The sequence below is a fragment of the Salvelinus namaycush genome, chromosome 25 (assembly GCF_016432855.1).
Source record: "Salvelinus namaycush isolate Seneca chromosome 25, SaNama_1.0, whole genome shotgun sequence".
Classification (NCBI taxonomy): domain Eukaryota; kingdom Metazoa; phylum Chordata; class Actinopteri; order Salmoniformes; family Salmonidae; genus Salvelinus; species Salvelinus namaycush.
In genome coordinates, this window is record NC_052331.1 from 4,087,922 (window position 1) to 4,160,010 (window position 72,089).

General features: G+C 42.7%; 2 protein-coding genes across 3 annotated transcripts; both read left to right on the forward strand.

Annotated features, from left to right (window-relative positions):
- The first annotated feature begins 14,955 nt into the window (after window positions 1-14,955).
- Window positions 14,956-17,447, forward strand: LOC120020239 (glucose-induced degradation protein 8-B homolog). 2 transcript variants are annotated; one of them, XM_038963771.1, is made up of 5 exons: window positions 14,956-15,014; window positions 15,568-15,696; window positions 15,814-16,010; window positions 16,171-16,368; window positions 16,533-17,445. In XM_038963771.1, exons 2-5 carry the CDS (start codon window positions 15,576-15,578, stop codon window positions 16,704-16,706), a joined length of 690 nt encoding a protein of 229 aa, XP_038819699.1. In that variant the 5' UTR covers window positions 14,956-15,014; window positions 15,568-15,575; the 3' UTR covers window positions 16,707-17,445. The 2 variants fall into 2 exon arrangements, with proteins under 2 accessions (XP_038819699.1, XP_038819700.1); XM_038963772.1 differs by lacking the exon at window positions 14,956-15,014 and having other exon boundaries at window positions 15,571-15,696; window positions 16,533-17,447.
- A 3,781-nt stretch (window positions 17,448-21,228) lies between these two features.
- LOC120020084 (solute carrier family 17 member 9-like) lies at window positions 21,229-50,619 on the forward strand. The gene is made up of 13 exons (XM_038963521.1): window positions 21,229-21,727; window positions 22,509-22,706; window positions 31,293-31,432; window positions 34,637-34,736; window positions 44,935-45,065; window positions 45,253-45,349; window positions 45,945-46,041; window positions 46,438-46,525; window positions 46,684-46,718; window positions 46,807-46,922; window positions 48,995-49,050; window positions 49,164-49,193; window positions 49,622-50,619. Exons 1-13 carry the CDS (start codon window positions 21,594-21,596, stop codon window positions 49,798-49,800), a joined length of 1,401 nt encoding a protein of 466 aa, XP_038819449.1. The 5' UTR covers window positions 21,229-21,593; the 3' UTR covers window positions 49,801-50,619.
- The last annotated feature ends 21,470 nt before the right edge of the window (window positions 50,620-72,089 follow it).

The following is a 72,089-nucleotide window of genomic DNA, read 5'->3' on the forward strand; positions in this document are numbered from 1 at the left end:
GCAGAAGATGAATGTGCAAGTAGCGATACTGAGGTGCAAAGGAAAAAAAAAAGAAACTATGGAAATGGGGTAGTTGGAAGGGCTATTTACAGATGGGCTATGTACAGGTGCAATGATCTGTAAGCTGCTCTGACAACTGTTACTTAAAGTTAAAGAGGGAGATATGAGTCTCCAGCTTCAGTGATTTTTGCAGTTCGTTCCATTCATTGGCAGCAGAGAACTGTAAGGAAAAGCGGCCAAAAGAGGAATTGGCTTTGGGGGTGACCAGTGAAATATACCTGCTGGAGCGCGTGCTACGAGTGGGTGCTGCTATGGTGACCAGTGAGCTGAGATAAGGCGGGGCTTTACCTAGCAAAGACTTATAGATGACCTGGAGCCAGTGGGTTTGGCGACGAATATGAAGTAAGGGCCAGCCAACGAAAGCATACAGGTCACAGTGGTGGGTAGTATATGGGGCTTTGGTGACAAAACGGATGGCACTGTGATAGACTGCATCCAATTTGTTGAGTAGAGTGTTGGAGGCTATTTTGTAAATGACATCGCCGATGTCAAGGATCGGTAGGATAGTCAGTTTTACGATGGTATGTTTGGCAGCATGAGTGAAGGATGCTTTGTTGCGAAATAGGCAGCCGATTCTAGATTTAATTTTGGATTGGAGATGCTTAGTGTGAGTCTGGAAGGAGAGTTTGCAATCTAACCAGAAACCTAGGTATTTGTAGTTGTCCACATATTCTAAGTTAGAACCGTCCAGAGTAGTGATGCTGGACGGGCAGGCAGGTGCGGGCAGTGATCGGTTGAGGAGCATGCATTTAGTTTTACTTGCATTTAAGAGCAGTTGGGGGCCACGGAATGAGAGTTGTATGGCATTGAAGCTCGTCTGGAGGTTAGTTAACACAGTGTCCAAAGAAGGGCCAGAAGTATACCGAATGGTGTCATCTGCATAGAGGTGGATCAGAGAATCACCAGCAGCAAGAGCGACATCATTGATGTATACAGAGAAGAGAGACGGCCCGAGAATTGAACCCCGTGACACCCCCATTGAGACTGCCAGAGGTCCGGACAACAGGCCCTTTTGACACACTGAACTCTGTCAGAGAAGTAGTTGGTGAACCAGGCGAGGCAGTCATTTGAGAAACCAAGGCTGTCGAGTCTGCTGATAAGAATGTGGTGATTGACAGAGCCGAAAGCCTTGGCCAGGTCGATGAATACGGCTGCACATTATTGTCTCTTATCGATGGCGGTTATGATATCGTTTAGGACCTTGAGCGTGGCTGAGATGCACCCTTGACCAGCTCGGAAACCAGATTGCATAGGGGAGAAGGTACGGTGGGATTCGAAATGGTCGTTGATCTGTTTGTTAAATTGACTTTCGTAGACCTTAGAAAGGCAGTGTAGGATAGATATAGGTCTGTAACAGTTTGGGTCTAGAGTGTCTACCCCTTTGAAGAGGGGGATGACCGTGGTAGCTTTCCAATCTTTGGGGACCTCAGACGATACGAAAGAGAGGTTGAACAGGCTAGTAATAGGGGTTGCAACAATTTCGGCAGGTAATTTTAGAAAGAGAGGGTCCAGATTGTCTAGCCCGGCTGATTTTGCAGCTCTCTCAGAACATCGGCTATCTGGATTTGGGTGAAGGAGAAATGGGGAGGCTTGGGCAAGTTGCTGTGGGGGGTGCAGTGCCATTGACCGGGGTAGTGGTGGCCAGGTGGAAAGCATGGCCAGCCGTAGAAAAATGCTTATTGAAATTCTCAATTATAGTGGATTTTCCGGTGGTGACAGTGTTTCCTAGCCTCAGTGCAGTGGGCAGCTGGGAGGAGGTGCTCTTATTCTCCATGGACTTTACAGTGTCCCAGAACATTTTGGAGTTTGTACTACAGGATGCACATTTCTGTTTGAAAAAGCTTGTCTTTGCTTTCCTAACTGCCTGTGTATATTGGTTCCTAACTGCTAATGCAGAACGCCACAGGATGTTTTTGTGCTGGTCAAGGGCAGTGAGGTCTGGAGTGAACCAAGGGCTATATCTGTTCCTGGTTCTAAATTTTTTGAAAGGGGCATGCTTATTTAAGATGGTAAGGAAAGCACTTTTAAAGAAATAACCAGGCATCCTCTACTGACGGAATGAGGTCAATATCCTTCCAGGATATTGTGTGAGATTGAGGGCATCTAGCTTAGATTGTAGGACGGCTGGGATGTTAAGCATGTCCCAGTTTAGGTCCCCTAACAGTACGAGCTCTGACGATAGATGGGGGGCAATCAATTCACATATGGTGTCCAGGGCACAGTTGGGGGCAGAAGGTGGTCTATAGCAAGTGGCAACGGTGAGACTTGTTTTTGGAAAGGTGGATTTGAAAAAATAGAAGCTCAAATTGTTTGGGCAAAGACTTGGATAGTATGACAGAACTCTGCAGGCTGTCTCTGCAGTAGATTGCAACTGCGCCCCCTTTGGCAGTTCTATCTTGTCGGAAAATGTTATAGTTATAGGGATAGAAATTTCAGGGTTTTTGGTGGCCTTCCAAAGCCAGGATTCAGACACGGCTAGGACATCCGGGTTGGCGGAGTGTGCTTAAGCAGTGAGTAAAACAAACTTAGGGAGGAGGCTTCTAATGTTTACATGCATGAAACCAAGCCTTTTACAGTTACAGAAGTCAACAAATGAGAGCGCCTGGGGAATGGGAGTGGAGCTAGGCACTGCAGGCCCTGGATTAACCTCTACATCAGAGGAACAGAGGAGGAGTAGGATAAGGCTAAAGGCTATAAGAACCGGTCATCTAGTGCATTCGGAACGGAGAGTAAAAGGAGCAGGTTTCTGGGCACAGAAGAATAGATTCAAGGCATAATGTCCAGACATGGGAATGGTAGGATGTGAATACAGTGGAGGTAAACCTAGGAATTGAGTGACGATGAGAGAGGTATTGTCTCTAGAGTAGAGGTCGACCGATAATAATTTTTCAACGCCGATACCGATTATTGGAGGACCAAAAAAAGCCGATACCGATTAATCGGCCGATTTTTAACATGTATTTGTAATAATGACAATTACAACAATACTGAATGAACACTTTTTTTTAACTTAATAGAATACATCAATAAAATCAATTTAGCCTCAAATAAATAATGAAACACGTTCAATTTGGTTTAAATAATGCAAAAACAAAGTGTTGGAGAAGAAAGTAAAAGTGCAATATGTGCCATGTAAGAAAGCTAACGTTTAAGTTCCTTGCTCAGAACATGAAAACATATGAAAGCTGGTGGTTCCTTTTAACATGAGTCTTCAATATTCCCAGGTAAGAAGTTTTAGGTTGTAGTTATTATAGGAATTATAGGACTATTTCTCTCTATACGATTTGTATTTCATATACCTTTGACGATTGGATGTTCTTATAGGCACTTTAGTATTGCCAGTGTAACAGTATAGCTTCCATCCCTCTCCTCGCCACTACCTGGGCTCGAACCAGGAACACATCGACAACAGCCACCCCCATGCAGAGCAAGGGGAACAACTACTCCACGTCTCAGAGCGAGTGACATTTGAAACGCTATTAGCGCGCACCCCGCTAAACTAGCTAGCCATTTCACATCGGTTACACCAGCCTAATCTCGGGAGTTGATAGGCTTGAAGTCATAAACAGCTCAATGCTTGAAGCACAGCGAAGAGCTGCTGGTGAATGCCCGAAAGTGCTGTTTGAATGAATGCTTACGAGCTTGCTGCTGCCTACCATCGCTCAGTCAGACTGCTCTATCAAATATCAAATCATAGACTTAATTATAACATAATAACACACAGAAATACGAGCCTTAGGTCATTAATATGGTCGAATCCGGAAACTATCATCTCGAAAACAAAACGTTTATTCTTTCAGTGAAATACGGAACCGTTCCGTATTTTATCTAACGGGTGGCATCCATAAATCTAAATATTCCTGTTACATTGCACAACCTTCAATGTTATGTCATAATTACGTACATTTCTCGCAAATTATTTCGCAATGAGCCAGGTGGCCCAAACTGTTGCATATACCCTGACTCTGCGTGCAATGAACGCAAGAGAAGTGATACAATTTCACCTGGTTAATATTGCCTGCTAACCTGGATTTCTTTTAGCTAAATATGCAGGTTTAAAAATATATACTTCTGTGTATTGATTTTAAGAAAGGCATTGATGTTTATGTACACGTTGGAGCAACGACAGTCCTTTTTCGCGAATGCACACTGCATCGATTTTATGCAACGCAGGACACGCTAGATAAACTAGTAATATCATCAACCATGTGTAGTTATAACTAGTGATTATGATTGATTGATTGTTTTTTATAAGATAAGTTTAATGCTAGCTAGCAACTTACCTTGGCTTCTTACTGCATTCACGTAACAGGCAGGCTCCTCGTGAGGCAGGTGGTTAGAGCGTTGGACTAGTTAACCGTAAGGTTGCAAGATTGAATCCCTGAGCTGACAAGGTAAAAATCTGTCGTTCTGCCCCTGAACAAGGCAGTTAACCCACCGTTCCTAGTCCGTCATTGAAAAGAAGAATGTTTTCTTAACTGACTTGCCTAGTTAAATAAAGGTGTAAAAAAATAAAAAATAAATAAAATAAAAAAAAATCGGCGTCCAAAATTACCGATTTCCGATTGTTATGAAAACTTGAAATCGGCCCTAATTAATCGGCCATTCCGATTAATCGGTCGACCTCTACTCTAGAGGCACCATTTAAACCAGGTGAGGTCACTGCATGTGTGGGAGGTGGAACAAAAGGGTTAGCTAAGCCATATTGAGCAGTGCTGGAGGCTCTACAGTGAAATAGGACAATCACTAACCAAAACAGCAATAGACCAGGCATATTGACATTAGGGAGAGGCATGCGTAGCCCGAGTGATCATGGAGTCTAGTGAGTAGCTAGGCGGGCTGGAGACACGGCAATTCAGACAGCTAGCGGGCCAGGGCTAGCAGAAGGGCCTTAGGGGGAAGTCGTAAAGGGTCAGTTGTAGCACCCTCAGGTGGTTATGTCGGCAGACCAGTCGTGAAGGATCGGCAGGGCTCCGTGTAGTTAAAGGGTCCAGGCCACTTGGCAAAATAGGTATTGTAGCCCAAGAAAATTGGCTGATGGACCTCTTCAGCTAACAGTCCGATATGCTCTAGACAGCTAGCGGGCCGCGGCTAGCAGGCTAGCAGATGGGGACATCGCAACGGAGGAGCCAGTTGAAAACCCCTCGGGCGGATTATGTCGGTAGACCAGTCGTGAAGGATCGGCGGGGCTCCGTATCGGCAGTAAAAGGGGTCCAGGCCAATTGGTAAAATAGGTTTTATAGCCCAAGGACAGGCTGATGGACCTCTTCAGCTAGACGGGAGATGGGCCTAGCATAGGCTAGCTCCAGGCTAATTGGTGCTTGCTTCGGGACAGAGACGTTAGCCAGGAGTAGCCACTCGGATAGCTGCTAGATAGCTGCGATGATCCAGGTGAAAAGGTTAAGAGCTTGCGGTAGAAATCCGGAGATGTGGGGAAAAAGATTCCGGTATGCTCTGGGTTGAATCGCGCTGTGCAGACTGGCAGGAGTTGTCTGGGCTAAAGGTTAGCTGATGACCGCTAACAGTGGCTAGCAGACTACTAGCTAGTAGCTACTTAGCTGGCTAGCTTCTATTGGGGGTTCCGGTTCTAAAGTAAAGAAAATAGCAGATCCATACCACATTGGGTGAGGTGGGTTGCAGGAGAGTTGGAGTTGAGGATAAAACAAATATTTGTTAAAAATATATACGAAATATATACAAAGAAAATGCAAAGAAAAAAGATATATACACAGGACACGACAAGACGAAGACATAGACGCCCGACTGCTACGCCATCTTGGATTACAGAAAGCCTCTCTTGAAAAAGCCAAACCTTGACCCAGAAAATGTATATATATTTTTTAAACTATCGGCCTATATCGAATCTCCCATTCCACTCAAACATTTTTGAAAAAGCTATTGCGCAGCAACTCACTGCCTTCCTGAAGACAAACAATGTATACGAAACGCTTCAGTCTGGTTTTAAACGCCATCATAGCACTGAAACTGCACTTGTGACGGTGGTAAATTACCTTTTCATGGTGTCAAACCGGGGCTCTGCATCTGTCCTCGTGTTCCTAGTGCTGCTTTTGATACCATTGATCACCACATTCTTTTGGAGAGATTCGAAACCCAAATTGGTTTACATGTACAAGTTCTGGCATGGTTTAGATCTTATCTGTCGGAAAGATATCAGTTTGTCCTCTGACAAATCAACTGTAAATTTCGGTGTTCCTCAAGCCTCCGTTTTAGGACCACTATTGTTTTCACTATATATTTTACCTCTTGGTGATTGTGGTGGTCATTCGGAAACATAATGTTAACTTTCACTGCTATGCGGACGACACACAGCTGTACATTTCAATGAAACATGGTGAAGCCCCAAAATTGCCCTCCCTGGAAGCCTGTGTTTTAGACATTAAGAAGTGGATGGCGTCAAATGTTCTAGTTTTAAACTCGGACACAACAGAGATGCTAGTTCTAGGTTCCAAGAAACAAAGAGATCTTCTGTTGAATCTGACAATTAATCTTTATGGTTGTACAGTCGTCTCAAATAAAACTGTGAAGGACCTCGGCGTTACTCTTTAACCCGATCTCTCTTTTGACGAACATATCAAGACTGTTTCAAGGACAGCTTTTTTTCTACATAACGTCGCAAAGAAATCTGAAGCTTTGTCCAAAAATTATGCAGAAAAATTAATCCATGCTTTTGTCAATTCTAGGTTAGACCACTGAAATGCTCTAATTTCCGGCTACCCGGATAAAGCACTAAATAAACTTCAGTTAGTGCTAAACACGGCTGCTAGAATCTTGACTAGAACCAAAAAATGTGATCATATTACTCCAGTCCTAGCCTCTCTACACTGGCTTTCTGTTAAGGCAAGGGCTGATTTCAAGGTTTTACTGCTTAAATTACATGGGCTTGCTCCTACCTATCTTTCCGATTTGGTCCTGCTGTACATACCTACACGTACGCTACGGTCACAAGACGCAGGCCTCCTAATTGTCCCTAGAATTTCTAAGCAAACAGCTGGAGGCAGGGCTTTATGGAATAGTCTGCCTATCCATGTGAGAGACGCAGACCTGGTCTCAACCTTTAAGTCTTTATTGAAGACTCATCTCTTCAGTAGGTCCTATAATTGAGTGTAGTCTGGCCCAGGACTGTGAAGGTGAACGGAAAGGCACTGGAGCAACAAACAACCCTTGCTGTCTCTGCCTGGCCGGTTCCCCTCTCTCCACTGGGATTCTCTACCTCAAACCCTATTACAGGGGCTGAGTCACTGGCTTACTGGTGCGCTTCCATACCGTCCCTAGGAGGAGTGCGTCACTTGAGTGGGTTTAGTCACTTACGTGATCTACCTGTCCGGGTTGGCGCCCCCTTTGGGTTTGTGCCGTGGGGGAGATCTTTGTGGCCTATACTCGGCCTTGTCTCAGGATGGTAAGTTGGTGGTTGAAGATATCACTCTAGTGGTGTGGGGGCTGTGCTTTGGCAAAGTGGGTGGGGTTATATCCGGCCTATTTGGCCCTGTCCGGGGGTATCGTTTGAAGGGGCCACAGTGTCTCCCGACCCCTCCTGTCTCATCCTCCAGTATTTATGCTGCAATAGTTTGTGTGTCAAGGGGCTATGGTCAGTCTGTTATATCTGGAGTATTTCTCCTGTCTTATCCGGTGTCCTGTGTGTATTTGTGTATGCTCTCTCTAATTCTCTCTCTCTCTGAGGACCTGAGCCCTAGGACCATTCCTCAGGACTACCTGGCCTGATGACTCCTTGCTGTCTCCAGTCACCTGGTCGTGCTTCTGCTCCAGTTTCAACTGTTCTGCCTGCGGCTATGGAACCCTGACCTGTTCACCGCACGTGCTACCTGTCCCAGACCTGCTGTTTCCAACTCTCTAGAGACAGCAGGAGCGGTAGAGATACTCTGAATGATCGGCTATGAAAAAAAGCCAACTGACATTTACTCCTGAGGTGCTGACCTGTTGCACCCTCTACAACCACTGTGATTATTATTATTTGACCATGCTGGTCATCTATGAACATTTGAACATCTTGGCCATGTTCTGTTATAATCGCCACCTGGCACAGCCAGAAGAGGACTGGCCACCCCTCATATCCTGGTTCCTCTCTAGGTTTCTTCCTAGGTTCCGGCCTTTCTAGGGAGTTTTTCCTAGCCACCGTGCTTCTACACCTGCATTGCTTGCTGTTTGGGGTTTTAGGCTGGGTTTCTGTACAGCACTTTGTGACATCAGCTGATGTAAGAAGGGCTTTACAAATACATTTGATTGAACTATTAGGGATGCACAATATATCGGTAAGCATATCGGATGGGCCGATATTAGCTAAAAATGCCAACATCAGCATTGGCCCGATGTGCAAACCCGATGTCAAAGTTGACGTGCATACCTATATAACGTAGGTAGATGACGTAATGACGCCACGAAAAATACAGCACTACACGTGCAACACAGCATTCCTAACCTAGCCGACAATGTCTGCTGTGTGGAACTATTTTGAAGTCTCAAAGGAAGATAACAAAAAGCCCATATGCAACACTTGTGCTGCTATTATTTCCAGAGGGGAGAAAGTGATTTCTTTCAATACCACAAACCTAATTTGACAGTGCATCACCCCCAAACGTTCAGTGACTATTTAGAACAAAAGCAGTAAAAAACTAAGCACACACTTCCAACAACTTAACAAGTTGAAGTCCAGCAGTCATTTGAAAGAGTAAGAAGATTTCAGCGAGACAACTCAAAGGCCAAATCCATTAACGCCAAGATAATGGAATTCATTGCCCTTTTACAATCAACAGTTCTCTGTCGTGGATGATGTTGGCTTACGCCGACTGGTCGAGCACCTCGAGCCCCGGTACACACTACCAAGTAGTCGCAATTTGTCAGATGTTGCCCTACTGGAGTTACACAGTCTTGTTGAAATGCACATCCATGAGCTACTTGCTATGGGCGTCACTGCTATTAGCTTCATGACTGACATTTGGACCAGCGATGTCAGCCCCGTGAGCACGCCGAGTCTGACAGCACAGTGGGTCGACGAGGATTTCGTTCTGAGGGAAATCCGTATTGCATGCTCAAGAATGTGCTAGTTCTCATACTGCCATTTCTATGGCATTTAAGAACATGTTTGAAACTTGGAAACATGAACACACTCCTAGCGCCATTCGAACAACAGACTCGAGAAAAAAGCTCATCAACTGTGTCTGCAGCAGACGTGATACCCTGTGTCATGGCATTGAAACGCCTGCTCAACAAAACTGCTGACAGACCGTTGGGTTAAAACTTGCAAAAGTACTCTCCTGTGTCGCCACCATGCTCGATGCTATGTACAAGGACCGCTACTTCGATGCAGACAAGAAACAGGGTTTACGTGAAATGTTACAGACACAGCTGGACAAGATGGAAACGGACACAGTGACAGTGTACACCGACGAAGAGGACCCACGACAGAAGAGGCCACGGACAGACAAAGCTGAAACTTCACTGCTTGACATGTATGATGAGATCCTGGTTGAGAATGAAATGACTGAACAACGAAACAGCACAGCAAGTAAGTGAAAGAAATAGGTTTGGATTATGTTTTACTGGTAATGGGGACATATGTAAATGCCAACAAAATAACTTTTTGGTCACTATGTGTGTTTCAACTATTTAAACTGTACTAGAAAGCTTAAAAGGCCGTTAACATTTTTAATAAATCGGTATTGGGGTTTTTGGCAAGGAAAATATCGGATATCGGTATCGGCCAAAAATGTCATATCGGTGCATCGCTAATAAGTATTATTCCATTACTGGGCGTTCCATGTTAGCTTAAACAAAATGCCGCCATAGATGTTTCAACTAACCTGCTCTTGGCGATAGTCTTTGCGCTCGATTCTGGGGAAATGGTATCTTGTAAAAATGACTGTGTCCAGTTGCACGTGGTTCTACAAAAACCAAAGAACTCAGAATGATATTAAATCCATGTTTTTTTTTACGTTGGTTATTATGATTTAATATTATTTTTGTGATTTAATATTAGTGTATTTCTACTAGATTTTTTTATTTTATTTGAAAGTTAGTTTAGTTTCAGTTCGTTTCCAGACTTGATTTACTTTAGTTTCAGTTTGATAAAAACATTTATATTTTGTTTTTATATGAAAGTTTAAGTTTTAGTGTTTGCGACAGAAAGTAGCCTATGTGTGGGAGGCTAGGAGCCATTTATGTGTTGTAGGGATATAGTTCATTGTTTTGGGATGCCACTTCTTGCCACTGGTGGGGAAGTAATACATAATGTGATGGGCCAGGATCATAGACTTGCGCCATTGAGGCCATCTCCACCTTCAAATAGTTATTTTCTTCAGGAGTAAAATTAAGTTGCTGATCCCTCCTGATGACACAACTGTCATGACTCCAACCGGGGCATCAGGTCATGCCAACCAAGTCATCAGCCAATGATGTTTGAAGTCCCACCCAGTTGACTAAATCAAAATGGTGAAAGTCCACAAAGGCACCGCCCAGGCTTTTGGCCACTAGAGGACTCCATATCATTTAAACCTAACCAAACCTATGTGATTTGGATTTAAAGAATAAGCACCTAGACTGGTGCAAGAAATATGGTAGAAGGATACTCTCTTGCCCATGTTTACACCAATCCAATGTTTTTTTTTTTTACTTTCGTAGTATACAGTGGGGCAAAAAAGTATTTAGTCAGCCACCAATTGTGCAAGTTCTCCCACTTAAAAAGATGAGAGAGGCCTGTAATTTTCATCATAGGTACACTTCAACTATGACAGACAAAATGAGAAGAAAAATCCAGAAAATCACATTGTAGGATTTTTTATGAATTTATTTGCAAATTATGGTGGAAAATAAGTATTTGGTCACCTACAAACAAGCAAGATTTCTGGCTCTCACAGACCTGTAACTTCTTCTTTAAGAGGCTCCTCTGTCCTCCACTCGTTACCTGTATTAATGGCACCTGTTTGAACTTGTTATCAGTATAAAAGACACCTGTCCACAACCTCAAACAGTCAAACTCCAAACTCCACTATGGCCAAGACCAAAGAGCTGTCAAAGGACACCAGAAACAAAATTGTAGACCTGCACCAGGCTGGGAAGACTGAATATGCAATAGGTAAGCAGCTTGGTTTGAAGAAATCAACTGTGGGAGCAATTATTAGGAAATGGAAGACATACAAGACCACTGATAATCTCCCTCGATCTGGGGCTCCACGCAAGATCTCACCCCGTGGGGTCAAAATGATCACAAGAACGGTGAGCAAAAATCCCAGAACCACACGGGGGGACCTAGTGAATGACCTGCAGAGAGCTGGGACCAAAGTAACAAAGCCTACCATCAGTAACACACTACGCCGACAGGGACTCAAATCCTGCAGTGCCATACGTGTCCCCCTGCTTAAGCCAGTACATGTCCAGGCCCGTCTGAAGTTTGCTAGAGAGCATTTGGATGATCCAGAAGAAGATTGGGAGAATGTCATATGGTCAGATGAAACCAAAATATAACTTTTTGGTAAAAACTCAACTTGTCGTGTTTGGAGGACAAAGAATGCTGAGTTGCATCCAAAGAACACCATACCTACTGTGAAGCATGGGGGTGGAAACATCATGCTTTGGGGCTGTTTTTCTGCAAAGGGACCAGGACGACTGATCCGTGTAAAGGAAAGAATGAATGGGGACATGTATCGTGAGATTTTGAGTGAAAACCTCCTTCCATCAGCAAGGGCATTGAAGATGAAACGTGGCTGGGTCTTTCAGCATGACAATGATCCCAAACACACCGCCCGGGCAACGAAGGAGTGGTTTGTAAGAAGCATTTCAAGGTCCTGGAGTGGCCTAGCCAGTCTCCAGATCTCAACCCCATAGAAAATCTTTGGAGGGAGTTGAAAGTCCGTGTTGCCCAGCAACAGCCCCAAAACATCACTGCTCTAGAGGAGATCTGCATGGAGGAATGGGCCAAAATACCAGCAACAGTGTGTGAAAACCTTGTGAAGACTTACAGAAAACGTTTGACCTCTGTCATTGCCAACAAAGGGTATATAACAAAGTATTGAGAAACTTTTGTTATTGACCAAATACTTATTTTCCACCATAATTTGCAAATAAATTCATAAAAAATCCTACAATGTGATTTTCTGGATTTCTTTTTCTCATTTTGTCTGTCATAGTTGAAGTGTACCTATGATGAAAATTACAGGCCTCTCTCATCTTTTTAAGTGGGAGAACTTGCACAATTGGTGGCTGACTAAATACTTTTTTGCCCCACTGTATGTAAGAATAATCAACTACCTTCACCTTTGACAGATAGAGAGGAAAAAAACGAATGAAGTCATGGCACATTTGACATGTTATGTAAATATCAAACATGTATCACCGAATAACCCCTTCAAATAGGGTTAATAAAAACAACAGCAAAAACATAAGCAATAACACTTCTTCAGGCTGCGTTCCGGAGGGGCTCGTTTAAACGTGTTAACCCTCGCAAGGCTGTCGTCCCAGAAGGCAACCCTAGCCGTGTCCTCAGAGCATGCGCAGACCAGTTGGCTGGTGCGTTTACGGACATATTCAATCTCTCCCTATCCCAGTCTGCTGTCCCCACGTTTCAAGATGGCCACCATTGTTCCTGTACCCAAGAAGGCAAAGGTAACTGAACTAAATGACTATCGCCCTGTAGCACTCATGTCATCATGAAGTGCTTTGAGAGACTAGTCAAGGAGCATATAACCTCCACCCCACCTGATACCCTAGACCCATTCCAATTTGCTTACCGCTCCAATAGGTCCACACAGACAATGCAATCGCACTGCCCTATCCCATCTGGACAAGAGGAATACCTATGTAAGAATGCTATTCATTGACTATAGCTCAGCATTCAACATCATAGTACCCTCCAAGCTCATCATTAAGCTTGAGGCCCTGTGTCTCCAACTTAATCATCAAGTTTGCAGACGACACAACAGTAGTAGGCTTGATTACCAACAATGACGAGACAGCCTACAGGGAGGAGGTGAGGGCAGGAAAACAACCTCTGTGTGGTGCCATGAAAACAACCTCTCACTCAAAGTCAACAAAACAAAAGGAAAGGATCGTGGACTTCAGGAAACAGCAGAGGGGAGCACCCATCGAAGGGACTGCAGTGAAGAAGGTGGAAAGCTTCAAGTTCCTCGGCGTACACATCACTGACAAACTGAAATGGTCCACCCACACAGACAGTGTTGTGAAGAAGACACAACAGCGCCTATTCAAATTTCTTCAGCCTCCTGAGGTTGTTTTGGCACCTAAAACACTCACAAACTTTTACAGGTGCACAATTTAAAGCATCCTGTCGGGCTGTATCACTGCCTGGTACGGCAACTGCACCGCCCACAACTGCTGGGCCCTCCAGAGGGTGGTTCGGTTTGCCCAACGCATCATCGGGGGCAAACTACCTGCCCTCCAGGACACCTAAAGCATCCGATGTCACAGGAAGGCCAAAAAGATCATCAAGGACAACAACCACCGGCGCCACTGCCTGTTCACCCCGCTATCATCCAGAAGGCGAGGTCAGTACAGGTGCATCAAAGCTGGGACAGAGACACTGAAAAACAGCTTCTATCTCGAGGCCATCAGACTGCTAAACAGCCATCTAACACAGAGAGGCTGCTGCCAACACACAGACTTGAAATCCCTGGCCACTTTAATAAATGGAACACTAGTCACTTTAATAATGTTTACATATTTTGCATTACTCATCTCATATGTATATACTGTATTCTATTGTATCTTAGTCTATGACGCTCTGACATTGCTCGTCCATATATTTATATATTTTAAATTCCATTCCTTTACATAGATTTGTGTGTATTGTGTTTATTGTTGTGACATTGTTAGATATTACTTGTCAGATATTAATGCATTGTTGGAGCTAGAAACACAAGCATTTTGGTACATCCGCAATAACATCTGCTAAACATGGGTATGTGACCAATCACATTTTATTTGACACCCTGTCTTGCCACCAGCAACATTTCAGTCGCACCTTGCGCCCTACACTTGTCTGTACATCAAGCACGTAAACAATTAGCTTACCCGGGTTATAGCAAGCTGTGCCACACTGATTGGTGGAGTAATTTAATGAGCTAAATGTAAACATTTAAATGTAAACACAATGTTGATTTCACAGGTTAAAAAAGGCATAGAAAGGAATGATATAAACTGCGTTTTTGGGGGGGTTGAACCGGTTCAGAACTTTATTTTGCTTGTCGGGAACAGAAAAACAAGTGGTTTTGTTCAGATTGAAACGATTGGAAAATAAATTCGTGAGCATTTTGTATAAGCTAACCTGTAACGGAAACATCTGGCGTACAATCTGTAGTTACATAGAACAACTAGTGGTCTGGGAATGTGAGGGCTGCATGATTATTATATGGCGTGCTCACAGCATCACATAGGTGTGGAGGGAAATAAGCTGTCAAGAAGAGAGGACAGCAGCCAAACGAACACCGTACAACAAAATCATGTATCCTACATGGACACTGAAAGAGAGCTTTGGTAAGCTGACATATCGCTAACCCACTAGCATTCTCATATAATACATTTATGTCCAAGCATTGGCAGCTGGCTACATGTGGCAGGTGCTGCCGACTATGGCTTCGTAAATGAAAATACAAGTTCATTACCTCTGCATCGTGTGATGACATCATATTATATTGTGACTATTGTCAGACAGTTTTTGCATGTTAGATCAATGAAATAAATGTTTATTCTAATGTGATTTTGAACTCACCCATTGCGTCTGCTTCCGTATACAAAAAAATAGCCCACACGCAGGATTGTTATCACATGACCTACGCGTCATGGCAGCCCGTACCAATCATTTTGGGGGAATCAATGAAATCCCACGTTCATGGCTTTATGACGAAGTCTCGCGAGTTTTCTTGTGTGATCTTGATTGCTATCGCTGAAGAGTAGGAGGAAAATATCAGGTACAGTATTTAAAATAATATATTTTCTTTACCAAAACACAGTTGACTCCTACAAATAGATATTCGCGTTCCTAAACTGACCCTGTGCTTATTTATGTCTGATACAAATTCATTGAGGGCAAATAGATGGCGTTGTTCTGCTTGATAGCGGCCAGGCTTCAATGTTGTGGTTTTCATCGAAGGCCGCAGTATTACGTTTCCGGCTTATACCAAAAGGACAGTCACTCAGTTCCCCAACTTTATTTACGAATACGTTATTGACGTTAAAATGACGTCCATGGCAATCTCATACAACAATTTTACAACATGGCAGTTATTCTAGTTTAACCTGGCTTCTAAGTGCTATGATACATTTAACCGGCCGTCATTGTAAATAATAATTTGTTCTTAACTGACTTGCCTAGTTAAATAAAGTAACCTAAATAACTCACTGTAACGTCACAGTACAGCTGACACACCCACTAACTGCAACGTTAAGCATTGAGCCTAAGTTTTATTAGTGAAATTACAATGAACATGGCAATGATCATCAGGAAAAACACTTTTTTTGCAGGACAATTCATGATGAGTTATGCTGAAAAGCCGGAGGAGATAACGAGAGAGGAGTGGATGGAAAAGCTCAACAATGTCCACATTCAGAGAGCCGACATGAACAGGCTCATCATGAACTACTTGGTGACAGGTACAGTAGAGTAAACCATGCACACACACAAACATAGGCATACCAAGAAATACCAGGTACACAAAAAGGTTCTCTAAACAGATAATTGTATCTGATAGATGTCTTTGATATTAACAGAGGGGTTTAAGGAGGCAGCTGAGAAGTTCCGTATGGAGTCTGGAATTGAGCCCAGTGTGGACCTGGATTCTCTGGATGAGAGGATAAAGATCCGGGAGATGATCCTGAAGGGACAGATACAGGAGGCCATTGCACTCATCAACAGCCTGCACCCAGAACTGCTCGACACAAACCGCTACCTGTACTTTCACCTACAGGTAAAAAGCAGATGGCCTCTCCCTTTATTCTTCTGGCAGTCTTATTTTATGTGCAGTGTTCCCTTTATTCCATGCAATCTGTTCCTATCCTTTTTTTTGTCCATCTCCCTCTCATCTTCCTCCTCTGACCGTCCCCTCATACTGATCTGCCCCTCTGCAGCAGCAGCACCTGATTGAGCTGATCCGTCTGAGGGAGACTGAGGCAGCACTAGAGTTTGCTCAGTCCCAGCTGGCAGAGCAGGGGGAGGAGAGCAGAGAGTGTCTGACAGAGATGGAGAGAACCCTGGCCCTGCTGGCCTTCGATAACCCTGAGGAGTCGCCCTTCGGAGATCTCCTCAACACGATGCAGAGGCAGAAGGTGAGGCTTTAAGGTCACATCATAATCTAGAAATAGATAACCTATTGCTTTGTGATTTCACGTTTCTACTATTTCATTAAACATTTTATTTCTTGAGTAATTGAACTTTTGACTCCATTATTGCTGATTTCATGTTCTTCCTGTCCACTGTGTGCTTCCCGAAGGTGTGGAGTGAAGTGAACCAGTCTGTGCTGGACTACGAGAACAGAGAGTCAACGCCCAAACTGGCCAAGCTCCTCAAACTGCTCCTGTGGGCTCAGAACGAACTTGACCAAAAGAAAGTCAAGTACCCCAAAATGACAGACCTCAGCAAGGGCACGATCGAGGACCCAAAGTGACCGCACGCCAGGCTATGTGTGCCGTGGGAAACTAAATGGACTCACCTACTCCCCTCCTATCTATTTATGCTCCGACACAGACTGACTCATACTACTTTTTTTTTCTTTTTTTGTGTGGGTTGCTTTTTGGGAGACTTTGATCACATGGACTGTGCAAACTGGATGGTTTGTATTTTTTAAGTGACTTTCTGACTGAAACTTCAATATCTGAAATATAAACCCTTGTATTTTAATGAAGTAAAATTAGACTTTTTGTTTCATGTCTCCGATAGATGGTTACATATTTCACAGTTACACTATTTTTTTCTGTCTACTGGCAGGGAAAGTTAGCAATCTTTGCATATGGAGGGTGTGTTTAAAGCCTAAATTAGGCTCTCGGGACTATAATGTGTCAACCTGGAACAGGAATGAAGGTGTGGTGTTTGGGTAGAACGATTGGTTCCCATTGCTGTGGTCCACTGTCAACATTGTTTTATTTTTCTGAACAAAAACATGCACAGTTTAATGATATTGGATAGGGGCCAAAGCTTCTGGGTACTGATGGTGAATGCTTCTCAGCTGCCAATGCCCTGTATCTTTGTCAGAGTTTTATTGCAACTTTAGTTTTTTCATCCTGTGTTATCTTGAACAAACAAGACAATAATGTGAATACATACAGAGACATCCACTCAGTTCACGGTGGCTGTTTTGCAACCGGATTATTTACATGTATGGAATAAAATACTCTTTTGGAACACTTGATATGCCTAGGTTGTTGTTCATTATATTTGCAACAAAAAGTATGTCATGATGATATTGTGTGTATTATTGTCATCTGTATGCTAGTTACTGATAGCTTACTTTCTCACAGGATGGAACAAGTAAGAAATATCGTTTTAGACACCAATGTGCAGGAATCTCACTTTTTTCCCATCTGATTGCAGGTTATATAATGGTACCTATGCTTGGTACCTTATCTAGCCTAGGCAGAGGAGCCAACTCATTGAAGATGTTCTGCAGCGTCCCTGGCTATCCTATGGATGACAACACCAACTACATCACAACAGAGGACCATCAGACATGCTTTTGCCAAGAGCAGGGTAGTGCATCCATCTCGTAAGTGGTAGGCCTACGAAATATAGGATGATATGGCTATTATAGACTAACATTCTGTAGTAGCTGGCTATATTGGGTTGGGATGTGGGGTTTTTCCTCATATGGACCCTGCTGAGTTTTGTTGTGCAATCCAATCAGATACTTATGGAAGCATGTTCCTGCCACCCACCCAAAAAAAATATATCTGACTTTGTGTTATGAAATAGTAAGTCATAATTATGAGAAGTCATTATGATCTTTTTTATTTAACTATGTAAGACAGTTAAGGACACATTATTATTTACAATGACAGCCTACCCCAGCCATGGGACTCCCAATCACAGCTGGATGTGATATAGCCTGGATTCAAACCAGGGACTGTAGTGACACCTCTTGCACTGAGATGCAGTGCCTTAGACCACTGTGCCACTCGGGAGCCAGATACGTTTAGGGGATCTGTATCACATGAATCCAATGTGCACTTTGCATCAGGCCTGCCTCAACTTTCAAGGATAACCTTATGTATATCCTATAGCCAATCACACATTGTGTGTGTGTATGCGAGAGAGAGTTTGTGGTGGTAATGTTCCATATTAATGGATTGGAGAGTTTTATTGGTGCCTGTATGATAACATCTGGTTGATATCAGATTTCATTAATTTCTGTAAAACTTTCAATTAATAGCTCAGGCATTTATTTCCTTAAATCACTGAACACAGCTTTTGCTCATTTGCATAGTTAATTGTTTAATTCCAGCATTCACTTCCAGCATTTTAATACATTTCTACATTGCCTGCACTGTGTTATTATTTACACACTATTACGTTTCTTTTGTCTTAGTATGCCTCTATGTAAAAGTAAGAAAAACTTCCTTGACAGAATTATTTTCCACTTTGACTGTGCATTTTCAGCAGTTCTACCACTAGAGGGCGATTGGTCAATTTCTAGGGTCTCTACTCCCAAAATTGTTGACCGTTTTTGTACTTGCTAGTAAGCTAGGATTTCTCAGCTGTTAGCAGCCAATGGATAGCACTTTCTCTTACTGGCGATAAAACGGATGATTGCCATTTTTTTATCATTACTGAATTATTTAATGTAACAAATCAAACATAAACCTTGTAAACAATTCATGGTAATTTATGTTGACCTTGTAAATTATTCATTTATAGACGCCGTGTTTATTTTCTGAAATGTGTGTTGTTGCTCTGCTATTAAAAGAGACAGGTGGCTATTTGAGACTGCATTTTAATAGAAGTTTTATGGTAATTCATTAACTCAATTAAATTCATTAAAGGGACAATCTAGGAATGGTACATTCATCTTTTTTTTTTACTTTTAAACTATTAATATATAGCCATTGATTCTTGAAAAATGTATCTTTGAAATGCCTCATGAACAACGGTTTTACTCCAACCCAAAATATAAGCTTGTTTTACTCCATTTTTGTAAATAATCTAATTGTAAACAAACACTGTGTGTAACGGCAGCCTTGTAACAGGGATCGGACCAACACGCAGCGTAGCCAGTGCTCAACATGTTTAATAAAACGATAAACAGTGAACACGATACAAAATAACAAATGTGGCAAACCAAAACAGCCCTATCTGGTGCAGAGAAAACACAGAGACAGGAAACAACCACCCACAAAATCCCAACACAAAACAAGCCACCTATATATGATTCCCAATCAGAGACAACACAAAACATCTGCCTCTGATAGAACTATATTAGGCCAAACATAGAAACAGACAAACTAGACACACAACATAGAATGCCCACCCAGCTCACGTCCTGACCAACACTAAAACAAGCACAACACACAAGAACTATGGTCAGAACGTGACACTGTGTCTATGGAATTGAGAGTGGTTACAAAATTCTCCTGCCCCATTCCTCAGCTGTTTACCAAATAAAGTGGTGGGGGACAATGCTTTATTGTTTGAATCCCAGATTGCCCTTTTAAAAGGGGTCAACCTGCAGAACTACTCAATGTCCATGATCCAGACTTACTATCTCGTAATAATGACTTACAATCTCATGAGTTAAGTGATAATGCCAGGGAAGCCGGTGTTTGGAGGATATATTGGCACGGGTATTGCTAGTCGAGGGCCAGCAAACCGTAATGATTTACATATATATTTTTTGTAACTTTCATTTGATTAATGTATTCATACAATTTCATCCATCCACAAGATATAGTCTCGACACAAATCTAGGGTTGCTACCCAAGCCGGCTGGTCGTTTGTTCTATCGGTTTGGTTGCCAGAGACAGGACCCAGTCGTTCAATCTTTTTGTTCTACATTTATGGACGTGATCCAGTCGTTTGTTCTAAATGTTCCTGCTTGCTAGCTAGCCAACTACAGCTAACTTAGTCACATAAGACAAACAGCAAAGTAGCTGCATTTGTGTTTGTTTAAGCTGTTTTCGAGTCACATTAATTTGGATACATCTATAACATTGAGCTAATGATGTGTGATTTCGCCTGGCATAGAAAATGTGCTCTCTCATCAGGACACTGTTGCTCAGAGGAGCTAGCCAACAACACAGCTAATACAATAATTTCAAACTGAAGCTGAAAATAAGGCAAACAAGCTACACTTAGTTTCATTTTACCTGTTTGTTTTATTGACAGTTCTTTATATGTGTATATACCCATAGAAATTATGCTGATTCATGATTTCGACTGGCTGAGAAAAGCTGCCTGTCTCTCATCCCGACTCCTGACACGTTCAACATTACTATGGGACAGCTGGAGATCGAATTTGAATATTGAAACAATATTGCAAATGTCGTAGAGATAGAGAGCAAGGTTTATACAAATCTCTGCTGTTGAAACTAAATGTTATTCTAAAAGAAATGTGAGATAATGTCTAGATGCTTTTTATAGTGGAGATAAAGTTTATAAATTGCCTGGCTGGGCTGATGAGACAGTGGATTGATTGCGCAGTCAGATGGAACAGCGTAAATGGGCATTTTAACCTAATTTGTGGATTCGACACCGGCTGGAATGCGGTTTTAACCAATCAGCATTCAGGATTAGACCCACCCGTTGTATAATATCTCCTAATTAGGACTTTGTATATCATTAGTTTGATTTACTATCTCATAATTATGGCTTACTATCTCATAGTAAGTCTATCTCATAATTTTGAATTATTTCATAATCATGATTTACTATCTCACGATTTGGCCTACTATTTGCAATGTCATAATTATTTGCAATGTCATAATTATGACTTACTATGCCATAATTATGATTTACTATCTCGTAACTCGTAGTCAGAGTTTTTGGGGGGAGGGTGGCGTGAACGGGCTTCCATAGTTATCATCCAGGTTATGTAGCATAGAGTTTCAAAGAATATTGCACAGTCATTATGGAGCGAACGCCTATATTGGATGGATATGCTAGGCAGCGATACCCCGGGTGGAAAAGAGAGTGCATTCAAACTGGTTTTCATAGCGACTGAGTAACTTCTTTAACTTACTTCCTGATGTGACATACAGTTAGCAGGAAGAACTGCGTGTCTGGAAAAGAAAACGGACACGTGGATTATCATTGCTCCTCTAGCTCTAGGCAAGAGCCACGGGAAACAACATCCCCTCTGTGGCTATCTGTCCTTATTCTCCCGTGCTCTTCACCTCATCACACTGCAATACAGTTATGGATCCCCGTTAAACGAAAGGAAATGATACATCGGCGCGAACATCGACCAAGCGTTTCTTTTTGTCGGCTTTCCTCACTCATTCCATAGCCTACTGAACTGCGACGTGCAGGAAAAAAGCAAATCTCAAACATTAGCATCTCTTGTTGAATGGCAATTCTGCAAAAACATGGAAAGATCTCTGGTCCAGATGTGGTCTGCCTCAAAGAAACCCCGTCAGACACGATCGGTGACGCCGGAGGTCATCAGAAGAATTGGAGTGAACATAACACGAACTGGCCCAGGTGAGTGAACGAAGCAAGGTTTTAGTAGCCCATCATTTCCCCCAAAGACTAAAACTACCATATTGAAATTACGGACGCTTTCTTATGTTTTTAATAACAGAACACTATATGAGAGATGTGTTAGCTAGTTCCTTATTTTGCAAATGCCCTACAAGTTAGAAATTATTCGAGCGTTTCTGTGGGTTACTGAAAGTAATTGGCATCGGCAAAATTGAATTTTCAGAATATTTTCTCTCCCTTGACGTAAGCAAACAAAAAGTACGACTCATACAAATGTAGCTTTGTGTTTGATACTTTTGAGTCTTCTCTAAAAGTATATACAAAGTGTAGACCTACAATGAAGCCATAATGTAACCATATAAAATGTAGCTAACACTGCTGTGAGGGGCATTCTCCCCAAAATACTTGACTTCAAAGATACTAGGAAGTCTGATAGTCAGGCATTTGATAAATTTTCTTAGGATCCATCATAGCCTTATCTTTGTCTTGTCAACTAAGGATTCAGCCAATACTTATGAGATGTAGGCTAGTTAGTACAATTTAGCATAGATACAATTTATACATTTGAAGTAAAGTGAATGCGCCTAGTTGGTTACGTTTAACGTTATACATGTCTTATGAGCCCCATTTGCCGTTTTAAAATGTAGAAAAGCAAAATAAATGTACATATGTTGGTTTTACTGAGAATAGCACACCCACTCTCACTCCTACTCTCGCTTACAAAAACACCACACACACCATTGTCTTTGCTACACAATCATTCCCTGTACCCGCTCCGCAGACCCCTGGCGCGGGTATGGACGGTGGTGCTACTGCTGGGGACATGTCTGCTGTACTGTGCCCGCGTGGCCATGCCCATCTGTGCCGTCAGCATGGCGGAGAAGTTCAACTGGACCAAGAGGGAACAGGGCATGGTGCTGGGCAGCTTCTTCTGGGGTTACTGCTTCACACAGGTCCTCGGAGGCTACGTCAGCGACAGGTGGGCAACGAGAGGAGATGATTATAGAGTTATTGTCTGTTTGCTCATAAATGTGCACATAAATTGCCTGTTTTGCACAACCTGCAGCTGCGCTCACTACATACAATAGCGAGAATAAACGGTGTACATTGCGTTACATTTGTTCAACTTTAAACACAGATGGACAATCGGATGATATGAGACCTGCGATTTGAGAATGAAATAGCTGAATACTTTGTCTGTTTTACACATACATTTGTTTTAACTCATATTCACTTCAAAACACCCATTACAATGCTATTACCCATTAGCCCAAAAAGCAAAAGAACACCTGAGGGGATAGATACTACAGTACATGCTACAGAGTATAAAGGGAGTGCAGTTTGGGGAGCTTGAGAAGCCAATACACATTTCAGACAGAAGATGAGTTATTTGACCTTAAATTATAAGGCCGTGTTTATATGGCCCCCTTTCAAACAGCCCCTTATTTAGCACTTATTTGCATGTATAAACCATATACATACAGTGCATTCGGAAAGTATTCAGACCCCTTGACTTTTTGAAAAATTTTGTTATGTTACAGCCTTATTCTAAAATTGAAAAATAACATTTGTTTTATATTTCACTTTTTATTTAACCAGGTAGGCCAGTTGAGAACAAGTTCTCATTTACAATTCCTCATCAATCTACACACAATACCCCATAATGACAAAGCAAAAAAACAGGTTTTTAGACATTTTTTCTAATATATAAAAAATACATTGCTATGAGACTTGAAATTTAGTTCAGGTGCATCCTGTTTCCATTGATCATCCTTTATTGGAGTCCACCTGTGGTAAATTCAATTGATTGGACATGCTTTGGAAAGGTACACACCTGTCTATATAAGGTTCCACAGTTGAAAGTGCATGTCAGAGCAGAAACCAAGCCATGAGGTCGAAGGAATTGTCCATGGAGCTCCGAGACAGGATTGTGTCGAGGCACAGATCTGGGGAAGGGTACCAAAACATTTCTGCAGCATTGAAGGTCCCCAAGAACATGATGGCCTCCATCCTTGTTAAATAGAAGAAGTTTGGAACCACCAAGACCCTTCCTAGAGCTGGCCGCCCGGCAAAACTGAGCAATTAGGGGAGAAGGGACTTGGTCAGGGAGGTGACCAAGAACCTGATGGTCACTCTTTGATTTGATTAGAATCTCTTTTAGTCCTCATTTGGACTAATCTTCCAAGAGTCCTTAAACATTCAAATACAATTTATAATACGATCACATTTTCACATATAACACACTGTTACAAACAGACATAATACACTGACATATTGACCAGATAAATACTCTTTTAACAGTCTAAAAATATATATTGATTCTTCTTCTACCATAGTCCAGCACAACCTTCCTATGTGTTATATTGAAATGGTTTTAAAGTATTGTTTGAATTTATATATTGAAAGGTTTCTGGTTTGCTCAGATAAATTATTCAATTTCTTTATTGCTCTAAATCGAATTGTTATTTTGCCTATTTCTCTTTTCTGTCTGGATAACACATAGATAGGGGACACTCTTTTCCTAGTATTTACTGAATGTCTGTTTCTTACCAACGGAATACTGTTGTGAATAGAGTTTTAAATGGTGTATATTATGAAATATTATAAGCGTGTTTTTTAAAAAATTATCCTGTTGATTGATGACCAACCAAGAGCTTTGAGCATGACTGCAACAGAAGAACCATATCTCCACCGTAAAACAATCCTTGCTGCTTTGTTCTGTGCAATCTGCGGCCTCCTAATTTGAAAAAAAAAGAAAAATAGCCTCTCCTGTTGTCCTGGTTTGCAGAAGAGGATGTCTTCCTTAATTGACCCCCCATAAACGTAACGGACATATACCAGGAGATGTGCCAAGCCCGCCACGTCTGTTGACTCATCCAGCTGTAACGCATAGAATTCACTAGCTTGTATGCGAAGCAGTAATTGTTTCAAAACATCTCCTGCCATGTCACTGATGCGTCGTGAATAAGTGTTTTTTGAGAAGTAATTGTCTGTATAGTTTTTTGGGCCTTTTCCCCCAGCGTTGTCCCAGCCATATCTGCGGCAGCAGGAAGAATTAAGTCCTCCAAATAGTATAGGGCTTGCCTGTCCTAGCCACTCGGTAACTCACCATATAAGACGCTTCTAGACCCTTCTTATTAATGGTATCTGTTGCTTTTACACATGTCTTACTACTCGAAAGTCGTCTTAATTCTCGCTCAAAAAGCTTATTTTTCAAATTGGCATGTTTTGTTTCTAAATGTCTGCACAAGAGTGAAGGTTTCATCAAGTTTGAGAAACTCCTCACAAGTCCTCATCTGACAGCTTCATTAAATAGTACCCGCAAAACACCAGTCTCAACGTCAACAATGAAGAGGCGACTCCGGGATGCTGGCCTTCTAGGCAGAGTTCCTCTGTCCAGTGTCTGTGTTCTTTTGCCCATCTTAATCTTTTCTTTTTACTGGCCAGTCTGAGATATGGCCTTTTCTTTGCAACTAGGCCAGCATCCGGGAATCGACCTCTTCACTGTTGACGTTGAGACTGGTGTTTTGCGGGTACTATTTAATGAATCTGCCAGTTGACTTGTGAGGCATCTGTTTCTCAAACTAAACACTCCAAAGTACTTGTCCAATTGCTCAGTTGTTCCCTAGGGCCTCCCACTCCTCTTTCTATTCTGGTTAGAGACAGTTTGCGCTGTTCTGTGAAGGGAGTAGTACACCGCCTTGTACGAGAGCTTCACTTTCTTGGACATTTCTCGCATGGAATAGCCTTCATTTCTCAGAACAAGAATAGGCTGACAAGTTTAAGAAGAAAGGTCTTTGTTTCTGGCCATTTTGAGCCTGTAATCAAACCCACAAATGCTGATGCTCCAGATACTTAACTAGTCTAAAGAAGGCCAGTTTTATTGCTTCTTTAATCAGAACCACAGTTTTCAGCTGTGCTAACATAATTGTAAAAGGGTTTTCTAATGATCAATTAGCCTTTTAAAATTATAAACTAGGATTAGCTAACACAACGTGCCATTGGAACACAGGAGTGATGGTTGCTGATAATGGGCCTCTGTTCGCCTATGTAGATATTCCATTAAAAATCAGCCGTTTCCAGCTACAAAAGTAATTTACAACATTACCAATGTCTACACTGTATTTCTGATCAATTTGATGTTATTTTAATAGCCAAAAAATGTGCTTTTCTTTCAAAAACAAGGACATTTCTAAGTGACTCCAAACTTTTGAACGGTAGTGTAAGTGAACCCCAAATCAATGTAGTTCTCATCATATTTGCGCCTCTTCGATGGTCCAACATTCCTGTCTGTTGTTCGGTGCTTTCCCAAGTAAGGGGGCAGTAGCTCTTCAGCTGCATCAGATTCAAAACTGTCAGTGTCCATGCTAGCTGGGCTAATAACAAATGTAGAATTACTGATGCTAGCATTGGATGTGCTTGTGGAAGCAGAACAACTTGTGTCGTCGACAGGTGTAGGTGTAGTACTGCTGGTACTACCAGTAGAGCTGGTATATGTCTCTGGACAAGGGCCTTACTAAATGGAATATTTAAAAATGTAAAAATAATAATGTTCTTTTTAAAATGTGAATCACATTTTTATTTGGCGTACCCCCGATGGCATTGTGCGTACCCCTGGGGTACAGTTTGGGAATACATGCTCTAGATAAATCATCTCCCAGGGTACAGCAGCCAAATCATTTTGAAATAGCGATTCATTGTTTTAACATTTCTTTGACCACAATCCTTGGGGGTTTCTTTGGAACCTTGGTGTTCATGGTTATGGTCACAATATTATGGTCTGTCCAGCCCACTGGCATTGCTCTGGCTTTTAAGCATTGCAATGGTATACTACAGAAAATCAGATCAATGCACGTGTCCAAATGGTGACCCAATTTTAGTTGACGATCTAGTAGTATCGTTAACCATATGCCGAGAACTGTGGTTTGAAACAAATCTCATCAATTTAGTTATATTTGAATTATTATGATCCATCCAATTTATATCAAAATCACCCAAGATCAATACATCTCTGTTACTATCTGTGGCCTGTTCAAACGCAGTGCATAAGTCATTCAGATAGGACACCTTGGAGCTAGGAGGTCTATCCACACATCCTACCAATATGGGTGCCTGGTGAGGCAGATGTACTTGAACCCATAGTGCCTCTATTTGACATCAAATGTATTTTTAAAGCCCTTCTTACATCAGCTGATATCTCAAAGTGCTGTACAGAAACCCAGCCTAAAACCTCAAACAGCAAGCAATGCAGGTGTTGAAGCACGGTGGCCAGGAAAAACTCTCTAGAAAGGCCAGATTCTAGGATGAAACCTAAAGAGGAACCAGGCTATTGTTAAGTTCATGTTTTAAGTATCCCTATACTTCTGTTATTACGGGGCTATCACTCAGTCAAGAGTGCGCCTGCGCAGGGAGTCTGTTCGTTGATGGACCTAGCCTTGAGTGTAATGGCTACCTTGTAGTGTGTTCATATAGTATAGTAAACTTTGTTAAACTGGAACCTTGTCGTTGTGTCATTTCGAGTTAACAGCTATGAGGGGTGTCCTCTTCTGGCTGTGCCGGGTGGAGATTATAACATGACATGGCCAAGATGTTCAAATGTTCATAGATGACCAGCAGTGTCAAATAATAATAGTCACAGTGGTTGTCGAGGGTGCAACAGGTCAGCACCTCAGGAGTAAATGTCAGTTGGCTTTTCATAGCCAATCATTCAGAGTATCTCTACCGCTCCTGCTGTCTCTAGAGAGTTGAAAACAGCAGGTCTGGGACAGGTAGCACGTCCGGTGAACAGGTCAGGGTTCCATAGCCGCAGGCAGAACAGTTGAAACTGGAACAGCAGCAAGGCCAGGTGGACTGGAGACAGCAAGGAGTTATCATGCCAGGTAGTCCTGAGGAATGGTCCTAGGGCGCAGGTCCTCCGAGAGAGAAAGAAAGAGAGAATTAGAGAGAGCATACTTAAATTCACACAGGACACCGCATAAGACAGGAGAAATACTCCAGATATAACAGACTGACCCTAGCCCCCCGACACATAAACTACTGCAGCATAAATACTGGAGGCTGAGACAGGAGGGGTCGGGAGACACTGTGGCCCCATCCGGCGATAACCCCGGACAGGGCCAAACAGGCTGGATATAACCCCACCCACTTTGCCAAAGCACAGCCCCCACACCACTAGAGGGATATCTTCAACCACCAACTTACCATCAGTTGCCCGTTGATGTAAAGTTTATCCATCACCATGGAGACTCGTTGAGTCAGGCAACGCTTTTCCTTCATGATGTGTATACTGTTTTTTTTTCTCCTTTCATTGATCTCTGTGGGGAAGTGATCATTCATTCCAAAATTAGTGTTTCTGAGTTCTCTGCCCCTGCTCTTTGCCATTTTCCTTTTGTTTAAAATGGTCAAAACATGCAATAATAGCCCGTGGCCTATTCCCAGAGGCCCCATTCTATGGACTCTGGAGAAAGTGACGCTACGCACGACATCAATGGGCAGTTTCAGTTGAGTTGACATGAAGTCTCGGACAGTGTCCTCACAGCTTCTGCTGTTGTCATTCTCCGGTATCCCTGAAAAGATTAGATTGTCCCGCATTGATCGACACTGTACATCAAGCAAGGTTTCTTTCTTTAAGTTGTTTGTTCTCCCTTTGCACCACCTCCACCTTGCCATGAATAGAGTCTAGAGTACCTTTCAGCGCTGTATTCTCTTTCATTAGATCATCAATCTGACATTGGCTGAATTCTAGACTGGCACATATTGCATTGACGTCCTCTCGTAATATATCCAAGACATGAAGTTTGGCAAGCCTTTGATTGATGAATTTTAACAAGTCAACATCCATATCCTTAAACCTCTCCCCAATCTCCACACGTGCCCTCTTGCTCGGTTGATGGTTTGGTGCCATCGTTGATACCGCTTGGCCAACTTGGTTTGTTTTGTTGATTGGGTTTGTCGTCCTTGACAGTGCTCGTCTCCTCCGTAACCAGCGACATGTTTCTTTGAGCTCATCAGTATCTCTCGTCGATGAATCGTTCAAGCGCCTCAACGGTTTCTGAGCCATCCAGCTTGTTTGCAGGCAGAGTAAAATAACAAAACAACGGATGGATCTTTCTGGTAGATACACGCAATACATAAAAAAACAAAACGATTGTCTACTCACTCGTGGTTGGAGGAAGTGCTAGTGTTAAAGAGGATAAGAGAAACACCGTTGTTTGGTTAGCGGGTTTTCAGTAGTCCAGTGACACAGCCAACACAGATCGCTGTGTTGGCTGATGGTTGAATCTATTCAAAAGGAAAACCTGACAGAGTTCCTCTGTGGAGATGGGAGAACCTTCCAGAAGGACAACCATCTCTGCAGCACTCCACAATTCAGGTGGAAACCACTCCTCAGTAAAAGGCACATAATATCCCACTTGGAGTTTGCCAAAAGGCACCTAAAGACTCTCAGACCATGATAAATGAGATTCTCTGGTCTGATGAAACCAATGTTATGCTCTTTGGCCTGAATGCCAAGCGTCAAGTCTGAAGGAAACCTGGCACCATCCCTTCGGTGAAGCATGGTGGTGGCAGCATCATGCTGTGGGGATGTTTTTCATCGGCAGGGACTGGGAGAATAGTCAGGATCGAAGGAAAGATGAACAGAGAAAAGTAAAGGGAGATACTTGATGAAAACCTGCTCCAAAGCACTCAGGACCTCAGACTGGGGCAAAGGTTCACCTTCTAACAGGACAACGACCCTAAGCACACAACCAAGACAACGCAGGAGTGGCTTCGGGACAAGTCTCTGAATGTCCTTGTGTGGTCCAGCCAGAGCCCGGACTTGAACCTGATCGAACATCTCCAAAGAGACCTGAAAATAGCTGTGCAGCAACACTCCCCATCCAACCTGACAGAGCTTGAGAGGATCTGCAGAGAAGAATGGGAGAAACTCCAAAATACAGGTGTGCCAAGCTTGTAGCGTCATACCCAAGAAGCGTTGAGGCTGTAATCGCAGCCAAAGGTACTTCAACAAAGTACTGAGTGAAGGGTCTGAATACTTATGTAAATGTCATATTTAAAAAATAATAATAATAATGTTTACATTTGCAAAAAAATCTCAACCTGTTTTTCTTTGTCGTTATGGGAAATTGTGTGTAGATTTAAATTAGGGAGGTGTTAAACAATAGAAGTTTTAATGAATTTACCTGCAAAAAAGCAGAATCATTCACACAGACCCAATACCTGTATTTTGGTTACACGCTCTGTGAAAATGCAGGAAAAATGAATACATCTAAATTATTTGGGAACCCCTTTCAGAAATACGAAAAGGCTGGTATAAAAATGAAGGTATGGTACATTTGTGGGATTTTGGTCTGTGTATGAAAGGGATACAAGATAATCCTTGAGTCATGAGTGGAATTTGAAGGGCATTATGTGACCGTTAGTATGATACTGTGTGTTGTTTGAGGAGTGCACAGCCCTTGTTCCGGTGTCCGGGTGGGGAAAAGGGTGACCACAATGACGTTGATGTCATTGGTTAGTTGTGCTTGCTTTGTATGCTGATGTCCATTCAAAGCAGGTCATACCATCCAATGTCAGTCATTTTTCAGTTACATTGCCTGGCAGTTGTGTTTCCTGGTAGGAAGGATGAGTACCAAGACATTTTAAGTGACTGCAGACTAAAATGGCAGTCTAAAAGGTATTTAAGGATCTTCTGTCTCTTCACATGGCAGGCGACGCTTAGGGTCGTCTCACATCTCGCCAACGGAGGAAATAAGTAATTGAGCGTTCCAAGTTCAGAAGCGTCTGCTCTCAACTCCTCCCCCCAAAATCAATGATTTTTGGAACAGTTAAGATTTGGCCTAAACACCGTTGTCAGAAACCTGAAGCTATTATCATATGACTCTAATATTCAATTCTTTCAGATATTATTTACCTTTTAACTAGGCAAGTCAGTTAAGAACAAATCCTTATTTTCAATGACGGCCTAGGAACAGTGGGTTAACTGCCCTGTTCAGGGGCAGAACGACAGATTTGTACCTTGTCAGCTGGGGGATTTGAACCTTTCGGTTCCTAGCCCAACGCTCTAACCACTAGGCTACCCTGCCGCATATTAGAGGAAGCACCCAGGAAATTGGGAGCTAATAATGGGAAGTAGCCTCCTTTTCTTGTCTACTTTTCTTCATTTGCATTGTTCTGACAACCGAATAGGTGAAAGCTAATTGTTGTAAACTAACTGAATAACTTTCATATATACATGTTTTTATGAATGACGCAGGTTCGATGAGAAAATACACGCTGTACTATTGTGCGACGTGTAATTGTTATCATCTGGTTATAGTACTGTCTTTCCCTCAGGTTGTAGATTGAGAGTATGTCATCGTTGTAACTGTCATCTACTTTTTTCATCGTTCTCTTCCCCTCAGAGTTGGAGGAGGAGGTTAGTAGTCCAGCAGTAATGATTTTATTGTATTACTCCATCTCTTCCCCTCATGGCTGAATGTGAGAATGTATAGTTGTAATAATAAAGTTGACTGGAGAGTGCATGAAGTTGCAGTAACAGTATTATGATATCTGTTTCCTTCAGGGTTGGAGGTGAGAAGGTGCTCCTGCTGTCTGCGGCGGCCTGGGGGGCTATGACAGCCTTCACGCCCGTCCTGGCCCACTTCTGCTCTCAGCCCATCTTCTCCATGACGCTGGCCCGCTTCCTGATGGGGCTGCTGCAAGGTTAGAGGTCACTGGGCACTGGGAGCGAATGAACAGCTATTCTGCGTCTCAAATGACACCCTATTATTTCCTACATAGTGCTGTAATTATAACTGGAGCCACATAGGGAAGGGAAAAGCAACTGTGTGCCCAAACCGAGAGAACTGGTTTCTGGTTAAGAGTCATTTACTGTACAAAACCCGTCAATTAGTTAGCCTCTGTCCTGAACAAACAAAAATGGTCTCAACTTCTGAACTACATAGCCTGCGGCTTTAACTTTAAGAGTGGCCTCTGGGGTTGAAGTTTGACTTTATTGCTTCCTCTTGAGGTGTAACTGTTTGTGTTTCCTACTTTATTATTATTTTTTTTTTCAACCCTTATTTTAAGTTGACTGAAAACACATTCTCACTTCTAGCAACGACCTGGGGAATAGTTACAGGGGAGAATGAGACAATTGTAAGCTGAGGATGATTAGGTGGCCATGAGGGTACAGTATGAAGACCAGATTGTGAATTTAGCCAGGACACGGGGGTTAACACCCTTACTCTTACCTTAAGTGCCATGGGATCTTTAGTGACCCTACAGAGAGTCAAGACATCCGTTTAACGTCCCATCCGAAAGACGGCACCCTACAGTGGTTCCTCCTTTAAAAGTTGTGAGCTTACACCGCAGGACTTAGAGGTACCCAGCGTCACGGCTTCATCGCTCCAGACCACCACAAGGGGGAGTTAGAGCACTCATTATGCATTTCGGTCCCAAGGTTTTTATATGACCAATCATATCAAGTGGTTCCAATGATGAATTTGACGCGAGACACCCGTCCCTGGTGACTTTCTTCAGCAAAGATGGCTGACAAAACATTATGGTGGAAGCAAACGTAAGTAATTATATTGACGACAGCTCAGCATTCAACACCATAGTCCCCTCCAAGCTCAGGACCCTGGGACTAAACACCTCCCTCTGCAACTGGATCCTGGACTTCCTGACAGTCTTCCCCAGGCGGTGAGAGTAGTTAATAACACATCTGCTACACTGACTATCAACACGGGGCCCCTCAGGGGGGTGTGCTTAGTCCTGTTCACCCATGACTGTGTGGCCAAGCACGACTGCAACACCATCATCAAGTTTGCTGATGACACGACAGACTGATCGCTGACGACGATGAGGCAGCCTGTTGGGAGGAGGTCAGAGACCTGGCAGTGTGATGCCAAGACAACAACCTCTCCCTCAAGGTCAGAAAGACAAATAAGCTGATCGTGGACTACAGGAAACGGGGGGCAAGCACGCCCCCATCCACATCGATGGGGCTGTAGTGGAGCGGGTTGAGTTTCAAGTTCACTAAAGAATTAACATGGTCCAGACGCACACAGTTGTCAGGGCAAGACAGCGCCTCTTCCCCCTCAGGAGGCTATAAAGATTCGGCATGGGCCTTCAGAAACTCAAAAAGTTATGCAGCTTTATCATGTAGAGCAGGTATTCCTAAACTTGGTACGCGCAATGCCGTCGGGGGTATGCCAACTGAAAATGTGATTCACTTTCATAAAAATAAAAAAATCTTCAAATTTTCAACAAAAAATAAATTCTTCAGATTTTCAAACAATACATTTATATTTTCCAACAGGGCTATACATTTGGGTGAGTTTTTTTTTTTTTTGTCGCCCGAGTAGCCTCGTTTCACTGCCAAAAATAAAATTGAAACCATCTAGTGTTGAGCGAAATAACAACACAATGTCAAATACAGGTAGCCTAGTCAAATAATTAACGTCCAATCACATTAACTGTTACTCTCTCGCGGGAAACCTTCACTCTTGTGCAGACATTTGGAAGTTAAACATGACAATTGAAAAATAAGCCACGGGAGTTTTTGGAGCAAGAATAAAGACGACTTTCGAGTAGTAAGACGTATAAAAGCAACAGATACCATTAATAAGAAGGGGCTAGAAGCATCTTATATGGTGAGCTACCGAGTGGCTAGGACAGGCAAGCCCCATACTATTGTGGAGGACTTAATTCTTCCTGCTGCCGTGGATATGGCTGGGACAATGCTGAGGGAAAAGGCCCAAAAAACTATACAGACAATGCCTTCATCAAACAACACTGTTTCCCAACGCATCAGTGACATCAAATGGACAACAAGAGGATATGTTTAAAGTACTGGACAGCTTTGTGACATCAAATGGACTTTGGTGGTCAAGATGTGTTGGTATCTGTACTGATGGCGCAAAAGCCATGACAGGGAGACATAGTGGAGTGGTAGTGTAAGCAGTTGCTCCCGACGCCACTTGGGTACACTGCAGCATCCACTGAGAGGCTCTTGCTGCCAAGGGAATGGCTGGCAGCTTGAAAGACGTTTTGGACACTACAGTGAAAATGGTTAACTTTGTTTAAGCAAGGCCCCTGAACTCTCCTCTATTTGCTGCATTATGCAATGAAACGGACAGCGATTATGTAACACTTTTACAACATGTAGGAGTGCGCTACAGAGAATGGGAGAAACTCCCCAGATACAGGTGTGACAATGAGACTCGAGGCTGTAATCGCTGCCAAAGGTGCTTCAACAAAGTACTGAGTAAAGGGTCTGAATACTTATGTAAATGTGATACTTCATTTTTTTTTTTTATACGTTTGCAAAATGTTCTAAAGACCTGTTTTTGCTTTGTCATTATGGGGTATTGTGTGTAGATTGACGAGGGGGAAAAAACAATGTAATCTATTTGCGAGTAAGGCTGTAGCGTAGCAATGTGGAAAAAGTCATGGGGTCTGAATATTTTCTGAATGCACTGTATATGTACATAGCTACCTCAATTACCTCGTACCCCTGCATATTGACTCAGTACTGGTACAACCTGTATGTTCTTTTTGTGTATTTATTTATTGTGTCACTATTCAAAATGTTATACATTTTTTTTATCTTTAACTCTGCATTGTTGAAAAAGGACCCGTAGGTAAGTATTTACAATTCAATTTAGATGTTGGTTTGACGCGCATCTGTCAGGATATGAATCATTCGTTTGTTGACTCTGCAGGCGACAACGCTTTCGTATTTGAGATAATGGTGTTTTTCTTTTGCCCGTTTTCCACTTTCTGTCATTTTACTAACATGTATCACATTGCCTAAAGAAGACAGAATAACGAAAGTTCCTTCCAAATATGTATTAAATGAATGAACCAATGTGTGTGTGACACTATATAGCGTAACAGAGCTGTGTGTATCTGTACCTCCAGGTGTGCACTACCCGTCTCTGGTTAGCCTGTGTTCTCAGAAGGTGGTGGAGAGTGAGAGAGGATTCCTCATGAGCACTGTGGGCAGTGGCTCCTATCTGGGGTGAGTCTGGCTCTGCAAAACCTCCTGTTTCCACACTGATCTAGGGTTGGAAATATTACTGGATACTACCAGAGTTTTCGTAACTTTGAAGAATTTTTATGTAATTTATCACAAGACATATAGAGGCCCTTTTGGGTACTTCACATGATCACAGTAAAATCAAATCCAATTTTATTTGTCACATGCGCCAAATACAACCTTACCGTGAAATGCTTACTTACAAGCCCTTAACCAACAATGCAGTTTTAAGAAAATAGAGTTAGGAAAATATTTACTAAATAAACTAAAGTTAAAGAAAAAGAAACAATGACAATAATGAGGCTATATACAGGGGTACTGGTACCGAGTCAATGTACAGGTTAGTAATGAGGCTATATACAGGGGTACTGGTACCGAGTCAATGTGCAGGTCAATAATGAGGCTATATACAGGGGTACTGGTACCGAGTCAATGTACAGGTTAGTAATGAGGCTTTATACAGGGGTACTGGTACCGAGTCAATGTACAGGTTAGTAATGAGGCTATATACAGGGGTACTGGTACCGAGTCAATGTACAGGTTAGTAATGAGGCTATATACAGGGGTACTGGTACCGAGTCAATGTACAGGTTAGTAATGAGGCTATATACAGGGGTACTGGTACCGAGTCAATGTACAGGTTAGTAATGAGGCTATATACAAGGGTACTGGTACCGAGTCAATGTACAGGTTAGTAATGAGGCTATATACAGGGGTACTGGTACCGAGTCAATGTACAGGTTAGTAATGAGGCTATATACAGGGGTACTGGTACCGAGTCAATGTACAGGTTAGTAATGAGGCTATATACAGGGGTACTGGTACCGAGTAAATGTACAGGTTAGTAATGAGGCTATATACAGGGGTACTGGTACCGAGTAAATGTACAGGTTAGTAATGAGGCTATATACAGGGGTACTGGTACCGAGTCAATGTACAGGTTAGTAATGAGGCTATATACAGGGGTACTGGTACCGAGTCAATGTGCAGGTCAATAATGAGGCTATATACAGGGGTACTGGTACCGAGTCAATGTGCAGGTCAATAATGAGGCTATATACAGGGGTACTGGTACCGAGTCAATGTGCAGGTCAATAATGAGGCTATATACAGGGGTACTGGTACCGAGTCAATGTACAGGTTAGTAATGAGGCTATATACAGGGGTACTGGTACCGAGTCAATGTGCAGGTCAATAATGAGGCTATATAAAGGGCTACTGGTACCGAGTCAATGTACAGGTTAGTAATGAGGCTATATACAGGGGTACTGGTACAGAGTCAATGTACAGGTTAGTAATGAGGCTATATACAGGGGTACTGGTACCGAGTAAATGTACAGGTTAGTAATGAGGCTATATACAGGGGTACTGGTACCGAGTAAATGTACAGGTCAATAATGAGGCTATATACAGGGGTACTGGTACCGAGTAAATGTACAGGTTAGTAATGAGGCTATATACAGGGGTACTGGTACCGAGTAAATGTACAGGTCAATAATGAGGCTATATACAGGGGTACTGGTACAGAGTCAATGTACAGGTTAGTAATGAGGCTATATACAGGGGTACTGGTACCGAGTAAATGTACAGGTCAATAATGAGGCTATATACAGGGGTACTGGTACCGAGTCAATGTACAGGTTAGTAATGAGGCTATATACAGGGGTACTGGTACCGAGTCAATGTACAGGTTAGTAATGAGGCTATATACAGGGGTACTGGTACCGAGTCAATGTACAGGTTAGTAATGAGGCTATATACAGGGGTACTGGTACCGAGTCAATGTACAGGTTAGTAATGAGGCTATATACAGGGGTACTGGTACCGAGTCAATGTACAGGTTAGTAATGAGGCTATATACAGGTGTACTGGTACCGAGTCAATGTACAGGTTAGTAATGAGGCTATATACAGGGGTACTGGTACCGAGTCAATGTACAGGTTAGTAATGAGGCTATATACAGGGGTACTGGTACCGAGTCAATGTACAGGTTAGTAATGAGGCTATATACAGGGGTACTGGTACCGAGTCAATGTACAGGTTAGTAATGAGGCTATATACAGGGGTACTGGTACCGAGTCAATGTACAGGTTTGTAATGAGGCTATATACAGGGGTACTGGTACCGAGTCAATGTACAGGTTAGTAATGAGGCTATATACAGGGGTACTGGTACCGAGTCAATGTACAGGTTAGTAATGAGGCTATATACAGGGGTACTGGTACCGAGTCAATGTGCAGGTCAATAATGAGGCTATATACAGGGGTACTGGTACCGAGTCAATGTACAGGTTAGTAATGAGGCTATATACAGGGGTACTGGTACCGAGTCAATGTGCAGGTCAATAATGAGGCTATATAAAGGGCTACTGGTACCGAGTCAATGTACAGGTTAGTAATGAGGCTATATACAGGGGTACTGGTACCGAGTCAATGTGCAGGTCAATAATGAGGCTATATACAGGGGTACTGGTACCGAGTCAATGTACAGGTTAGTAATGAGGCTATATACAGGGGTACTGGTACCGAGTCAATGTACAGGTTAGTAATGAGGCTATATACAGGGGTACTGGTACAGAGTCAATGTACAGGTTAGTAATGAGGCTATATACAGGGGTACTGGTACCGAGTCAATGTACAGGTTAGTAATGAGGCTATATACAGGGGTACTGGTACCGAGTCAATGTACAGGTTTGTAATGAGGCTATATACAGGGGTACTGGTACCGAGTCAATGTACAGGTTAGTAATGAGGCTATATACAGGGGTACTGGTACCGAGTCAATGTACAGGTTAGTAATGAGGCTATATACAGGGGTACTGGTACCGAGTCAATGTGCAGGTCAATAATGAGGCTATATACAGGGGTACTGGTACCGAGTCAATGTACAGGTTAGTAATGAGGCTATATACAGGGGTACTGGTACCGAGTCAATGTGCAGGTCAATAATGAGGCTATATAAAGGGCTACTGGTACCGAGTCAATGTACAGGTTAGTAATGAGGCTATATACAGGGGTACTGGTACCGAGTCAATGTGCAGGTCAATAATGAGGCTATATACAGGGGTACTGGTACCGAGTCAATGTACAGGTTAGTAATGAGGCTATATACAGGGGTACTGGTACCGAGTCAATGTACAGGTTAGTAATGAGGCTATATACAGGGGTACTGGTACAGAGTCAATGTACAGGTTAGTAATGAGGCTATATACAGGGGTACTGGTACCGAGTCAATGTACAGGTTAGTAATGAGGCTATATACAGGGGTACTGGTACCGAGTAAATGTACAGGTTAGTAATGAGGCTATATACAGGGGTACTGGTACCGAGTAAATGTACAGGTCAATAATGAGGCTATATACAGGGGTACTGGTACCGAGTAAATGTACAGGTTAGTAATGAGGCTATATACAGGGGTACTGGTACCGAGTAAATGTACAGGTTAGTAATGAGGCTATATACAGGGGTACTGGTACCGAGTAAATGTACAGGTCAATAATGAGGCTATATACAGGGGTACTGGTACCGAGTAAATGTACAGGTTAGTAATGAGGCTATATACAGGGGTACTGGTACCGAGTAAATGTACAGGTCAATAATGAGGCTATATACAGGGGTACTGGTACAGAGTCAATGTACAGGTTAGTAATGAGGCTATATACAGGGGTACTGGTACCGAGTAAATGTACAGGTCAATAATGAGGCTATATACAGGGGTACTGGTACAGAGTCAATGTACAGGTTAGTAATGAGGCTATATACAAGGGTACTGGTACTGAGTCAATGTACAGGTTAGTAATGAGGCTATATACAGGGGTACTGGTACCGAGTAAATGTACAGGTTAGTAATGAGGCTATATACAGGGTACTGGTACCGAGTAAATGTACAGGTTAGTAATGAGGCTATATACAGGGGTACTGGTACCGAGTAAATGTACAGGTTAGTAATGAGGCTATATACAGGGGTACTGGTACCGAGTAAATGTACAGGTCAATAATGAGGCTATATACAGGGGTACTGGTACAGAGTCAATGTACAGGTTAGTAATGAGGCTATATACAGGGGTACTGGTACCGAGTCAATGTGCAGGGGTACTGGTACCGAGTCAATGTGCAGGGGTACAGGTTAGTAATGAGGCTTTATACAGGGATACTGGTACCGAGTCAATGTGCAGGTCAATAATGAGGCTTTATACAGGGATACTGGTACCGAGTCAATGTGCATGTCAATAATGAGGCTATATACAGGGATACTGGTACCGAGTCAATGTGCAGGGGTACAGGTTAGTAACAAGGCTATATACTGGTACCGAGTCAATGTGCAGGGGTACAGGTTAATAACGAGGCTATATACAGGGGTACTGGTACCGAGTCAATGTGCAGGTCAATAATGAGGCTATATACAGGGGTACTAGTACCGAGTCAATGTGCATGTCAATAATGAGGCTATATACAGGGGTACTGGTACCGAGTCAATGTGCAGGGGTACAGGTTAGTAAAGAGGCTATATACAGGGGCACTGGTACCTAGTCAATGTGCATGTCAATAATGAGGCTATATACAGGGGTACTGGTACCAAGTCAATGTGCATGTCAATAATGAGGCTATATACAGGGGTACTGGTACCAAGTCAATGTGCATGTCAATAATGAGGCTATATACAGGGGTACTGGTACCTAGTCAATGTGCAGGGGTACAGGTTAGTAAAGAGGCTATATACAGGGGTACTGGTACCGAGTCAATGTGCAGGGGTACAGGTTAGTAAAGAGGCTATATACAGGGGTACTGGTACCGAGTCAATGTGCAGGGGTACAGGTTAGTAAAGAGGCTATATACAAGGGGTACTGGTACCGAGTCAATGTGCAGCGGTACAGGTTAGTCAAGGTAATTTGTAGATGTAGGGAAGGGTAAAGTGACTATGCATAGATAATAAATAGCAAGTAGCGACAGTGTAACAACAAAGGTGGGGGTGTCAATGCAAAAAGTCCGGTTGGCCATTTGAAGAATTGTTCAGCAGGCTTTGGGGTAGAAGCTGTTAAGGAGACTTTTGTACCAAGACTTGGCGCTCCGGTACCGCTTGCCGTGCGGTAGCAGTAAGAACAGTCTAAGACCTGGTTGACTGGAGTCTATGACAATTTTGGGGCTTTCCTCTGACACTGCCTAGTATAAAGGTTCTAGATGGCAGGAAGCTTGACCCCACTGTGTAATTATCTCTGTCCCTCTGTGTGGCCTTTTCACATGTTAAATATATTATTAATCAAATGAGATGGTAAAAAAAGAAAGAAATTGGAACTACAAAGCTGGTAAACGTTATCCTAAATATAACATGTTTAATGTAGAGAGACACAGGAGAGGAGCACTTTGGTTTTTAGTTCAGCCACGAGGAGCTCTTTGATTATGGGATGAAATACTGTAGAGTAAATAGAAGTTGATGCTATACAGTAAACAATGGCCAATAAGCCTGGATATAAACCCGTTGTCCACCACTATTCTTTGTCACCCTGATGAAGTCTGTTTTCTTATTCTTGCCATGCATACGCCGTAAAACAATAAAGGCTACTTCATTTTTTCACTACATGAGAGTGCCTTAATTATTTCTGGAAGTTTGTTTACAGTAAGGCTTTTCGAGCATTGCTTACTATCCAGCATCAACTCCATTTTGTTCTATGATATGTTTACTTCCTGTCACGATCGTCGTAAGGATTCGACCAAGGTGCAGCGTGGTAGGCGTACATTTTCTTTTATTTAAATGAACACCGAACAAAAACAACAAAATACTGAACGAAACGTGAAGCTACTGGTGTGCACACAGGCAACTATCTGTAGACGAGATCCCACAAACACAAAGGGGAAATGGCTGCATAAAATAGGATCCCCAATCAGAGACAGCGATGAACAGCTGTCTCTGATTGGGAAGCATACCAGGCCAACATAAACCATTCATCTTTTGTCCTTTGTCTGTACACTATGCCTTGAATCTATGCTATCGAGCCCAGAAACCTGCTCTTTTTACTCTCTGTTCTGAATGTGCTAGACGGCCAGTTTGTATAGCATTTAGCCGTACCGTTATCCTACTTCTCCTCTGTTCCTCTGGTGATGTAGAGGTTAATCCAGGTCCTGCAGTGCCTAGCCCCACTCCCCAGGTGCTCTCATTTGTTGACTTCTGTAACCGTAAAAGCCTTGGTTTCATGCATGTTAACATTAGAAGTTTGTTTTACTCACTGCTTTAGCACACTCTGCCAACCCGGATGTCTTTGCCATGTCTGAATCCTGGCTTAGGAAAACCACCAAAAACCCTGAAATCTCCATCGCAAACTATAACATTTTCCGCCAAGATAGAACTGCCAAAGGGGGTGGTGTTGCAATCTACTGCAAAGATAGCCTGCAGAGTTCTGTATTACTATCCAAGTCTGTACCCAAACAATTCGTGCTTCTACTTCTAAAAATTCACCTTTCCAGAAACAAGTCTCTCACTGTTGCCGCTTGCTATAGACCTCCCTCTAACCCCAGCTGTGCCCTGGACACCATATGTGAATTGATTGCCCCCCATCTATCTTCTGAGCTCGTGCTACTAGGTGACCTAAACTGGGACATGCTTAACACCCCGGCCATCCTACAATCTAAGCTTTATGCCCTCAATCTCACACAAATTATCAATGAACCTACCCGGTACAACTCCAAATCCGTAAACACGGACACCCTCATAGATGTCATCCTAACTAACTCACCCTCCAAATACACCTCTGCTGTTTTCAATCAAGATATCAGCGATCACTGCCTCATTGCCTGCATCCGTAATGGGTCTGCGACCAAACGACCACCCCTCATCACTGTCAAACGCTCCCTAAAACATTTCTGCGAGCAAGCCTTTCTAATCGACCTGGCCGGGGTATCCTGGAATGACATTGACCTCATCCCGTCAGTAGATGATGCCTGGCTATTCTTTAAAAGTGCCTTCCTCACCATCTTAAAAAGGTATGCCCCATTCAAAAAATGTAGAACTAGGAATAGATATAGTCCTTGGTTCACTCCAGACCTGTCTGCCCTTGACCAGCACAAAAACATCCTGTGGCGTTCTGCATTAGCATCGAATAGCCCCCGTGATATGCAACTTTTCAGGGAAGTTAGGAACAAATATAGACAGGCAGTTAGGAAAGCTAAGGCTAGCTTTTTCAAACATAAATTTGCACCCTGTAGTACTAACTCAGAAAAGGTCTGGGACACTGTAAAGTCCATGTTGAATAAGAGCACCTCCTCCCAGCTGCCCATTGCTCTGAGGCTAGGAAACACTGTCTCCACCGATAAATCCTCTATAATTGAGAATTTCAATAAGCATTTCTCTACGGCTGGCCATGCTTTCCACCTGGCTACCCCTACCCCGGTCAACAGCCCGGCACCCTCCACAGCAACCCGCCAAAGCCCCCACCATTTCTCCTTCACCCAAATCCAGATAGCTGATGTTCTGAGAGAGCTGCAAAATCTGGACCCCTACAAATCAGCCGGGCTAGACAATCTGAACCCTCTTTTTCTAAAATGATCTGCCGAAATTGTTGCAAACCCTATTACTAGCCTGTTCAACCTCTTTATCGTCTGAGATTCCCAAAGATTGGAAAGCTGCCGCGGTCATCGACCTCTTCAAAGGGGGTGACACTCTAGACCCAAACTGCTACAGACCTATATCTATCCTGCCCTGTCTTTCTAAGGTCTTGGAAAGCCAAGTTTACAAACAGATTACCGACCATTTCGAATCCCACCGTACCTTCTCCACTATGCAATCTGGTTTCAGAGCTGGTCATGGGTGCACCTCAGCCACGCTCAAGGTCTTAAACGACATCATAACCGCCATCGATAAGAGACTTTACTGTGCAGCCGTATTCATCGACCTGGCCAAGGCTTTCGACTCTGTCAATCACCACATTCTTATTGGCAGACTCGACAGCCTTGGTTTCTCAAATGATTGCCTCGCCTCGTTTACCAACTACTTCTCTGATAGAGTTCAGTGTGTCAAATCGGAAGGCCTGTTGTCCGGACCTCTGGCAGTCTCTATGGGGGTGCCACAGGGTTCATTTCTCGGGCCGACTCTCTTCTCTGTATACATTAATGATGTTGCTCTTGCTGCTGGTGATTCTCTGATACACCTCTACGCAGACGACACCATTCTGTATACTTCTGGCCCCTCTTTGGACACTGTGTTAACTAACCTCCAGACGAGCTTCAATGCCATACAACTCTCCTTCCGTGGCCTCCAACTGCTCTGAAACGCAAGTAAAACTAAATGCATGCTATTCAACCGATCACTGCCCGCACCTGCTCGCCCGTCCAGCATCACTACTCTGGACGGCTCTGACTTAGAATACGTGGACAACTACAAATACCTAGGTGTCTGGTTAGACTGTAAACTCTCCTTCCAGACTCACATTAAGCATCTCCAATCCAAAATTAAATCTAGAATCGGCTTCCTATTTCGCAAAAAAGCATCCTTCACTCATGCTGCCAAACATACCCTCGTAAAACTGACCATCCTACCGATCCTCAACTTCGGTGATGTCATCTATAAAATAGCCTCAAACACTCTACTCAACAAACTGGATGCAGTCTATCACAGTGCCATCCGTTTTGTCACCAAAGCCCCATACACTACTCACCATTGCGACCTGTACGCTCTCGTTGGTTGGCCCTCGCTTCATACTCGTCGCCAAACCCACTGGCTACAGGTTATCTACAAGTCTCTGCTAGGTAAAGCCCCGCCTTATCTCAGCTCACTGGTCACCATAGCAGCACCCACTCGTAGCACGCGCTCCAGCAGGTATATCTCACTGGTCACCCCCAAAGCCAATTCCTCCTTTGGTCGTCTTTCCTTACAGTTCTCTGCTGCCAATGACTGGAACGAACTGCAAAAATCTCTGAAACTGGAAACACTTATCTCCCTCACCAACTTTAAGCACCAGTTGTCAGAGCAGCACACAGATTACTGCACCTGTACATAACCTATCTATAATTTAGCCCAAACAACTACCCCATCCCCTACTGTATTTATTTATTTTGCTCCTTTGCACCCCATTATTTCTATTTCTACTTTGCACATTCTTCCACTGCAAATCTACCATTCCGGTGTTTTACTTGCTATATTGTATTTACCTCGCCACCATGGCCTTTTTTTTTGCCTTTACCTCCCTTATCTCACCTCATTTGCTCACATTGTATACAGACTTATTTTTCTACTGTATTATTGACTGTATGTTTTGTTTATTCCATGTGTAACTCTGTGTTGTTGTATGTGTCGAATTGCTATGCTTAATCTTGGCCAGGTCGCAATTGTAAATGAGAACTTGTTCTCAACTAGCCTACCTGGTTAAATAAAGGTGAAAATAAAAAAATCGAAAAAAATAAAAATAATCACCTAGATGACCCACCCTAGTCACTATCACGCCCCAACCAACATAGAGAATAAACAGCTCTTTATGGTCAGGGCGTGACACTTCCTTCTTCTTTTTTTTTTTACACACTTTTATTTATTTTACTACGTCTGTGTTTGTTGTACATTTTTTGGCACCAAACTGGTGGCAGTTGTGAAAAAAGGCATTAGTTGGAAGAGTTATAATGCCATTGTTGAATAGATGCCTTTTTTCATGAATTAGTCTATTTTCTCTTGAGCCATATATTCTATCCACAAGAAACTCATGGATAATATGGACACAGATATAAAAAAATGAGCACTGTATATGAATTCATTTTGATATATTACCGAAGATTCCTTTAACTTTGGTAAATTACCAGTAGCTTTGCAACCCTACGCTGACCTAAGCTCCGTTTTTTTGTTTCCCCCACTGGTGTTTAAAGGGTAGGATTGAGGGAGGCTAAGCTGATCCTAGATCTGTGCCTTCGGGCAGTTTTTACTGGGGGTGTTTTAAGTGCTGCTGTTGTTGAGGTCATCTGTTATGGAAGCCAGGGTCAGCCGTTTGTCTTTGGAGTTGCGGGGGGGGGGGGGGGGGGGGGGGGGGGGTCATTTTGGGCTGGCCATAACCAACTCATCAGGGAGCCACAGACGCTTCTCTCTGTCTCCAGTCAGGAGTTCTCCACAGATGGTCTTGTTTTGCCATTGCAGTAAAAAACAATACGGTCTGCAGCTAAAGCTTTAAACTACACTTTGAGTGTATGACCAGTGCTGTTGTCTCCTGCAGGACACTGGTGATTGGGGGGGCTGGTTCCCTCATGCTGGACCTGTATGGTTGGGAGAGTGTGTTCTATGTGTCTGGTCTACTCTCTGTCCTCTGGGCGTACTGCGTGTGGAAATACCTGCTCAAAGGGGAAGGTAAGGCGTGCGTATGTGTTCTGGGTTTATGAGCAATGAGAATATGCATATCTAACTGAAAGTAAACACATTTGCTAGCCATCTGTTCCCATTGTTGTCATGAACTTCCTCTGAGCTCCACACTGAGCTCAGACTTTCCTCTTTCTCTTTCTTTGTGTGTGTGTGTGTGTGTGTGTGTTTGTTCCAGGTCCTATCATCACATTGGAGTCGCTGGGTCGTGGAGGGCCCCGGTCCAAACTGTCCAGGAGACACTGGCTACGTCTCTTCAAACAACCTGCTGTCTGGTGAGATAAGGCCCACACACAGTCCTCTCTGATCAGCTCACTTCCCTGTAGATGTTTCCGTCTCACATGAAGGCTTCATTCATATCCTCTGTGCCTGTCTCTATTGGCTGTTATTTATAGAACCCCATGCAACTGATCGGCCCTGTTTACAATGACAGAAATCATGTCTTGTCTGGTTGGTTGATTTTATTTCCTGTAATGGCTAAACCACACCTTGATAGGAAAATGAACCACTGAACAGAAATGTCACTGACTGTGTGGGTGGGGGTTGGTGTGAGCATGGATTTGCAGCACGGGACTGACACCGTTCAGTTCTTGAATGAGCGAAACTCAGTGGAGAGAAAGCTATTTAAACACTCTGAAATAAATGTACAATGAACATACTGACATTTTGCTTGTTTTTATGTTGCGCACGCACATTAATATAACTGTAGTGGTGACCCATACGTAAGTTATTACAGCCAGTAAAAGTAGGAACTGCTGTGGAATATTTTCTGAGCTTTAAAATGATGTAGCCTATGAGTCATAGAAGTGGTACACTAACTTATTTCTATGTGTTTGCTCTCGCACTCTGTCTCCATTATCCTCCCTTCAGTGCTGTGATTATTACGCACCTTTGCACTGCGAGCACCTTCTTCACACTGTTGTCATGGCTACCGACTTACTTCAAGGACACCTTCCCTGATGCCAAGGTAACTTGCCCCCTCCATCCCTCCTCTTCTCCCAACCCATCCCTTCGGAAGACAAGACGAAACAAAACTTATAATACCACATTGGAGTTCAAGGTTGGAATGGCAAAGACAACAGACACACTTGAAAGTGTACATACGAAACGGCTCAAAGCGAGTCAGACCCCCCCTGCATCTGACAGACCCGTGTAATACCACTGAGTAAACCAAGAGAGGGCGCTGTAGACATGGTGTAGACATACAACTCCGCTAGCTAAGGAACTCGGATGTTCCCCAAACTTAGATGTTCGCCAAGTTGGATCACTGTCTCTTAAAAAAACGTATAGGGTTTTACTGTCATACATGTCTGAGGTCATATCAGTGTTCTTGGTGTTAAATGTTATGGTGTTCTCCCCGCAGGGTTGGGTGTTTAATGTTATCCCGTGGTTTGTGGCCATCCCCTCTTCTCTCTTAAGTGGCTGTCTCTCTGACCACCTTATCAGCCAAGGTAATGCCAGAGATATCAACTGTTTGTCATCAGGAAACAAATGAATGTTTTACTTATCAGTCGAAGTTGGTAGGTACCCTTATACGATTGTCAAGGTTTTTAACTATTGCTCTGTCCCACGTCTCTCTCTCTCTCTGTGTCTCTTTCTGTCTCTCTAGGGTTTGACACTGCTGCTGTGAGGAAGCTTATGCAGGTATTGTAGCTTGTTTCTGATTCAATGCCCAAATTGGCATTACTAGTTAACTTTAGATTTGCCTTTCCTCTCCTTGTGTCCTGGTCAGTTCTTCTCCATGGGTGTGTCCAGTGTGTTTACCCTCCTGCTGTGTGGCACCACCACCTTCCCCACAGCTGTGGCCTTTGTCTCTGCCACCATGGGCCTCACCACCTTCAGCCACAGGTACCGACGCTCGTCCCCAAATCCGCTCCTAGGCCTAGCCCCTAGACCTAGTGTCTATCATCTAGGGCCTGACCATATTCGGCCACATGTACTAACCCTTGAAGGCTGCACTGTTCGGATCCTGGAAGTGTACAAGGATGTAAATGATAAATGCAGGATGTAGATAATGACCAACAGTGGGATGGATCATGTAAACATAATCTCCCCCTCACAAGCGCCGTGCTTTAACAGCGACTATGTAGTTCCACTTATCTTATCTGTCACCTTATCACCTTATCTACTGAGGAAGAAAATATAGGGAGTCTGTATAACACCTTACATACTGAGGCAGAAAATACAGTTGAAGTTCACATACAGTTAGGTTGGAGTCATTAAAACTAGTTTTTCAATCACTCCACAAATGACTTGTTAACAAAGTTTTGGCAAGTCGGTTAGGACATCTACTTTGTGCATGACAAAAGTCATTTTTCTAACAATTGTTTACAGACAGATTATTTCACTTATAATTGACTGTATCACAATTCCAGTGGGTCAGAAGTTTACTTACACTAAGTCGACTGTGCCTTTAAACAGCTTGGAAAATTCCAGAAAATGATGTCATGGCTTTAGAAGCTTCTGATTCTAATTGACATAATTTGAGTCAATTGGAGGCTTACCAGTGGATGTATTTCAAGGCCTACCATCAAACTCAGTGCCTCTTTGCTTGACATCATGGGAAAATCAAAATAAATCAGCCAAGACCTTAGGGAAAAAATGCAGACCACCACAAGTCTGGTTCATCCTTGGGAGCAAATTCCAAACGCCTGAAGGTACCACGTTCATCTGTACAAACAATAGTGCGCAAGTATAAACACCATGGGACCACGCAGCTGTCATACCGCTCAGGAACGAGACACGTTCTGTCTCCTAGAGATGAACGTACTTTGGTGTGAAAAGTGCAAATGAATCCCAGAACAACAGCAAAGGACCTTGTGAAGATGCTGGAGGAAACAGGTACAAAAGTATCTATATCCACAGTAAAACGAGTCCTATATCGACATAACCTGAAAGGCCGCTCAGCAAGGAAGAAGCCACTGCTCCAAAACCACCATAAAAAAGCCAGACTACAGTTTGCAACTGCACATGAGGACAAAGATTGTACTTTTGGAGAAATGTCCTCTGGTCTGATGAAACAAAAATAGAACTGTTTGGCCATTATCACCATCATTATGTTTGGAGGAAAAAGGGGGAGGCTTGCAAGCCGAAGAACACCATCCAAAACGTGATGCACGGGGGTGGCAGCATCATGTTATGGGGTTGCTTTGCTGCAGGAGGGGCTGGTGCACTTAACAAAATAGGTGGCATCATGAGGCAGGAAATTATGTTGATATATTTAAGCAAAATCTCAAGACATCAGTCAGGAAGTTAAAGCTTGGTCACAAATGGGTCTTCCAAATGGACAATGACCCCAAGCATACTTCCAAAGTTGTGCCAAAATGGCTTAAGGACAACAAAGTCAAGGTATTGGAGTGGACATCACAAAGCCCTGACCTCAATCCTATAGAAAATTTGTGGGCAGAACTGGAAAAGCATGTGCGAGCAAGGAGGCCTACAAACCTGACTCAGTTACACCAGCTCTGTCAGGAGGAATGGGACAAAAGTCACCCAACTTATTGTGGGAAGCTTGTGGAAGGCTACCCAAAACGTTTGACACAAGTTAAACAATTTAGAGGCAATGCTACCAAATACTAATTGAGTGCATGTACATTTCTGACCCACTGGGAATGTGATGAAAGCAATAAAAGCTGAAAGAAATCATTCTCTCAACTGTTATTCTGACATTTCACATTCTTAAAAAAAAGTGGTGATCCTAACTGACCTTAGACAGGGAATTTTTACTAGGATTAAATGTCAGGAATTGTGAAAAACTGAGTTTAAATGTATTTGGCTAAGGTGTATGTAAACTTCCAACTTCAACTGTATAGGGAGTCTGTATAACACCTTATCTACTGATGCAGACAGTATAGGGAGTCTGTTTAACACCTTGTCTACTGGGGCAGACAGTAACGTGTCTTGTTGTGTCTGTACTCCAGCGGTGTGTCTGTGAATGTTCAGGACCTGGCTCCGTCATGTGCCGGGGCTCTGTTTGGTATGTTACAGCAGTGGCTAATTTATCCACCTCTCAGCAGATTTGACTTTTGATTGAATATTACAGTCCTGTCAAATATTACAAATGAATCATGTATCTATTTTTCATTGCAGGTGTTATGAATACCTGTGGAGCCTTCTCAGGTAAGCATGTTCACTGAGGGACAAACTAAAGCGGAAACATGAATCTTTCACCAACAGTTCCAGGATCAGTTGTGTTGTCCTTTCATGAGGTAGCGATGAATAATTAATCGGATTGTTCTAAAGGCAGGACTTTGGGTTGTGTCTCTTGTCAGTCTCATTGGCTCCATGCATATTTCATACTGGAGTGATAATAGAGTTTGTGTCAGATAAATAATTGAGGGAGTAGAAGATGACAGTTAGGGCACCGTAGGGGGAAGGGGTGTTTGAATCCGTGTACTTATACCGCACACAACTGGGAATGGGAGGCTGAACTGTCATTGGTTGATATGATATGCCGTAGTCGGAAACTGCTCAGTTTGTGCGTGCATGTATTGTTTCCTAATGCTGTATTCCTCTGCGTATCTGATCGTGTGTGTGTGTTTCTCCAGGTGTGCTGATGGTGTATTTCTCGGGGTATCTGATTGAGGCTACAGGGTCGTGGGCATCTGTCTTCACCCTTATCACTGTGGTGAACCTGGTGGGCCTGGTCACCTTCCTGGCCTTCGCTGAGGCCCGCCGGGTCGACATTGACTCTTCCAAGGGCCACTACCACAACATCCACATCTGAGTCCCAACGTTGAGATGTGGCAGCAAGCCCTGGTCCCTCAACAACCACCTTTTAAACCGAGGGGCCAAAACGGGACCAGGTCCCACACTATACACATCTGAGTCCCCGAAACAGGACCAGAACCTATGCCCATGTACCACAGAATGCACACTGGAGACTTAAATATAGAAAGAGAACAGCGAGAGCCTTGGTCTGTTAAATGTATCAAAACATACACATCAGAATTTGAGAAGTGAAAGAAGTGAAACAGCAGTGAAAGTGAATCCTAGATGTTTGTCAGATCATAGTCGGTGTTCTTCCTATATTAATTTAACAACTCTCAATTGTTTCTCTCTCTATATAGACATTTGTGGATTTGGCAATTTCAGCTACAAGGTGTATAAAATCAAGCACACAGCCATGTCATCTCTATAGACAAACATTAGCACAGTAGAATGGCCTTACTGAAGAGCTCAGTGACTTTCAACTTGGCACCGTTATAGGATGTCACCGGTTTGTCAAATGTCCGCACTGCTAGAGCTTCCCCGGTCAACTGTCAGTGCTGTTATTGTGAAGTGGAAACGTCTAAGAGCAACAACGGCCACACAAGCTCACAAGACGGGACCGTCGAGTACTGAAGCATGTAGAAATCATCTGTCCTCGGTCAAGTCAAGTTCTTCCACACCGATCTCGGGAAACCATTTCTGTATGGACCTCGCTTTGTGCACGGAGGCATTGTCGTGCTACATTTTCACTACCGAGTTCCCAAACTGCCTCTGGAAACAAAGTCAGCACAAGAACTATCGGGAGCTTCATGGAATGGGTTTCCATGGCCGAGCAGCCGCACACAAGCCTAAGATCACCATGCACAATTTCATGCGTCGGGTGGAGTGGTGTAAAGCTTCCTGCCATTGGACTCTGGAACAGTGGAAATGCGTTCTCTGGAGTGATGAATCACACTTCACCCTCTGGCAGTCCGATGGACGAATCTGTGTTTGGCGGATGCCAGGAGAACGCTACCTACCCCAATGCATAGTGCCATCTGTACAGTTTGTGGAGGAGGAATAATAGTCTGGGGCTGTTTTTCATGGTTCGGGCCCTTTAGTTCCAGTAAAGGGAAATCTTAACACTACCTCATACAATAACATTCTAGACGATTCTGTCTTTCCAACTTTGTGGCAACAGTTTGGGGAAGTACCTTTCCTGTTTTAGTACAACAGTTTGGGGAAGTACCTTTCCTGCTTCCGTGCACAAAGCGAGGTCCATACAGAAATGGTTTGCTGAGATCGGTGTGGAAGAACTTGACTGGCCTGCACAGAGCCCTGGCCTCAACCCCATCGAACACCTTTGGAATGAATTGGAATGCCGAATGCGAGTCAGGGCTAATTCCCAACATCAGTGCCCGACCTCACTAATGCTCTTGTGGCTGAATGGAAGCAACTCCCCGCAGCAATGTTCCAACATCTAGTGGAAAACCTTCCCAGAGGAGTGGAGGCTGTTATAGCAGCAAAGGGGGAACCAACTCCATATTAATGCCCATCTTTTTAGAATGAGATGTTCGACGAGCAGGTGTCCACATACTTTTGGTTATTTATATATATACAGTTGAAGTCGGAAGTTCACCTTAGCCAAATACATTTAAACTCAGTTTTTCACAATTCCTGACATTTAATCCTAGTAAAAATTCCCTGTCTTAGGTCAGTTAGGATCACTTCTTTATTTTAAGAATGTGAAATGTCAGAATAATAGTAGAGTGAATGATTTATTTCAGCTTTTATTTCTTTCATCACATTCCCAGTGGGTCAGAAGTTTACTTACACTCAATTAGTATTTGGTAGCATTGCCTTTAAATTGTTTAACTTGGGTCAAATGTTTCGGGTAGCCTTCCACAAGCTTCCCGCAATAAGCTGGGTGAATTTTGTCCCATTCCTACTGACAAGAGCTGGTGTAACTGCGTCAGGTTTGTAGGCCTCCTTGCTTGCACATGCTTTTTCAGTTCTGCCCACAAATTTTCTATAGGGTTGAGGTCAGGGCTTTGTGAAGGCCACTCCAATACCTTAACTTTGTTGTCCTTAAGCCATTTTGCCACAACTTTGGAAGCATGCTTTGGGTCAATGTCCATTTGGAAGACCCATTTGCAACCAAGCTTTAACTTCCTGACTGATGTCTTGAGATGTTGCTTCAATATAGCCACATAATTTTCCTCCCTCATGATACCATCTATTTTGTGAAGCGCACCAGTCCCTCCTGCAGCAAAGCACCCCCACAACATGATGCTGCCACCCCCGTGCTTCACGGTTTGGATGGGGTTCTTTGGCTTGCAAGCATTCCCCTTTTTCCTAACAATGGTCATTATAGCCAAACAGTTCTATTTTTGTTTCATCAGAACAGAGGACATTTCTCAAAAATGTACGATCTTTGTCCCCTTGTCTTTTTTATGGCGGTTTTGGAGCAGTGGCTTCTTCCTTGCTGAGCGGCCTTTCAGGTTATGTCGATATAGGACTAATTTTACTGTGGATATAGATACTTTTGTATTTATTTCCTCCAGCATCTTCACAAGGTCCTTTGCTGTTGTTCTGGGATTGATTTGCGCTTTTCGCACCAAAGTACGTTCATCTCTAGGAGACAGAACGTGTCTCCTTCCTGAGCGGTATGACAGCTGCGTGGTCCCATGGTGTTTATACTTGCATACTATTGTTTGTACAGGTGAACGTGGTACCTTCAGGCATTTGGAAATTGCTCCCAAGGATGAACCAGACTTGAGGTCTACAAAAAAAATTCTGAGGAGGTCTTGGCTGATTTCTTTTGATTTTCCCATGATGTCAAGCAAAGAGGCACTGAGTTTGAAGGTAGGCCTTGAAATACATCCACATGTACACCTCCAATTGACTCAAATTATGTCAATTAGCCTATCAGAAGCTTCTAAAGCCATGACAATTTTCTGGAACTTTCCAAGCTGTTTAAAGGCACAGTCAACTTAGTGTATGTAAACTTCTGACCCACTGGAATTGTGATACAGTGAAATAATCTGTCTGTAAACAATTGTTGGAAAAATGACTTGTCATGCACAAAGTAGATGTCCTAACCGACTTGCCAAAACTATAGTTTGTTTACAAGAAATTTGTAGAGTGGTTGAAAAACGAAATTTAATGACTCCAACCTAAGTGTATGTAAACTTCCGACTTCAACTGTGTGTGTGTGTGTGTGTGTGTGTGTGTGTGTGTGTGTGTGTGTGTGTGTGTGTGTGTGTGTGTGTGTGTGTGTGTGTGTGTGTGTGTGTGTGTGTGTGTGTGTGTGTGTGTGTATATACATAAATACATCTGCCGAGACGTGCTTTTAAAGGGATAGTCGTTTGGCTCAATGTCTAATTGTATGGGAACAGCAAGCATGTCATTGCACTAACATTAGTTGCAATGCACCAATCCTCCCTTCCCACCCACTACCCTTGCCACCACTGCTGAAAAAAATCCTAGGGGAACACTGATAGTGCTTCAATATTTGGATTTAAAGAACCATTCCTGCCATGTTTTTGGTTGTTTGAATTTCAGCCATGTTTGGGCCTGTTGGGCTGGGACTGTGGAGTAGCGGTCGTGGAAACAGTGACTGTGGTTAACAGTTCAAAGGTTCAGTATGACCTCAGTGTCCCCTGGTTCCACACACAGGTCTGTGTTTATGTTGGAGGAATATGAGGAGAATGACGTGTGTGAGTAGTCGGTTTGACGGTGGGTGCTGTACAGGTAACCCTGCCTAAAGTGCACCCACCGAGCAAGATGTGTGTTAGTGGCTGATGAAGGAAGCCCCACTCTGTGGAGACTATTGGGAAAGCAGACTAAAACGAAAAATACACGGCTGTGTGAGTGGCATCTAATTAGGAGGTGACTAGTCACCCATACACCCACTCTGATGTACTGTACAATTTTCCTGCCGTCGTCTGTCACCATGGTTACATGCTCGTCAGTGTGCTTCACTGCATGTCGTCGAGAGACTGTAGCCTCAACATACATTTAGCTAGAAGGATTTGTTTTATGTTCAATTAAGAAGGCCAAAGGTTATTACGTTTCTTTTTTTTAAAATGTAAAGATGATAATTGCATGACGTGCTCAACAAATACTTGAATCATATTTTTTTAATGTATTTCATTTATACGGAAATTGATATCAATGATGTTGTCAATAAAGCATAGGAGACCTGTAGAAAGATGCCATGATGTATCATTTGCGAGTGGCCACTTGAAGGAGACTTGATGGATGCAGTTCCCCACAGCTGACGAGGCAGTCAACCGTCACGCCGTAGACGGCTCCCTGTTCGTTATGATTACTTCAGTCCGGACAGGATGTGACGTCGTCTTTAACACGTTAAGCTTCACCACCCACAGAGTGGTACGGACACAGTAGGGTGCTTGCTTCTCAGAAACAAAGGCCCTGATTGCAGTAAGGTTATGATGAGGTCAAACAGGATGACATTATGAATCGGTTATATTATGGCATTTTTGATTGAACATGTTCTTGTTACTGAATACATGAACAGTGTTGACTCTACCTGTAGAAGCATATATGCATTAAACGTACATATAGACCTGCTTTATACCTTAGGCCTTAGCATACAAAAGGTAACACGCATGTTAGTGACCGGGTACTGTACAAAAGCTATGCCCTAGTTTGTCAATGTCTGATCAATTTGTAGTCTACAGTTTTTACTTTTTTGTAAACTGAACACCCAACATTTTCGATCACAGAAGCTGACTAAGAGACGCCCTTATTCAAAAGCTCTTTCACTTCACTTGCCTTAGCTGATGATTGTTTGAAAATGCCTCATTGCTTGTTTCTGTCACATCAGGTTTGGGGTCCAACCAGTAGTAAAATCAGTGAGTGAATTGAAATTCTAATTCAAGAATAGAAAAATGGCATCTCAATTAGGATTTAAAAAATAATTTAATAGGTATTTTGATAAACTTCAATTTCTCCAGAATAGACCCCCCTTGTGTCAGATGCTGCCCTTTTGTATGCTGATATGTTGTGTCATATCAGCCCATTGAATTAGAGCCAGGAACCATATAATTCTGATTATGTTTCCGCCACCAACATTTCACAAACGTGTAGCTTTCTGCAAAAGCATACTGACTATTTTTGATAAGACAATGTAATATATATTAAATATCGAAAAAGATTTCAAAAGGTTTATGCAAAATAAATAGTATTCTATTGCTTAAAACATATTGTATTTGTAATCTTATTTTATTGAACATGAAATAAATACAACTATTTTATCAACTGTAGTGAGTTGTTGGACTATTCCTTTCTGCCATAGAAAGTGACGTGGTTAGACTGTAAGATGTACTTTCACCTGCTACCACACAGGGGCAGCAGAGGGCTTATAATCAAGAGTCACAAAGTAGCTCATTGGAAAAGGGCAGTACAATGCATGTTTTGTCTTACTTTAGAAATACAAAAAAAAAGTGTGTGTTTACGTATGTCTACAAGATGTCATATACTTATTTTGTTCCGCCCAATCAGACTTGTATCGTGGCAATTAACTTCAAAGATGTTTCAGTGGTATTGTACTTTCTTGCATATCATACTTTTTGTACTCATTGCACACACCCTTGTGATAACGGATGAGCAATAGTAAAACCATCAAGCGTGCAACATGCACCTTATAGTGGGCATCATGTGCTCTCAGATCTCTCTGCCTCAGCTGTGGAGTATATACTGGTGCGGGCAGGTCTCTCCCATTTAACACTCCCCTCTCTTCAGGCCCAGCTCAGCCGGGACGTATGGGGTGGCACCATATGGCAGAACGCTATGTGCCATGTTGGCTAGCTGACACAGTCCCACGACAGCACTCTCACGGGACTAAAGGCTCAGGTTACCATGGAGACCGGTGGCTTGTGGCCGTCAACGTGGCAATAGATGTGGAGGAGTCAGAGACCAAGGATGGTTCTGGAGAATTCAATGGTTAACAGAATTAATCATTTGAAGGTGGCTGGAGCAGGGAGTTGCAGGTTTTTAGGTAATACGGTTGTTATAAATGTCTTACACTGATGATGACTTTGATGACTTGATTTCTGACCAATCTGAAGACGATATACTACAGGTGCCATGAGAAAGGCACACAGGAATCGCACTTTACATCATGTCCCAAATAGTCTGAAACAGTTCCCTTTCCTTGTCTCCTTTCCTCTAAGACCTCTGATCTAATAGGACTTTATTGTCGCTGTAGTTACGTGGACAGGGGAGACGTAGAGTGGAACACTGCCTCCATTTTAAGAGTAGGCGGAGGGTCAGCCAGTCACGTCTAGATGGGTAGATTCAAAAAGTCTCCTAATTGCAGAGTTAAAGCAGCACACAGACATAATCATGATGACTGGCCCACTGTTTAATTAGCTCCCATGAAACACTGTGGGGAGACGGGACAAGAGGAACCCCCCCCCCCCCCCCCCACACATCTTCTGGGTTTCAGTAGGCCTCGCTAGAGTAACCTACTATAGGAGGGCCCCGTCACAGAGCCAGAGATACATGTAAATGAAATAGCCCTATTAATTTGTAATTAACATCAAGTTAATGACAATGTCACAGTGTCACCGTCTCATGGGATATCCTTCCCATTGTGGCAGAGGGCCTACTCTACTGTATTGTCCCTCCCCCTCCTCACTCTCTCGCCCTCTTTCTCTCTCCTGATCCCCTGATCAGAATGCTAATTAGTGGAATGCGAGTTAACGACATTAAAAGGCACAGGGAGTTTATTAGGACTAACTAACGACATAAAGACCTAGTTAACGACTGGGCATTGTGTTGTTGAGGATTAATCATTCACTGGTCATAGATCAGGTGTTAGAAGTCCTGGGGTCCGCTGAGAGCCTTTGTATTGGAACACCATTGACATGGTTTAAACGCTAATTGCATTGCGCCTGTTAGCCTGATGTTAGGGATTTTCGATGTTAGGGATTTTCTTAGGAGGTTCATTTTAGGCGTTGCAGCCTGATAGAACTAATATATTTTCAGTATAGCCTACGTCTATCAGACCTCAAAATGAGACCCAGATGCAGACAGTTCGAAGTAACAAACGTGTATTACAAAAACGGGGCAGGCAAATGACAGGTCAAGAGCAGGCAGAGGTCAGTAATCCAGAGCAGAGTCTGAAAGGTAGAGAACGGCAGGCTCAGGGTCAGGCCAGGCAGAATGGTCTGCCCTGGAAAGAGGAGACAGAGGGCTGTGAGACAGAGGTTTAATCCTTGATAGATGAAACATGGGATGTATATGGAGGGTGCGGGGCAACAGAAGACGAACAGCAGAGGGGCTAAGGATCTTGGAAATGGGGAAAGAGCCGATAAAGCGGGGGGGAACGTTTGTGGGACTCTACCCCGGAGAGGCAGATTCCGAGTAGACAGCCATACCATCTGCCCAAGACGATAGTGGGTAGCAGGGGTCCGGTGGCGGTCCGCCTGTTGACAATACCTGAGCTCCTGACCGGGCTCTCTTCCAGGTACGCTAACAGCGGCGGACAAACATCTGGGCGGGGGTTATTTTGACCTATTCCTCTTGCTCCGGGAAGAGCGGGGGCTGATAACCCATGGAGCACTCGAAGGGCGAGAGCCCAGTGGCCGAGCAGGGAAGGATGTTGCGGGAGTATTCCACTCACGCAAGTTGCTGGCTCCAGGTGTGTGTGGTTGGTGGAGACGAGGCTATGAAGAGCCGTCTCCAGGTCCTGATTGGCTCGCTCCGACTGGCCGTTGGATTGGGGATGCCACCCAGAGGACCGGCTGGCCGACGACTCAATGTGCAGAACGCCTTCCAGAACCGGGATGAGAACTGAGGACCACGGTCGGAAACCATGCCCACAGGAAGTCCATGGATCCGGAAGACGTGCTGCAACATGAGCTGGGCCGTCTCCTTGGCGAAGGTAGCTTGGGGAGGGGAATAAAATGGGTGGCTTTGGAAAACCTGTCCACCACCGTGAGGATAGTGGTGTTGCCATCAGACGGAGGGAGACCAGTGACGAAGTCCAGGGATATGTGTGACCAGGGACGGTGAGGGACAGGAAGAGGTTGAAGGAGGCTAGCCGGAGCTTGCTGAGGTGTCTTGTTCTGAGCACAGACAGAGCAGGCGGCGACGAACGCAGAGACGTCCGGAACCATGGTGGGCCACCAAAAGCGTTGTCGCACAAAGGCCAGGGTCCGACGGGAACCAGGGTGGCGGGCAAGCCTGGAGGAATGAGCCCATTCCAGGGACGGGGAGCGGGCAGCATCTGGGACAAACATCCAATGTTGAAAGTGTGTGTCGAAAGGACATTTGTGGGCGTGTGGAAAGGAGTGCTCTGCTATGGGTTAGACGTTTTGATTGAGCAGTGTGTTGTTCTTCCTTCTCTTACCAGGCAACCACTGTAGATTGACCTACAGTACAGAGAGTTTGCACTTCTTTTTTGAAGCCAGACAATGAGTCGTATTTCACTGTTAGTTTTACACAAATAATTGTACATTTTCAGTTCTAAAACTGACAATAGTACATTTTTTATTAAAAGTACTGATGATGGGTGTACTGTTGCTTCATGCATTGTATGCGTGTGCTTGCTGTGACTGTCACCCTGATATTGGCTACTAGGTAGATACTTCCCATGCCGTTGCCGGACAGTAGTGCTTGTCAAACGGGACGAAGGGCACTGTGTCCAGGTGTTGTTGTCGTTCATGCGCTCTTTGGCCTGATGAAGATCTGTTTCAGATCGAAACGTTGTCAATAAAGCAGTGAATTAGGAGCATAAACAGTGTGCGGGCCTTGTGTTCTTTACAAGTTTTCTTCATTAGCCCAGCACCAAAGTTTTTAAGGATGTGCGTATGACCAAAAACTTTTCTATAGCCATTCATGCCCTCCCCATTGAGTAGTAGACGGTATGTATACTGTATATCAAGGTGACACTTAGATGGTTATTAGTTATTATTCAAATAGGCTGCTATCCTTATTTGAAATAAAATCATAGGAGGAAAAAAATGGCCACTTTAGCTACCACCGGCGACATGACCGAGATACAACACTGGTACACTGATTGCCAGCTCAATCAGCCGAGAAGCCATGCAAAACTGTCTTGAGTGGCAAAAAATCTGCCCAATTAGCTGATCTGCTTTCCATACACCCACTCCTTTTGACTCGCCCATACTCCGGTCACCATATTTGGCTGCAGCTGCCCATACTTGTTTTGGAATGATTCCCAAACAATATCTCTTCGACCCTATCTCTCTCACCCTCATTCCCTTTCTCTTACACACATACAGTTGAAGTCGGAAGTTAACATACACCTTAGCTAAATACATTTAAACTCAGTTTTTCACAATTCCTGACTGTTTTTCACAATTCCTGACATTTAATCATAGTACAAATTCCCCGTCTTAGGTCAGTTAGGATCACCACTTTATTTTAAGAATGTGAAATGTCAGAATAATAGTAGAGAGAATTATTTATTTCAGCTTTTATTTATTTATTCACATTCCCAGTGGGTGAGACGTTTGCATACATTCAATTAGTATTTGGTAGCATTGCATTTAAACTGATTAACTTTTAACATTTAAACTGATTAACTTCGGTCAAACGTTTTGGGTAGCCTTCCACAAGCTTCCCACAATAAGTTGTGTGAATTTTGGCCCATTCCTCCTGACAGAGCTGGTGTAACTGAGTTTGTAGGCCTCCTTGCTCGTACACGCCTTTTCAGTTCTGCCCACAAATTTTCTATAGGATTGAGGTCAGGGCTTTGTGATGGCCATTCCAATACCTTGACTTTGTTGTCCTTAAGCCATTTTGCGACAACGTTGGAAGTATGCATGGAGCCCCAGACCGAGGGTGATTGACCGTCATCTTGAACTTCTTCCATTTCCTAATAATTGCGCCAACAGTTGTTGCTTTCTCACCAAGCTGCTTGCCTATTGTCCTGTAGCCCATCCCAGCCTTGTGCAGGTCTACAATTTTTTCCTGATGTCCTTACACAGCTCTCTGGTCTTGGCCATTGTGGAGAGGTTGGAGTCTGTTTGATTGAGTGTGTGGACAGGTGTCTTTTATACAGGTAACGAGTTCAAACAGGTGCAGTTAATACAGGTAATGAGTGGAGAACAGGAGGGCTTCTTAAAGAAAAACTAACAGGTCTGTGAGAGCCGGAATTCTTACTGGTTGGTAGGTGATCAAATACTTATGTCATGCAATAAAATGCAAATTAATTACTTAAAAATCATACAATGTGATTTTTTTGATTTTTTCACTTCACAGTTGAAGTGTACCTATGATAAAAATTACAGACCTCTACATGCTTTGTAAGTAGGAAAACCTGCAAAATCGGCAGTGTATCAAATACTTGTTCTCCCCACTGTATGTGATTTGTTTCAGGAAACTAGGCCTATGTCGCACTTCACTACGTCACAGGAGCATCATTTGAATGTAAAACTTTTTTTCAGCAAAATGCGTTTTTGGGCAGAAATGCCTTCTGGAACATGTGAACTTTCATGTGCCTGAATGACAAACTTGTATTCCTTCCATAAATACAAATTAAATTGTTAAATTATGAGCCTAGTTGGTTTAGCCATGGAAAAAGACATTCCCATTAGCCATGATTGGCTGAGATAATGGATGAGCTGGTGATGCCGGGAGATGAGTTCTGATTGGTCTGCCATGTAGCATGCTTCTGTCTATAACATGAGCTGCTCAGTATGTGTTGATAGTCCTTTCTACCGTTGCCATTTCTGAAAGATATAATGTTGCCATGAGAACTACAAAAGGTTTTCTACTTTTCTCAACAACATTGATGCCCAGAATTTATCAAGCGCTATCAAAAGATCAGTTGGAAAAAGTGATGGGCTTTTTTCTGCACACGCCATGGTCAGTGTGAACCGGAGTGACTTGACACAAAGCTTGCCAAACAAGATGTAGCTACAAACAAAACTGAGTTAAATGGTTCCAGTCTGCCGTGAAGCGTTCATCCATGTATACGGGTAAGAGTCTAGCTACATTTTCCAGATATAAGTTTCTAATTTGGTCAGAAAGTACTTTTTATTGCAAGTTAAAGCTTACTGTTAGTTTGCTATCAAACGTTAGCTTGCTAGCTCGCTAGCTAATGGTACGTGTATGATCTGTGTAGTAATATTATTCTAATCAGAAATCCATTTTATTGCTAGTTATAACCTAATGTTAGCTAGTTAACATTGAACCTAGTTTGTTAGCTTTAGCTACCTGCAGATTCATACTACAACTATGACAATGTTTGTATTAGTAGTAGTATGAGTTGGGGTTATGCCGGTTCATTGTTTAGCTAGCTACCTAGTTAAATACATGTCTAAACAAAAGACTCCACTTCAGCCGGATTTTTACATGACCCATCAAATTAGCAGGTGTGTCTGGGGGTGATTACGGCCATCGATTGTATTTCATGAAAGTGTGTACATGCCCAGACAATAGTGACCCATCAACTTAGCTAGATGTGGGTGAGGGGTGGTTATAGCATTTTCTTCACATGGCCTATCAATTTAGACAAGTGGGTCTGGTAAGCGTCATCTACTAACGATAAAATATGTACAAAATATGTTTTTGATATTGCTCCAATGCAGGTATGCAGGTACTATCACTGTACCGTTTACACCTTCTGTATCCTGTGCATGTGACAAATAAACTTAGATTTTATTTGATATAGCATGTGTTTTCGACATGGCCTCACATGTGAATCCTTAAAGAGATGGTGGGGCTAAGGCTTAAGAGGGTGTGAACGATGATGAATGAGTGTAGACGAAGAGCTCTCCAGTAGGTGTACCAAAACATTCAATGGCCATTTTCTCAAAGTGGGGTTACAAGTTTATCAACTTTAAAAGCAGAATTACTTTCCCATTGTTCCTCAACTGTAGTGTATGATATACCATTTTTTAGCTCTGAGTCTCTACTTTTATCCAATGTAAAAAACACAATTTCACATTTTGCTACATAATACCGAATGGAGCCGGTCGGTCACATAATGGCCTCTGTTAAATATAAAGAGCAAATGGCACGGGCATTGAGAGTGGCACCATTTTAATGGAACCCTTTGGGACAGGACCCACACCTACCCATTAGTTTTTTTCAATCATGTTGGTACAATTTTCACAAGTACGTGGTACATTTTCACAACTCTTAGTACAAAACTCAAAACAGATCATCAAAAAGGCAGTTGTTTCAAAACTCTAAGGACTTTTTCAAATGAATGAGTACAACATTCAAAATCATACAGCCACTTTTTCACCAAACTTAATCAGTGTTTCATCTGGAAATACATTTCACATTGGTTTTCAATTTACTCCTGAAATTAGAGTAGAATGCACAAGGGGCAAATTTCGAATTGGGTAGTCCATCAGCAGTTTTCCTCTTTCTTGTCAGTTTTTCAGACCTTACAGAGCAATGTATGCAGTGCCTTCAGAAAGTATTCATACCCTTTGACTTATTCCACATGTTGTTGTGTTACAGCCTGAATTAAAAATGGATTAGATAGATGTTTTCCCTCACCCATATACACACGATAGCCCACAATGACAATTTTAAAAAAAAATATTGAAATATCTCATTCACACCCTTGAGTCAATACTTTATAGAAGCACCTTTTGCAGCAATTAAAGCTGTGAGTCTTTCTGGGTAAGTCTATAAGAGCATTCCACACCTGGATTGTGCAACATTTGCCACTTTTCTTTTCAAAATTCTTCACGCTCTGTCAAATTGATTGTTGATATTTGTTAGACAACCATTTTCAGGTCTTGCCATAGATTTTAAAGCAGATTTAAGTCAAAACTCAGCCACTCATGAACATTAACTATCTTCTTGGTAAGCAACTCCAGTGTATATTTGGTCTTGTGTTTTAGGTTATTGTCCTGCTGAAAGGTGAATTAATCTCCCCAGTGTCTGGTGGAAAGCAGACTGAACCAGGTTTTCACCTGTGATTAGCTCTATTTTGTTTCTTTTTTATCCTGAAAAACTCCCTAGTCCTTAATTTCTTTAAAAAATCTTTATTTAACTAGGCAAGTCAGTTATGAACAAATTCTTATTTTCAGTGACGGCCTAGGAACAGTGGGTTAACTGCCTTGTTCAGGGGCAGAACAACATTTTTTTTTTTTACATTGTCAGCTCGTGGATTCGATCTTGAAACCTTTCTGTTACTAGTCCAACACTCTAACCACTAGGCTACCTGTCAACCCTAACTCCACATTAAAAGCATACCTATAACATGATGCCGCCAATATGGAGAGTGGTACCCCAAACGTAACACTTTGTATTCTGGATAAAAAGTGAATTGCTTTGCAAAAATGTTTGCAGTATTACTTTAATGCCTTGTTGCAAACAGGATGCATGTTTTGGAATGTTTTATTCTGTACAGAGTTCCTTCTTTTCACTGTGTCAATTAGGTTAGTACTGTGGAGTAACTACAATGTTGTTGATCCATCCTCAGTTTTCTCCTACCACAGCCGTTAAACTCTGTAACTGTTTTAAAGTAACCATTGGCCTCATGGTGAAATCCCTGAGCGGTTTCCTTCCTCTCCGGCAACTGCGTTAGGAAGCACACCTGTATTTTTATAGTGACTGGGTGTATTGATACACAAGCCAAAGTGTAATTAATAACTTCACCATGCTCAAAGGGATTTTCAATGTCTGCTTTTTTTGTTAACACTAACCCATCTACCAATAGGTGTCCCTCTTTGCGAGGCATTGGAAAACCTTGCTGGTCTTTGTAGGTGAGTTTGTGCTTGAAATAGACTGCTCGACTGAGGGACCTTACAGATAATTTTATGTGTGGCGTACAGAGATCAGGTAGTCATTCAAAAATCATGTTAAACACTATTATTGCACACAGAGTGAGTCCATGCAACTTATTATGTGACTTCTTAACTTCTTTTTTACATGTTTAATCCCCCGTCCCTGCAGGAGGCCTTTTGCCTTTTGGTAGGTCTTCATTGTAAATACGAATTTGTTCTTATCTGACTTGCCTAGTTAAATAAAGGTTAAATAAAAATACAAATATTTAGGCGTTGCCATAACAACGGGGTTGAATACTTATTGACTCAAGACATTTCAGCTTTTCATTTTTTAAAATATGTAAACATTTTGAAAAAATATAATTCCACGTTGACATTATGGGGTGTTGATTTTGTTGTACTGTTTGAGTCGCTTATATATCACATGAACACGCATAAGACATGGCAAAATGTATAGAAGTGCAGGAAATAAACTTTAAACCTTCAAAATGTTCTCTCCGCTAATGTTCCCCAATGATGGGAGGGGGGCCCGGGTGAAAAAGCTTAGAAACCACTGATATAAAGTAAATGCTCACATTACTATTGATATGATTGTCTTCTCATTTGTTAAAATACCTTTTACTAATACAGTGGGGCAAAAAAGTATTTAGTCAGCCACCAATTGTGCAAGTTCTCCCACTTAAAAAGATGAGAGAGGCCTGTAATTTTCATCATAGGTACACTTCAACTATGACAGACAAAATGAGGAGAAAAAATCACATTGTAGGATTTTTTATGAATTTATTTGCAAATTATGGTGGAAAATACGTATTTGGTCAATAACAAAAGTTTATCTCAATACTTTGTTATATACCCTTTGTTGGCAATGACAGAGGTCAAACGTTTTCTGTAAGTCTTCACAAGGTTTTCACACACTGTTGCTGGTATTTTGGCCCATTCCTCCATGCATATCTCCTCTAGAGCAGTGATGTTTTGGGGCTGTTGCTGGGCAACACGGACTTTCAACTCCCTCCAAAGATTTTCTATGGGGTTGAGATCTGGAGACTGGCTAGGCCACTCCAGGACCTTGAAATGCTTCTTACGAAGCCACTCCTTCGTTGCCCGGGCGGTGTGTTTGGGATCATTGTCATGCTGAAAGACCCAGCCACATTTCATCTTCAATGCCCTTGCTGATGGAAGGAGGTTTTCACTCAAAATCTCACGATACATGGCCCCATTCATTCTTTCCTTTACACGGATCAGTCGTCCTGGTCCCTTTGCAGAAAAACAGCCCCAAAGCATGATGTTTCCACCCCCATGCTTCACAGTCGGTATGGTGTTCTTTGGATGCAACTCAGCATTCTTTGTCCTCCAAACACGACGAGTTGAGTTTTTAACAAAAAGTTATATTTTGGTTTCATCTGACCATATGCCATTCTCCCAATCTTCTTCTGGATCATCCAAATGCTCTCTAGCAAACTTCAGACGGACCTGGACATGTACTGGCTTAAGCAGGGGGACACGTCTGGCACTGCAGGATTTGAGTCCCTGGCGGCGTAGTGTGTTACTGATGGTAGGCTTTGTTACTTTGGTCCCAGCTCTCTGCAGATCATTCACTAGGTCCCCCCGTGTGGTTCTGGGATTTTTGCTCACCGTTCTTGTGATCATTTTGACCCCACGGGGTGAGATCTTGCGTGGAGCCCCAGATCGAGGGAGATTATCAGTGGTCTTGTATGTCTTCCATTTCCTAATAATTGCTCCCACAGTTGATTTCTTCAAACCAAGCTGCTTACCTATTGCAGATTCAGTCTTCCCAGCCTGGTGCAGGTCTACAATTTTGTTTCTGGTGTCCTTTGACAGTTCTTTGGTCTTGGCCATAGTGGAGTTTGGAGTGTGACTGTTTGAGGTTGTGGACAGGTATCTTTTATACTGATAACAAGTTCAAACAGGTGCCATTAATACAGGTAACGAGTGGAGGACAGAGGAGCCTCTTAAAGAAGAAGTTACAGGTCTGTGAGAGCCAGAAATCTTGCTTGTTTGTAGGTGACCAAATACTTATTTTCCACCATAATTTGCTAATAAATTCATAAAAAATCCTACAATGTGATTTTCTGGATTTTTTTTCTCATTTTGTTTGTCATAGTTGAAGTGTACCTATGATGATAAATTACAGGCCTCTCTCATCTTTTTAAGTGGGAGAACTTGCACAATTGGTGGCTGACTAAATACTTTTTTGCTCCACTGTACTTAATCCAACTGCTCTTATTTGATAATCACTCAATCGTTTAGTAAACCTATAGATTTTTAAATGGTTTGTCTACTATTTACGTTTTTTGAGAACTACAGAATGAGAATGTATGTAGAGTATGATCATATAAAGTATTATGGTTACTGTAATGTACAATTCTCATCATGACTACTAGGATTTGACTCTACAGTAAGTTTAAACAAACTGCTGATATTGATAAGAGCAGAGATATACTGTATGTAACAAACGCATCACTTACAGTAAGCATGTATCCAAAATGAAGTTGCTGAGGGGTTTTCACACTGCTTTACTGAAGGTGTATTGGTCAACAGTGTACTGTACTACATGCCCTTGACATAGCGGACACTTTTATCCAAAGTGACAACAGTAAGTCAATACATTTTCATACGTGACCCAGTGGGGATCAAATGCACAACCCGGATGTTACTAATGCAATGCTCTTACCAACTGAGCTACACAGGACCACAATAATACATAAGTCACATACAATACTGTAAAACACAATACATGATGATTACCATACATAATGACTACTTGTTATTGCTAATGATTTCACATAGTTGTATCCAGAATTGGTAACCATTTTAAAAGGGGGTGTGTGAACCCAATTTCTTTCAACGTGTAGCAGGATGCACAACATGTGCTTGGACCACTGCAAGGGAGAGGAAGAAAACTCAGAGCTGCTGGATGTGGATAAGGGCCCCATTAGAGAGGTGGGCAAAGGCACTCTGAAAGAGGTGGCCAAGGGCCCCGTCAGATAGGTGTCCAAGGGCCCAGTCAGATAGGTGGCCAAGGGCCCAGTCAGCCAGGTGGCCAAGGGACTGGTCATAGAGGTGGCCTTCAAGGGCCCCATCAGAGAGGCATTTTTCGTAAAGAAAACCGGTAAGTCTGCCGGATATGCACTATAATGCAAAATGACATATTTGAATTAATTTAAATTCACACTAAATAGTATAGTAAGTGTTGTATGTATGTTTTTAGTACCTGTATTCGTATGATAGATTGACTGTATACTCCGTTCGACCCTCAGAAGTGACAGAAGGCCACATGTGGGGGGCCGAGGCCGTTTGCTGACCAACCAACAGGGGCAGGCAGTGGTGGAAATGGTGAGGGCCAGGAATGATATTAGTCTGAATGAAATGAAACAGGCCATTGACGACAACAATGACACCTTTGCCAATGTGGCATCCATCAGCATGTCTACAATAGGCCACCTTTTGAAGAGGCTCCAGGTATCTATGAAACAGATATACCTGGTGTCTTCTGAGAGAAACAATGACCAGATGAAACAACTGCGGGCTGTGCATGCTGTTTGATGTGCATGCTACTTCACAATATCGTGTTTTTAGAGGGTGAAGGATGCTTGATGTTGCTGTGAAACAACGAAATACATATTTGTTGATGAATCGGCCTTCAACCTGGCCAAAACTTGCCACCGTGGGCGGAACCTCATCGGCCAACAGGCGACCGTTCAAGTTCCTGAACAGTGTGGGGGAAACATCTCCATGTGTGCAGCCATATCTGAAGATGGTGTGGTAGGGCATAGGCCTCTACTTGGGTCCTACAGTGCTGCACACCTCCTCAATGAGATTTAGCAGGCCTGTCAAGGAGAAAGGGTCACCTATTCCATTGTGCGGGACAACGTCAGGTTCCACCATGCAGTGGTGGTTCAGGCATGGTTTCAGGCCCATCCCCAATTCCTGACCCCCCGTAATCTCCTTTCCTCAAACCTATCGAGGATTTGTTTTCAGCATGGAGGTCGAAGGTGTATGATCACCATCCACATAAGCATGCCAGCCTCCGTCAGGCCATGGATGAGGCATGCGGTGATATCAACCCAGACCAATGTCAGGCTTGGATTCGCCATGCCAAACATTTTTCCCCCAGGTGCATGAACAATGAGGACATTAACTGCGATGTCGATGAGAACCTTTGGCGAAATGTTCAAGACAGGCTTGATGCAAACTCGTGCCAGCTAACTAGTTTCTTTCTTTGATTCATTTCCTTTGTTTCATTTAATTTGTTATATTTGATTACAGTACACATACAGTACCATTCAAAAGTTTACACACACCTACTCATTCAAGGATTTTTCTTAATTTTTTTACTATTTTCTACGTTGTGGAATAATAGTGAAGCCATAAACTATGAAATAACACATATGTAATCATGTAGTAACCAAAAGTGTTAAACAAATCAAAAGATATTTTATATTTGAGATTCTTCAAAGTAGCCACCCTTTACCTTAATGACAGCTTTGCACACTTATGGCATTCTCTCAACCAGCTTAACCTGGAATGCTTTGCAAACAGTATTAAAGGAGTTCCCACATATGCTGAGCACTTGTTGGCTGGTTTTCCTTCACTCTGCGGTCCAACTCATCCCAAACCATCTCAATTTAGTTGAGGTCGGGTGATTGTGGAGGCCAGGTCATCTGATGCAGCACTCCATCACTCTCCTTCTGGGTCAAATAGCCCTGACACAGCCTGGATGTGTGTTGGGTCATTGTCCTGTTGAAAAACAAATGATTGTCCCACTAAGCGCAAACCAGATGGGATGACGTATTGCTGCAGAATACTGTGGTAGCCATGCAGGTTAAGTGTGCCTTGAATTCTAAATAAATCACTGACAGTGTCTACCAGCAAAGCACCCACACACCATCACACCTCCTCCTCTATGCTTCATGGTGGGAACCACACATGTAAAGATCATCCGTTCACCTACACTGCGTCTCTCAAAGATACGGCGGATGGAACCGAAAATCTCAAATTTGGACACATCAGAGCAAAGGACAGATTTCCACCGGTCTAATGGCCATTGCTCGTGTTTCTTTGTCCAAGCAAGTCTCTTCTTATTATTGGTGTCCTTTAGTAGTTGTTTCTTTGCAGCAAATCGACCATGAAGACCTGATTTACGCAGTCTCCTCTGAACAGTTGATGTTGAGATGTGTCTGTTACTTGAACTCTGTGAAGCATTTATTTGGGCTGCAATTTCTGAGGCTAGTAACTCTAATGAACTTATCCTCTGCAGCAGAGGTAACTCTGGGTCTTCCTTTCCTGTGGCGGTCCTCATGAGAGCTAGTTTCGTCAAAGCACTTGATGGTTTTTGCGACTGCACTTGAAGGAACTTTCAAAGTTCTTGACATTTTCCGTATTTACTGACCTTCATGTCTTAAAGTAATGATAGACAGTCAGTTCTCTTTGCTTATTTGAGCTGTTATTGCCATAATATGGACTTGGTCTTTTACCAAATAGGGCATCTTCTGTATACCACCCCTACCTTCTCACAACACAACTGATTGGCTCAAACGCATTAAGAAAGAAAGAAATTCCACTATTTAACTTTTAACCAGGCACACTTGTTAACTTCTTGACGCTAGGGGTCAGATTATATATATATTTTTTTTAAATAACGTTCCCAAGGTAAACGGACTATTTCTCAGGTCCAGATCATAGAATATGCATATAATTTACAGATTAGGATAGAAAACACTCCAAAGTTTCCAAAACTGTCAAAATATTGTCTGTGAGTATAACAAAACTGATTTTGCAGGCGAAAACCTGCAAAATCATTTCCCGTCTTTCATTTCCCGTCTTTCTTCCATTTAAAGGGGTATCAACCAGATTCCTTTTCCAATGGCTTCCTCGGGCTGTGACCAGGCTTTAGACATAGTTTCAGGCTTTTATTTTGAAAAATGAGCGAGATTTTTCAAAACTAGTCAGGTGTCCTTTGATTAGTTCCTGCGCGCGAGAAGGGTAGCTCTCCATTTTCTTTCTCTCTTTTATTAAATAGGTTACGGTCCGGTTGAAATATTATCGATTATGTATGTTAAAAACAAACCGAGGATTGATTATAAAAAACATTTGACATGTTTCTGCGAACATTACGGATAGTTTTTGGAATTTTCGTCGAACGGAACGAGGCTGTAGTTTTCTGAACATAACGCGGTAAGCGATTAATTGTATTGCTTTTCTGACTTTTGTGACTATGCTAATTTGGGGCTAGCTGTTCTAGCATTGATTGATACACTCACAAAAGCTTGGATTGCTTTCGCTGTAAAGCATATTTTCAAAATCTGACACGATAGGTGGATTAACAACAAGCTAAGCTGTGTTTTGGTATATTTCACTTGTGATTGCATGATTATAAATATTTTTAGTAATATTTGGCGCCCTGCAATTCAGCGGTTGTTTAGGAAAATGATCCCGCTAAAGGGATCCGTAGCGCAGAGAGGTTCATTGATATACATTCCAGGTGACTGCCTCATGAAGCTGGTTGAGAGAATGCCAAGAGTGTGCAAAGCTGTCATCAAGGCTAAGGGTGGCGTCTTTGAAGAATCTCAAATATAAAATATATTTGGATTTGTTTAACACTTTTTTTTTTTTTTTTTTACTACATGATTCCATATGTGTTATTTCATAGTTTTGAGGTCTTCACTATTATTCTACATTGTAGAAAATAGTAAAAATAAAGAAAAACCCTTGAATGAGTAGGTGTGTCCAAACTTTTGACTGGTACTGTATGTTGTAATCAATATCTTCAATGACACATATTTCACAGTAAACATGTACTGTATTTTGGCTCAATGGTTGTGTGGTGAATGAATGCACAATGAGAGGTTTTGATTGTAAGACTGGCTGCGTTATACATGTTACCAACTTGGAGTTGTGTCTAAGAGTTTTGAAAATTCACCAAAGGGATAAAGAAACTGTCATAACATAAACCACTATCAGCCCTATGGCCGTGTGTGTGTGTGTGTGTGTGTGTGTGTGTGTGTGCGTGTGTGTGTGTGCTCCCTCTCTTTACAGGTAAGTTAAGTTTCAGTTGGTTTTCTGCTACCATCAGGGGTCCTATAATAATGTACTGTACCTTCCTGGCTAGTGGCTACAGTTGCTTGACATACTCTAATACTTTGTGTCTGCCCGAATCAAATTTTTAAATTATGTAAATTGGGCTGAAATGTAGAGAGTTGGAAATAAATGTTTTACTCTGTTGTAAATGGTTATACAGTACATGCTGATTTACTAAGAGTGTGTGAATCTTATAATGTTTTCCAATGATAATGAAACACAGGTGAAACCAGGTGAAAGCTATGATCCCTCATTGATGTCTCTTGTTATTCATTCCTCTTTAGTCGGTGTAGATGAAGGGGAGGAGACAGGTTATAGAAGGGTTTTTAAGCCTTGAGACAACCGAGACGTGGATTGTGTATGTGTGCCATTCAGAGGGTGTATGGGCAAGACAAAACATTTAAGTGCCTTTGAACGGGTTATGGTAGTAGGTGCCAGGTGCACCGGTTTGTGTCAAGATCTGCAACGCTGCTGGGTTTTTCACGCTCAACAATTTCCCGTGTGTATCAAGAATGGTCCACCACCCAAAGGACATCCAGCCAACTTGACACAACTGTGGGAAGCATTGGAGTCAACATGGGCCAGCATCCCTGTGGAATGTTTTCGACACCTTGTAGAGTCCATGCCCCGACGAATTGAGGCTGTTCTGAGGGAAAAAGGGGGTGCAACTCAATATTAGGAAGGTGTTCCTTATGTTTTGTACACTCAGTGTATGCCTTAGAATAAATAAATATTATTTTAAGAGAATATCTGTCAAATACTTTGCGTACAGGGAGGGGCCAGGAAATCGAGTCACAATGCGGACACAGTGGACAGATAAAAGACACATTAATACCATGTGTACGCATGTCTATAATGTGAGCACAATTAAGATATGGACAAGATCAGGACACAGGACGCATGTTAGGACCAGGTATAAACGGGCTTAAAAGTCCATTGTCCACATCACATCGGAGTTTCCTTCTCCCTGAGCTGTGGCGTTTGTCACTGTCAGCCTGTCTGTCGAAATGTAGTCATCCATCATACCCAAGAGGCAGATCACTTCATGACTTCAGGATGTTGTTAACTCACTTATTTATTGATATGCAGTGATATTCAATGGGCTTTGTCTCAGCTCGAACAACAAAGACACAAACACACAATATCATCACGACATTCCCTGCAGAGAAAGAGAGAGAGTTCAAAGGTATTTGGTCTGTGACAGACAGAAACTCATCGTAACAAATGTTGAAGGAATATAATTTTAGGAAACAATCGGGTGTGTTTTGCCTTCGGCACTGAGTTGTCTTATGCTCAGTTTTGAAATGACAGAGAAATGCAGCAATTCTCACAGAACAATGGTTAAATACTGAAAGTAATTAGACCACTGCGTGTGATACTGAATTCATTGTTCTTGCTTATAATGTTCATGAACGTTTACAAATGCTGAAACACTCATTTATCAATAGTATGCACGCTAATTATGAATAGTTTATTA

Excerpts from the sequence above, each read along its gene's own strand:
- LOC120020239 (XM_038963771.1), top strand. The coding sequence starts at position 15,576 with ATGATGAGTTATGCTGAAAAGCCGGAGGAGATAACGAGAGAGGAGTGG. Across the intron at positions 15,697-15,813 it reads CATGAACTACTTGGTGACAG|AGGGGTTTAAGGAGGCAGCT; the intron begins GTACAGTAGAGT and ends TGATATTAACAG. Across the intron at positions 16,011-16,170 it reads ACCTGTACTTTCACCTACAG|CAGCAGCACCTGATTGAGCT; the intron begins GTAAAAAGCAGA and ends GCCCCTCTGCAG.
- LOC120020084 (XM_038963521.1), top strand. The coding sequence starts at position 21,594 with ATGGCAATTCTGCAAAAACATGGAAAGATCTCTGGTCCAGATGTGGTC. Across the intron at positions 34,737-44,934 it reads GGCAGTGGCTCCTATCTGGG|GACACTGGTGATTGGGGGGG; the intron begins GTGAGTCTGGCT and ends TGTCTCCTGCAG. Across the intron at positions 46,719-46,806 it reads CTGTGAGGAAGCTTATGCAG|TTCTTCTCCATGGGTGTGTC; the intron begins GTATTGTAGCTT and ends TGTCCTGGTCAG.